Below are 71938 nucleotides of genomic sequence, written 5' to 3'. Positions count from 1 at the left end.
CCACTTCTTAACTATCCAGACAGAGACAACAAAATAGTCATGCCATGTTTGAGCTTCCTGGAGACGAATTCCTTCCCGTTTTTAACCTGTAAAAAGATTTACAAAATCCATCAATGGGTTTAGGACAACATTTCAGATGAGATTACTTGAGTTGCCAAGGTTTGATCTGGTATCACACTGTTACAGTGAGGTTCAACCCAAGTTGGACAAAGAAATCATCTCCTGACTGGGCAGAGTGCTGGTATCTGGAATGACCATCAATTCCCTGATGCTCTTCCTGTCTCTATAAGAATGGGGCATTTCTACCGTCTCCAATTTGAGCTTTGGCTCAGTTTGACTCTCTCCATTGGTATTATTCCCTGTTCCTGCCGAGCAGCATGGGTGCCTGGCCCCAAAGTAACTGAAACAGTCTCACGTAAATAGTTGTTCTGGATTTGCATCTAGGATTTTCTTTTATGTATTATTAACTTCACGTGCCACAGTTTTAACGCCATATAAAAAAATTCCTGCTGATATGAATGGTTGGTCCGCACAGCTGTTAGAAGGACGTAGACTGAATTTTTGTATTATTGTCACAGTAATAGAAAATTGCAACACAGAAACAGGCACTTTGGGCCATCTAGTCTGTGTTGAACTATTTAATCTGCCCTCTCCCATACCCCTACCATCCAGGTACCTATACAAACCTCTTAAATGTTGAAATCGAGCTCGCATGCACCACTTGTGCTGGCTGCTCATTCTGCACCCAGATGACTATCTGTGTGAAAAAGTTTCCCCTCATGTTACCCTTAACATTTTAACTTTCACCCTTAACCCAAGGCCTCTGGTTGTAGTCCCACCCAATCTCAGTGGAGAAAGCCAACTTGCATTTACACTATCTCTGCCCCTCTATCACAATCAAATCTCCCCTCAATCTTCTACATTCCAAGGAATAAAGTTCATACCAAAGTGCAACAACTCACACTTGTCTGCATTAAATTCCATTTTCCATTTCTCAAACCATTTTGCCAGCTGGTCCAGATCGCACTGCAAGTTTAAATGCTTTTTTGGCATTGACTAGCTGGGCCTAAGAGCCTGTTTCTTCACTGAACTTCTCTGTGTTTCTATGGCAGAGAAGCTGGCCAAACTTGCTTGGAAGGTAAAGGGTAGGAGTGACAATTGAGCAGCAGTGGCTGGAGTTTCTGGAGCAATTCGGGACCTGAGTGATTCCACAGAATTGGAAGCAATAGAAAGACAGGAGGACACAACTGTGGCTAAAATGAGAAGCCAAAGCCAACAGAAATGTCTAAAAGAGCAGGCAAACAAAAGAACAAAAACTATTCGGAAGCTTTGAGAAACCAAAAGAAGACAACAAGAAAGGTCAGATGAGCTCAGTGTACGGAATCATGATTTGTTGTCATTAATAGGTCTCGGTAGCACCTAAAAATCTGAGGCATTTAGAGGAACAAAATATACGAGGCTTCAATTTCTCTTCAAAAGCAAGGTTCCCTGATCCAGTTACCTTTCAACTTTCATTTTGGCAGGCACATACAAACTCTACATCCTCAAAAATTCACATCTGAAGGCCTCTCACTTACAGGTACTCCTTTGCCAGGAAACAACCTGTCCCAAACCACACTTGTCAGATCCTTTCTGATACCATCAAAATTGACCTTTCTCCAATTTAGAATCTCAACCCGTGGTCCAGACCTCTCTTTTTCCATATTTACTTTGAATCTCATGGCATTATGATCACAAATTTTGTCACCACCCTGGATCATTTCCTAACAGCTTATTGCACACTTCTACATCAGGAATTCTACGTACTGATTAAGGGCACATTTGTCAAACTTTACCCCATCTAATCCTTTTACAGTATGGGAGTCCCAGTCAATATATGGAAAGTTAAAATCACTTACTGGAACAACCTTTTTTTCTTGGCATGGTCTGCAATCTCTCTACAAATATCTCTAAATCCCTCAGACTGTTGTGTGTAAACAAGCCCCAATAACGGCCACAATATCATAATTCCCTTTCCTGAGCTCATCTGGCTTTCCTCCGATGCTTCTTGCATTCTGATATACACAGCTCAGCACATTCATCGCACCATGCTCAACCATTTGATTGCTGACTCTGTCTGAGGTCTGAACAACATCTGACTGGTGTCAAGAAAACAAACTCCCCCTCATTGTCACAAAAACCAAGGAGCCGGTTGTGGATGACAGGAGGAATGGAGACACTCTAACCCCTATTGACATCAATGGATCTGGGGTTGAGAGGGTGAACAGCTTTAAGTTCCTCAGCATAAACGTCACCAGGCATCTCAGATTGTCTGTACATACCGGCTGTGTTGTGAAAAGAGCACAGCAGCACCTCTTTCACCTCAGATGGCTGAAGAAGTTGGGGATGGGGCCCAGAATCCTAAGGACTTTCTACAGAGCATCCTGACTGGCTGCATCACTGCCTGGTATGGGAACTGTACTTCCCTTAATCTCAGGAAACTGCAGAGAGTGGTGCAGACAGCCCAGTTCATCTGTAGATGTGAACTTCTCACTATTCAGGACATTTACAGAGACAGGTGCGGAAAAAGGGCCCAAAAGATATTGGGGACCCAATTCACCACAACCACTAACTGTTCCTGCTGCTACCATCCAGGAAACTGTACCACAGCAAAAAGACCAACAGGCTCCGGGACACCATCTTCTACCAGGCTATCAGACTGATTAATTCATGCTAATACAATTGCATATCTATGTTATACTGACTGTTCTATGCACAAACTATTTATTATAAATTACTATAAATTACACCGCACATTTAGATGGAGATGTAACATAAAGACTTCTACTCTTCATGCACATGAAGGATGTATGTAAGAAAGTCAATTCAATTCACCCTCTCCACTATCAGTCCTGTCATTCTGCTCCCATTCCCCCTACAATTCATTTTAACCACATCAGCACCCCCCTCCACCACACTTGCTCTCGCAGCCGTACCACTAGGATATTAGTCCCCTTACTGTTCTGTTCCCCTAACTAATGAATCCCCTATCACTCCTTTGACTTTCCTCTGCCAGGTAATCCCCCCTAATAGTTTCTAAAGTGTTCCACCTGTTGTTGTGGGGGATGGCCACTAGAGTACTTTGTGATGCTATTTAACCTCATTCCCCTTCCTGATTCTCATCCAGTTTCCTGTGTCCTGCACCTTGGGTGTAACTCACCTCTCTTCCTGTCATAGCTATCACCCCCTCCAACTCCTGGATGGTCTGGAATTCATCCATTTCCAGTCCCAACTCCTTAAAGTGCAGGGTTACAAGCTGCAGCTGGAGGCACATCTTGCAGGTGAGGGCATCAGGGACACTGGAGGTCTCACCACCTTCCCACCAATGTCCCCTCTAATTTGTAATGACAACTGTGCACATAAATCATGTACTGTGCATTCTATTACCCAGTGACAACATGTGCACAGTGAATTTTATATAGAGAGGTATTCATTTTCACAGCTAGCAAATCAATGTCGATAAAAATGTTGATCTCCTCTGGGTTTGATCGAGTTCATCTGCTCTCTCACACAACCTATGTAGCAGGCCTATAGTGGGTTATGAAGGATTTTCTCGCCAGAGCTTTTGCACACTGTCCATATGTGACTTGCTTGCTAAATGACGCTTTAAAAAGTCAGATTTCCAGATTTCACTCCACTTCTCCCCATTTGCAAATTCTCCAGCAACGTTTGCATCACCACAGTACACACAGGTAACACCAGTTTCTGTGTTGTACATAAATATTTCCCCTGAGCCCTCTCCAGATGACTGACGGTGATGAACTCGGTGATGGCAATGCCAATGAATATGAAGGGAAGGGCAGTAGTCTGTCTCCCTGGAGTCTGGCACATTTCTGATGTGAAAGTTACTTGTTGCCCAGGGCAAAGGTTTTTGATATCATTATCTTCCCAGAGAGAATGGTACAAAACATGTCGTCACGGGTAGAAAAGTCCAGGACAAAGTGAGGTGGAACAAGCAACACACACAAAATGCTGGAGAAACTCAGCAGGCCAGGCAGCATCTATGGAAAGGAGTACTAATGCTGAGTTCTGCCGGCATTTTGCGTGTGTTGCTTGGATTTCCAGCATCTGCAGATTTCCTCTTCTTTGTGATTGGAGGCAGAACAAAGGTGATTTTCTCTACTGCTGATGCAAAAGATTTTGTTCCCTTTCTACGAGTTCCTAATCCTTGCGTTTAGATAGCTGGAGCTCAGCTCTGTCTGAGAGATCCATCGGTTCCCATTCCCTCATCAGCCGGAAGCTTCCCGGCGCCCGTGTACGGATCGTGGGGCTGAGAGAGAGGAAAGAGGGCAGGACTGTCCCGGGATTGCGGGTAACGGTGTCCGGATTTCACTGGAAATGCCCGAAGTCGGTTTTTAAGACAAAAACACGGAGAATCACTCTTACCTGCAGCCGACATTTTCAAGGCCTTCAGGGTCCTGTGCGCATGCGTGATACTCGGGGACGTCATCAGCCCGACGCTTGCGCATTTCATCTGTGCTTCAGGGCCGGCGAACTTTTTAACGCACTGCATTATGGGTAATTACGGTGCCATTAAACATTTCTGCAAGCACCGGTTCATTGTCCATACCTCATTTTTTTTTCCTGTGTGTATTAAAATCAGCAGCTGTTTTAACGCAGAAAGTGGCTCCCATAAACACCATACTCAATATCAACATGTATCTAATGCCAAAGTAAAATGCAGTTATAAAACACAGGAGATTCTGCAGTTGTTGGAAATACAGAGACGCACACACACAAAATGCTGGAGGAACTCTGCAGTTCAGGCAGCAACTAAGCAGAGGAGTACACAGTCCAGACATGCTGAAGGGACTCGGCCGAAACCTTGTCTATTTATTCCTCTTCACATTTTCTGCCTCATCTGTTGATTTCCACTAGTATTTTGCAGATATTAATCCCCTTTTTTCCGGACAACCAGTTTCCAAATGTTTCTGATCTTTCTTTTGTAGCCATATCCTGTTGGTCTGATTCCTCCTCCTCCTCGTAAACTCGGGACCCAACTCTCTCTGGAGCCCCAAAGCCCTGGCTCAGGCTGGCAACTCTTTGGTTTCTGACTCTGCTCCATCGAAGATTCACTCGCTAGTCTGCTGTCAGACTTTAGAGGTGCATTGTGTTGTGAGACCGCAGGTTCGCTTACTGTGAGTGTCGCTTTAAGTGCGAAAGAGGGGTAGAGGGAGGGGGAGAGAGAGAGAGAGAGAGAGAGAGAGAGAAGGAGACTGCTGTCAGACTTTAGAGGCGCATTGTTTTGCGAGACCGCAGGTTTGCTTACTGTGGGAGTCTCTTGAAGTGCCTGAATGAGGCGGGACTGAGACTCAGACTGCTTCAGACTGAGAAAGAGTGTGAGAGAGAGAGAGAGAGAGAGAGAGAGAGAGAGAGAGAGAGAGAGAGGGACAAACTGTTGGAGCTCTTCCATGCACAAAAGATTGGGTTGATCATCCGCACTCAGTGCACAACAGATGTTTGAGTGTCACTTCGTATAATCTATATGTGTGGTTTTGCTGGAGTATCCTGGGGTATCACTTTTGTTGGTCCTTACCTGGAATCGGGGTGTTCTGTGGTAACCACTTGAAGACGATATTCCTGTGACTGTCACCTGGTGATATTTCTAAGTGGATTTCGGAACTAATCCACAGATACGATCTTCGGCGACTGTTATTTCATTTACATAGCGTGGAATGTGTGTGGAATTCTTCGTAATTGCCTTCTCTTTACATTTTCGTGTGGATTTACAACTCTCTTCTCCCACTCACTTATTCTGTGGATTACTGACCTTTTCTACTTTAACATATTAAGCCTTTAAGCATTGTTTCCCGAGCTTCGTCCGGAGCCCTGAACAACGTCACAACCACAGTGAGCTCATCGTCTTGTTCAGCCCGGAGAAAATCATGCAGGAAATTCATGCGGGTGTATAAGATGATGAGAGGCATCGGTCGTGTGGATAGCCAGAGGCTTTTTCCCAGGGCAGAACCGGATAACACGAGGGGGAATAGGTTAAGCTTCTTGGAAGTAGGTACAGAGGAGATGTCAGAGCTAAGGTTTTAAAGCAAAGTGTGGTGTTTGTGTGGAATGCACCGCCAGCGATGGTGGTAGAAGCGGATACAATAGTCTTTTAACAGGCACTTAGATAGGTACATGGAGTTTAGGAAAATAGGTGGCTATGCAGTAGGGTAATTCTAAGCATTTTCTAGAGTAGGTTACATGGTTGGCAACCTGTCATCTCAGGGAGAGTGAGAGGGGAACGGCCCGGGTAGATTTTGATGTACTAAAATGGAACAGAAATAAGGGCAGGGACCAGATGGGCCGAATGTCCTCCCTAGTTTGCATCGTGAGTGTGGTGGAGACAGTAAGTACCTGAGCCCGGGATTTGATACAGAATGGATTTATCTTTCACAGATCCACAATATTAAACACCAGTCTAGTTTAAGTCTAACATCAGCAGAACAGACTCCCCCAATGCTCAGTGACCAGGGTTCAGTCCTGGGTGCGATGAGCAGCCGCAAGAACTGCAGAATCTGACAGTAACAGTCCCTCATGGACCTGCAGCTGCCTTCAGTCACCGTGATGCTTAAACATTTCACACAGGACTCCACCTCCCGCTCACTGACATGTAAGACACAGTCGATTTCTGTCCGCCATTAGTCTCTCCCTTTTCCGACTTAAACTTTGAAATTTCAACTTTATTCAGTGGGATCTGTCGAGCAACAGTTATAATTATGGCCCCGAGAGAAACAGAGGATTCAGGCGCTGCGTTATCTCCATTGGTGCGAAGCGATGTCAATTACTCGTTACACCCAATATTACAGGTGAAACAGCCGAGAGATCGTCTCCCCCGCTTCATCGGCGGGATAAACCTCAAAGTAAATGTCCCGCTTTTTGATTTCTTTCCGCTTCCCTCCGAGGGAAGTTGGGGGCGCTTCTGAAGCGTCCCCTGCGGCCTGAGTCTGATGTATCGCCGAGAGGTAGGAGGAGAACACTTGGCGAATCGGCTTGTTGCTGACTCCCCGGGGACGGGGGGAATCAACCCAGCAGGGGTGCATTTTATTGGAAAGATGGAATGGTGGCGAGCAGAGAGATTCACCACATTGGGGGTCAAACCGGCAGTCTGTTGTCCTGCAAGTGGAGCCAATGGTCATAGCAAAGTGGGGGGCGAATGGACCAGTCCAAGGACTTATTGAATGACAGGACGGTTTGGAGGGGCCGAGTGGCCTTCGTCTGTTCCGGTAGTCGGTCTGTTGAAAGACCCTTCCTGGGCCTGTAAGATGTCCCAGTGGGTGTTGTAGGGAGCAATGCTTGGAACCCAGTTGTTCACAAACTGTGTACACTATTTGGCTCAGAGACCAAATACAAGATTTCCAAATCAGTTATTGACACAAAATGCATTTTCATAGAAACCGGGCAGCACAATTCAGGCACTTCAGCCCACAATGCTGTGCCGAACATGTCCTTAACTTAGAAATTACCTAGGGTTACCCATAGCCCTCTAGATTTCTAAGCTCCATGTACCTGTCCACTATTCTCTTAAAACACCCTATCGGTTCCGCCTCCAACACCGCCCCCGGCAGCCCATACAACACACTCACCACTCTCTGTGTAAAAACAACTTTCCCTCTCATGTTAGCCATTTCATCCCTGGGAAAAAGCCTCTGACTATCCACACGATCAATTCCTCTCATCACCTTATGCACCTCTATTAGGTCACCTCTCGTCCTCCATCGCTCCAAAGAGAAAAGGCCGAATTCACTCACCCTATTCCCATAAGGGACGTTCCCCAATCCAGGCAACATCCTTGTAAATCTCCTCTGCACAGTTTCAATGGTTTCCACATCTTTCCTGTATTGAGGCGACCGGAAATGAGCACAGTACTCCAAGTGGACTCTGACCAGGGTCCTATATAGCTGCAACATTAGCTCTCGGCTCTTAAACTCAATCGCACGGTTGATGAAAGCCAATGCACCTTATGCCTTTTTAACCACACAGTCAACCTGCATAACAGCATTGAGTGTCCTATGGACACGGACCCAAGATCCCGTGGATCCAATACACTGCCAAGAGTCTTACCATTAATACTATAATCTGCCATCGCATTTGACCTAACAAAATGAATCACCTCACACTTATCAGTGTTGAACTCCATTTGCCACTTCTCAGTCCAGTTTTGCATCTTGTCAATGTCCTGCTGTAACCCCTGACAGCCCTCCACATTATCAACAACACCCCCAACCTTTTTGTCATCAGCAAACTTACTGTCCCATCCCTCCACTTCCTCATCCAGGTCATTTATAAAAATCATGAAGAGTAGAGGTCCCAGAACAGATCCCTGAGGCACAGCAGACATACAGCCAAATATACTTTATTGATCCCGAGGGAAATTGGGTTTTGTTACAGTCACACCAACCAAGAATAGGTTAGAAATATAGCAATATAAAACCATAATTAAATAATAATAAGTAAATTATTCCAAGTGGAAATAAGTCCAAGACCAGCCTATTGGCTCAGGGTGTCGGACACTCCGAGGGAGGAGTTGTAAAGTTCGATGGCCACAGGCAGGAATGACTTCCTATGACGCTCAGTATTGCATCTCGGTGGAATGAGTCTCTGGCTGAATGTACTTCTGTGCCTAACCAGTACCTTATGGAGCGGATGGGAGTCATCCACTAGTCCACTAGTCCACTAGTCACCGACCTCCATGCAAAATAGGACCCGACTACAACTACTCTTTGTCCTCTGTGGCAAGCCAGTTCTGGACCCACAAAGCAATGTCCTCTTGGATCCATTGCCTCCTTACTTTCTCAATCGGCCTTGCATGGGGTACCTTGTTAAAGCTCATCTGAAAATCCAAGCAAACAACTTATCTATCTATCTTATCTTATCTACAAATGATCTATGATAATTTATCTATCTTGCCTGTTATTTCCTCAAAATATTGCAAGTGATTTGTCACACACGATTCCCTGCAAAGGAATTCTGCTGACTCTGTCCTACTTCATCATACCTCCCCAATTACAGTACCCAAAACACTCACCCTTAATACACCCGAACATATTCCTGACCACTGAGATCAGACTAACTGTCCTATAATTTCACTGGACAACAATTTTTTTTTCAAAGGTGTTGCTTCCTCAGAATTTTTTTTGTTTATGATAATCTGCTTGAAGATTAACACAAGTATAATTTAAGACTACTTGTATCACGCAGGAATTTGGAAAAAATAACAAATTAACTTTTATTGAACATATTGTCTTTAATTGCATAATGGTGCTGATGCTTTGCAATGGTGCAACCAAGTTAAAAATATTTTGTTAATGATTTGCATTCATACTCAGGGTCTGAGGCTTCTCGCTTAATTGTCCAACACTAATTTGCAGCATTGCTGGATTCAGTTGCCCTGGTATCTTTTCTCCATGACCGCAATGTCCTGGTGAAACCTTTCACCATGCTCGTCACTAACAGCACCAAGATTTCCAGGGAGGAAGTCCAAATGTGAATGCAGAAAATGAATCTTTAGTAACATGTTGCATTTCATGGTTTTATATGCTATAAGCATGGTTTCAACCAGCTGCATAAAGCTTGGTGCTCTGTTGATGCCGAGAAAATTTTCAAAACTTCCTTGAACTTCCATGTCATTTTCTCCAGTCCCACTAGAAATTCTTTAACTGCCTGTCATTGATGACCTGTTTGATTTGTGTACCAATAAAAATGCTTATTCTGGGAAGCATCCGTCTTAAATATTAAAATCCTTCATATAATTTTTTGTGCCTGGTGATATCAAATTCCATCCTTACAGTCCTGAACCCAATAACTATTATTAATACCTGTCCTGCCATGCAGCAGCCGCGCCGTGTAAGCATGCCCAAGCATGCCTGAACAAGATAGGAAACTTTCCAGCTTACATTGCAGGCAACATTTTAATTGACCTGAATTATGAATTGAAATAATACGAGTGATTTCAAAATTGGTGCATCACAGGGAAATTTCATGGTGATTTTCATGATCAGTAGTCCAAAATTCATAAGATACACCTAAAGGTTTTCAGGAAGCAAAACCTTTGTTGTCCTTTCTTCTGCCTCTCTCTCTTCTTAAAGAGTGGTGTGACATTTGCAACTTTCTAGTCTGCCAGAACCGTTCCAACATCTAGTGATTTGTGATAGATCATTACTCATCACTTGAAGAGAAAACCAAGGGGGAACTTCTTCATTCAGAGGCGGGGAGAGTGTGCACCGAGCTGCCAGGGCAAGTGGCAGGGACGATTGTAAACTTCAGGAGAAGTTTGCTTACGTCCATGGATGAGAAGGGTATGGAGGGCTATGGTCCAGGTGGAACTTGTTGGAACTCAACAGATTAATGTTTTGGCATGGACTAGATTGGCCGAAAGGAGTTTGCCTGTGTTGTAATGTTCTATGACTCTAATGCCTTCACTGTCACTTCATCTACCTCTTTCTGAACCCTGGGGTGCACACCTTCTGGTCCAGCAGTCTTATCTACCTTCAGGATTTTGTGTCCGATCACAAGAGAGGGAATGCTTACGAAATGGCTTTTTAGAGCAGCTGATGGTTGAGCCTACTCAGGGAACTGCTATCTCAGTTTTGGTGTTGTGTATTAACCCAGATCTTATTAGGGAGGATAATGTAAAGGAACCATTAGAAGGCAGTGATCATAATTTGATTGAATTCCCACTGCAACTTGTGAGGGAGAAGCATAGGTCACATGCGGAGTATGGCAATGGAATAAAGGGAATTACAGAGGCATGACAGAGGTGATTCCCCAAGTGGCTGACATCTCTGAGAATAGTCCATAACGTACAGGATAGATATGTCCGGCAGAAGTAGTTCTCAAACAGTGGGGCTGGACTACCGCGGCTGAGAAAGGAATTTAAGGACTGTATAAAAGCCAAGGAAAGTGTTAGCAAAAGTGAGTAGGAAGTTAGATAATTGGGTTTCTTGTAAAATTCATCAACGGGCAACTAAAAACAAAACAAATTATAGTCCAGTTAGCCTAACCTCAGTGCCTGGGGAAGCATTTGAGTTTAATATAACAGATGAGGTTTTGGAGACTAAAAATAAATCAAAGCCAGCATAGGTTCTGTACAGGGAAATCATGCCTGACAAATCTGTTAGAGTTCTTTGAGGAAGTCATAAGCAGGATGGACAAACGAGAGGCAGTGGATATCATTTACTTGGACTTTCAGAAGGCTTCTGATAAGGTGTCACACATGAGACTGCTCGACAGGATAAAAGTCAGAAGTAATACTGGCATGGATAGAGGAATGGCTGACAGCCAAGAGGCAGCGAGTGGGAATAAAAGGGGCTCATTCTGGTTGTCTGGCAGTGACTGGTGGTCTGCAGGGGTCAGTATTTGGTCCACTACTTTTCACATTGTTTGTCAATGAGTTGGATAATGGAACTGATGGCTTTGTGGCAAGGTTTGTGGATGATACGAAGGTAGGTGGAGTGCTGAGGAAACAATGCAATTGCAGCAGGACACAGATAAATTTCAAGAACGGGCAAAAAAAAAGCAAATGGAATACAATACTGGGAAATGTACGATAAAGCACTTTGGCAAAAGGAACAATAGTGAACTATTATCTGATTGGGGAGAAGGTTCAAACAACAGAAGTACAGCAGAAAATGTGAATCCTTGGGCAAGATTCCCAGAAGGTTAATTTACAGGTTGAGCCTATGATAAAGAAGCCAAATGATTGTGGGCATTTATTTAAAGTGAAGTAGAATCTATAAGCAAGGAAACAATGCTGATATTTTATAAGATGTTACTTAGGCCGCACTGAGAGTATTTGGGATGCATATCTCAGAAAAGGTGTGTTGTCATTGCAGAGAGTCCAGAGGGTGTTCAAGAAGATGATTCCGGTAATAAAGGGGTTAAGATATGAGAAGCGTTTCCTTCTTTGGGCCTGTACTCCTGCACTGACTTATGTTTAATAAATGTTGGGGGGGGGATGTAAAATCTCACTGAATCCTACCGAATGTGGAAAGGTCCAGTTAGTGTGGATGAGGAGGGGACTTTCCGCATGGTAGGGGTAGCCATGACAGAGGGCACAGCCTCCAAACTGAGGAGCGACCTTTCAGAATAGTTAAGGAGGATTTTATTTAGCCAGAGAGCAGTGAATCTATGGCATTCTCTGACACAGACGGCGGTGCGGGACAAGTCTGTGCGTACATTTTAGGCAGAAGCTAATAGTTTACGGATCAGTCAGTGCATTACAGGATATGCCGAGGAGGCAGGTGCATGGGGTTGGGTGAGAACTGGGATCAGCCATTATAGAACGGTGGAGCAGACTCGATGGGGCTGAATGGCCTAATTCTGCTCCTATGTCTTATGGTCTTATACTGCGAGTGTCTTACACAGTGAAGAATGACACAAAATAATTATTACATTCGGCCGCGATTTCTTTGCTCTATTACTATCTCACCAGCATCATCTTCCAGCGGTACAATATCAACTCTTGCCTCTCCTTTACTCTTTATGTATGTGAACAACTTCTGAAACTTGATATTACTGGCTCACTCAGCTTACTTTTTCATCTTGTCTCTCCTGTGTGTGTGTGTTTCTTTTTAGTTGTCTCCTGTTGGTTATGTCAAAGCTTTCCAATCCTCTAATTTCCCACTATTTTCTTGCTATATTATATGACCCGGCTTTTGCTCTTATCAAAAACAGGAGAAAATCTGTGGATGCTGGAAATCCAAGCAACACGTACATAAAATGCTGGAGGAACCTTGAAGGACATTAATAATATTACAGGAACAAATCCCTCGATAGATAAAACCATTCCCAACACACACATGTTCCTTGACCAGTGGAGCACCTCACCACAGGCATTGTTTGTGTCATCAGTCAGACAAACAAAAGATTTTGTCAATCTGCTTCCAAATGTTGCTACTCTGTCATTCGTTGCCATGCCCCACTGCTGATTCCCTTCTCCTCATCATACGTTCTTACCCGAACCATCGTCCAGAGCCCCAAACTCTGCCCTGTGCAGACCCCCCTGGGGTTTCTGACCCTGCTTCATTGAACATCCAACAAATGGTTTTCCATTCTGCTTTCAGTCTTTAGAGGACAGTGGTGCTTTCAACAACCCTTTAGAAGCAGGGAAAATTACCCATAATGTTGAAATGAGTCATGATTGAGGAGGTTAACTACCAATGTCATTCCTCCTCGTCCAGAGATTTGAGGGGCAAAGAACATCTCAGACAGAACTGCAGTCAGCTCGACTTCTTCAGTCTGCAGAAAATTCAAGGGAAACCTCTTCACCCAGAGCGGTGACTGTTTGGTACCCATCACCACAGGGAGAGCGAGAGATGAACAACAGGGGAGGAATTAAAAGGACTGTCCTGGATCAGAATCACTGGTAGTGTCCAGCTGGCCTGAATTGATCTCTATTGTACACTTGGTGTGTTATAAATTCACTAAGTTCCAAAGACAGAGTTTAAAATAGAACTGATTTATTTGTCACAGATTCAGAGAATTAAACTCCAGTCCCATTAAAGGTGAATATGCAGCAGGAGGAACTCCTCCCATGCCCAGTGACCAGGGTGCAGAACTGGGTGTGGTGAGCAGCAGCAATAATTGCAGAGTTCAGCCCGTACAGTCACTCTTGACATTGCATTCAGCAACGGTGATGGACAAATATCCAGCATTCAGCTTATTGAAACTTTCTCCCCAGTGTGAACCCAGTAGTGTGTCAAAAGGTTTGATTACTGAGTGAATCCTTCCCCACATTCACAGCAGGTGAATGACCACTCCCCAGTGTGAAGTCAATGACGCACATTTGGTGGAGATAACTGAGAGAATCTCTTCCCAAAGTCTGAGCAGGTGAATGGCCTCTACCCAGTGTGAACTCGCTGGTGTCTCTGTAGATGAGATAACTGAGTGAATCCCTTCCCACATTCACCACAGGTGAACGGCCTCTCCCCTGTGTGAACTGACCGATGTGCCAGTAGTTTGGATGACTGAGTGAATCCTTTCCCACATTCTGAGCAGATGAATGGCCACTCCCCAGTGTGTACTGACCGGTGTGCCAATAGGGTGGATGACCGTGTGAATCCCTTTCCACAGTATGCGCAGGTGAACGGCCTCTCCCCAGTGTGAACTGACTGGTGTCTCTGTAGGGTGGATAACTGAGCGAATCCCTTCCCACAGTTTGAGCAAATGAATGGCCTCTCCCCAGTGTGAAATCGCTGGTGTGCCAACATATCAGATGACTGAGTGAATCCCTTCCCACAGACTGAGCATGTGAATGGCCTCTCCCCATTGTGAACTCGCTGGTGTCTCTGTAGGGTGGCTGACTGACTGAATCCCTTCCCACAGTCTGAGCAGATGAATGGCCTCTCCCCAGTGTGAACTCGTTGGTGACTCTGTAGGTTGGATAACTGAGTGAATCCCTTCCCACAGTCTGAGCAGGTGAACAGCCTCTCCCCACTGTGAACTCGCTGGTGTTTTTGGAGATCAGATGACCAAGAGAATCCCTTCCCACAGTCTGCGCAGGTGAATGGCTTCTCTCCAGTGTGAACTCGCTGGTGTGCCAGTAGGTGAGATGACCGAGTGAATCCCTTCCCACATTCGGAGCAGTTAAACGGCCTCTCCCCAGTGTGAACTGACTGGTGTGCCAGTAGTTCAGATGACTGTGTGAATCCTTTCCCACATTCTGGGCAGGTGAACGGTCGCTCCCCAGTATGAACTGTCTGGTGTCTCATTAGGTGAGATGACAATGTGAATCCCTTCCCACAGTCTGAGCACATGAACGGCCGCTCCCTGGTGTGAACTCGCTGGTGAGCCATTAGACCAGATGACCGAGTGAATCCTTCCCCACAACGTCAGCAGATGACCAGCCTCTGCCCAATGTGAACCTTCTGAAGTACCTTCAGTTGAGATGACTGAGTCAATCCATTCCCACTGTCTGAGCAGGTGAACAGCCTTTCCCCTTTTTTAAAATGACGGGTTGGCTAGTTGGTCAGATGACCAAGTGAATCCCTCCCCACAGTCTGAACAGGAAAAATGGTTGATTGAATTCCTTGTTCCTTAAATATTTAGACAGAGACAGCACAACTGGTGTGTTGTGTTTGAATTCCCATAGACAAATTCCTTGTCGTTTTCAACCTGTAAAAAGAGTTAAAAATCCATCAGTGTTTGAAGGACAACATTTCAGATGAGATCCCTTGAGTTGTCAAGGTGTGATCTGATATCACACTGTTACATTGAGGTTCAATCCAAGTTGGATGGAGAAATCATCTCCTGACTGGGCAGAGTGCTGGTATCTGGAATGAGCATTGAACACTCTGAAGCTCCTCCTGTCTCTATAAGAATGGGGCATTTCTGCCATCTCCAATCTGTGACCTGGCTCAGTTTGACTCTCTCCATTGGTATTATTCCCTGTTCCCACTGAGCTGCATGGGTGCCTGGCCCCACAGTAACTGAAACACCCTCACACAAATAGTCTTTCTTGACGTGCAGCCGGGGGTTTCTTTATGTAATGTTAATTTAATCTCCCACAGTTTCAATGCCATGTAAGTATCTCTTGACCTGGATGGTGGCGTAGTGGCATCAGGATTTCAGGACGAAAGGTCCTGAGTTCGAATCCATTCGGCTCCCCTGCACGCTTTCCATCCGTGCTGGGTTACGAGCTGGTGATCTCTTTGGAAACTCACCCGGCAGAATTGAGCTCACATGCACCACTTGTGCTGGCTGCTCATCCCACACCCAGATGACCGTCTGTGTGAAGAATTTTATTCTTGAATGTTTCACCTTTCACCCTTAACCAATGTAGTCCCAATCCATCTCAGTGGTAAAAGCCAGCTTCCATTTACCCTATCTATAACCCTCGTAACTGTCATATGCCTCCATCAAATCTCCCCTCAATCTTCTGCATTCCAAGGAATAAAGTCCTGACCTGTTCAATCTTTCTTTACAACCCAAGTCCTCCAGACCTGGCAACATCTTTGTGAATTTTCTTTGAAATCCTCCAAAGTCTTTACAACTTTCCTGTAGGTTGGTGACTAAAACTGCACTCAATATTCCAAATTAGGCCTCACCATTGTCTTGTACAAAGTCAAGATAACATCCATCTCCTGTACTCAGTACTTTGGTTTATGAAGGCCAATGTGCCAAAATCCTTCTTTCCGTCCCTATTGAACTGTGACACCACATTCTCTGAAATATAGACGTGTATTCCTCGATCCCTTTCCTCTGCAACACTCCTCAGTGCCCAACCAGTCACTGTGTAAAACCTAGTTCCTACCAAAATGCAACACCTCACACTTGTCTCTATTAAACTCCATTTTGCATTTCTTAACCCATTTTTCCAGCTGATCCAGATCGCACTGCAAGCCATGACAGTCCTCCTCGCGGTTCATTACACCCCAATCTTGGTGTCGTCCCCAAATCTGATGATCCAGCTGACCATGTTATCATCCACATTACTGATATACATGACAGTCCTCCTCGCGGTTCATTACACCCCAGTCTTGGTGTCATCCCCAAATCTGATGATCCAGCTGACCATGTTATCATCCACATTACTGATATACATGACAGTCCTCCTCGCGGTTCATTACACCCCAGTCTTGGTGTCGTCCCCAAATCTGATGATCCAGCTGACCATGTTATCATCCACATTACTGATATACATGACAGTCCTCCTCGCGGTTCATTACACCCCAGTCTTGGTGTCGTCCCCAAATCTGATGATCCAGCTGACCATGTTATCATCCACATTACTGATATACATGACAGTCCTCCTCGTGGTTCATTACACCCCAGTCTTGGTGTCGTCCCCAAATCTGATGATCCAGCTGACCATGTTATCATCCACATTACTGATATACATGACAGTCCTCCTCGTGGTTCATTACACCCCAGTCTTGGTGTCGTCCCCAAATCTGATGATCCAGCTGACCATGTTATCATCCACATTACTGATATACATGACAGTCCTCCTCGCGGTTCATTACACCCCAGTCTTGGTGTCGTCCCCAAATCTGATGATCCAGCTGACCATGTTATCATCCACATTACTGATATACATGACAGTCCTCCTCGTGGTTCATTACACCCCAGTCTTGGTGTCGTCCCCAAATCTGATGATCCAGCTGACCATGTTATCATCCACATTACTGATATACATGACAGTCCTCCTCGCGGTTAATTACACCCCAGTCTTGGTGTCGTCCCCAAATCTGATGATCCAGCTGACCATGTTATCATCCACATTACTGATATAGATGACAGTCCTCCTCGCGGTTCATTACACCCCAGTCTTGGTGTCGTCCCCAAATCTGATGATCCAGCTGACCATGTTATCATCCACATTACTGATATACATGACAGTCCTCCTCGCGGTTCATTACACCCCAGTCTTGGTGCCGTCCCCAAATCTGATGATCCAGCTGACCATGTTATCATCCACATTACTGATATAGATGACAAACAACAACAGATCCACCACTGATCCCTGAGACAACCACGAGCCACAGGCCTCCGGTCAGAGAGGCAACCACCTGCTACCACACTCTGGCTTCTCCCAAAGACAGTGTCTCATCCAATTTACTGTCTCCTCTTGAATGCTGAGTGACTGAACCTTCTTGACCAACCTCCCATATGAGACTTTGTCAAGTGCCTTGCTAACATCCATGCAGACAACATCCACTGCCTTGCCTTCATCCACTTTCCTTATAATTTCCCCGAGAGACTCAATAAGATTGCTTAGACATGACCTACCATGCAGAAAGCCATGCTGTCTATCTTTAATCAGTCCACATCTATTCAAATACTTACATCTCCAGTTCCTGAACATAACGTGCAATAACTTTGCCCCTACTGATATCAAGCTCACCAACGTACAAATTCTTAATTATTTTTAGAGCCTTTGTTGAGCATTGGAACAACATTGTCTGTCCTCCAATCCTCCAGTACCTCACCTGTCACCAAGGATGAGTTAAATATCTGTGCTTAGGCCCCGATAATTTCTGCACTTGTCTTATGCAGGGTCCCAGGGAACAACTTGTCAGGCCCTGGGGATTGATCCATGCTAATTTGCCTGAAGACAGCAAACCCCTCCACCTCTGTAATCTGTCCAGGGTCCATGAAGTTGATGCTGCCTTGCCTCACTTCTACAGACTCTGTGTCCATCTCCTGAGTGAATACGGATGTGGAAAAAAATCTCCCACATCTATTTTGTCTCCTCATATGGATTACCATTCGGATCTTCCAGAGGATTATTTTTTTCCCTTGCAATCTTTTTTGCTCTTAACATATCTGCAGAATCCCTGAGGATTCTCCTTCACCTTGTCTGCTGGGGCAACCTCATGCCTTTATTTCTTTCATGAGTGTTCACTTGAATTTCCTGTATTTCATAAGGACCCCGTTTGTTCCTATCTGCCTGTACCTGGTATGCACCTCCTTTTTATTGATCTGGGAGAGGAAAGACAAAGGGGTGATAGAGCTCAAAGCTGGGAGGTTGGAGTGGTTGGGAGGGGTGGGGGGGGTTAAACTAAAGTTGCAGGGGGAACGGGAGCCTGAATAACAGAACAGATAGTGCAGAGGTTGTGGAGACAGATGTTGTTCAGACCTCAAAGTCAGGAATGAAAAAGTTGAGCATGGTGCAGTGAATATGCTGAGCCCTGGATATTTCAATACAAGGAGCAGCGTAGGAAAGGCGGATGTGTTCAGGACATGGATCAACACCTGGAATTATGACACTAGGATCTGGCAACAGTGGACTGGGACAGGCTGTTTTATGGCAAAGGTGTGCTTGGTAAATGGGAGGCCTTCAAAGCAAAATTTTGAAAGTACAAACCAGGTATCTCATCAGAACAAAAGGCAAAGATAGAAAATGTAGGGAACTTTGGTTTGCAAGAGATATTGAGACCCTGGTGAAGGACAAAATGGAGTTGCATAACAGGGATAGACAGGCAGTTTCTTATCGAGTATAAGAAATGCAAGAGAACACATAAGAAATAAATCAGGATGGCTTACAGAAGACATGAGGATGCCCTCACAGAAAAGATGAAGGATAATCCTCAGGGATTCCAGAGATAGATTAAGAGCAAAAGTATTGCAAGGGAGAAAGTTGGTCCTCTGGAAGACCAGCGTGGCAATCCATGTGTGGAAACAAAGCAGATGGGGAGATCCTCATTTTCTCTCATCTCTGTTTACTCAGCAAACGGGATACAAAGTCTATGGAAGTGTGGAAAAGCATCATTAACATCATGGACCCTGTACTGACTAAAGTAGATGAGGTGTTTCCCATCCTGAGGCAGATTAGGGTGGATAAATCTCTAGGGTATGGCAAGGAGCTCCCTCAGACCCTGTGGGAGACAAGCCCAGATATTGTAGGGGCCCTAGCAGAGATAATTTAGTCATCCTTAGTGGCTGGGCTGGTACTAGAGGATCAGCGAATAAACAAACCTCCTTAACATAGAACAGAGATACCTACAGCACATTACAGGCTCTTTGGCCCACAGTCCTGTGCTGACCTTGTGACCTACTCTAGAAAATGCCTAAAACTTCCCCAGCACACAGCCCTCTATTTTTCTATGCTCCATGTACCTATCCAAGAGGCTTTTAAAAGACCCTATTGTATCTGCCTTGACAAACGCTGCTGGCATACATTCCACGCATCCACCACTATCTGTGTAAAAAAAAACCTTACCCCTGACATTGCCTCGGTATCTATTTCCAAGCACCTTAAAACTATGCCCCCTCGTGTTAACCATTTCAAACTTGGAAAAAGAAAACCTCTGGTTATCCACACGATCAATGCCCCTCACCATCATATGCACCTAAAAAAGGCTCCAAACATAAACAAAGAAATTATACATTGGATTGACGACTTGCTAGAAGTACAGAATATCATGAGAGTATAGATAGGGCAAATGCAAGCAATTGCAACTAGAGGTCATGGGTAAGTGGAGAAGGTGAAAATTTAATGGGAACTTGTGGGAAAACTCTTTACTGAAATGGGTCGTGAGAGTGTGGAATATGATGTCAGCACAAGTGATGAATATGAATTCAATTTCACAATTCAGAGAAGTTTGACAGGTACCTGTATGGTAGGGGTATGAAGGGCGATGGTCCCAGTGCAGGTCGTTGCACTAGACAGCTTAAATGTTCTTTTGGCATTGACTAGACAGGACAAATAGCCTGTTTCTTTGCTTAGCTTCCCCATGTTTCTGTGACAGAGAAGCTGGCCAAACTTGTTTGGAAGGGAAAGATAGGAGTGACAACGGAGCAGCAATGGCTGGAGTTTCTGGGAGCAATTCGGGAGCTGAGTGATCAATATATCCCAAAGTGGAAACATTGGAAAGGCAGGAGGACACAGCAGTGGCAAAAATGAGAAGCCAAAGCCAACATAAAAGTCAAAGAGAGGGCAAACAAAAGAGCAAAAAACTATTTGGAAGCTTTTAGAACCTAACAGAAGATGAGTAAAAATCAGTCAGATGAGTTCAGTGCATGGAATCCTGATATTGTAGTCATTAATGGATCTCGGTAGCACCCAACAGTCTGAGGCATTTAGAGGAACAAAATATCCGGGGCTTCAATTTCTCTTGAAAATCAAGGTTCCCTTGACCAGTTACCTTTCAACTTTTACTTTGGCAGGCACATACAAACTCTACACTGTCAACATTTCACTTCTGAACAAGTCCCACTTACAAGTACTTCGTTGCCAGGAAACAGACTGTCCCAAACCACACTTGTCAGATCCCTTCTGACACCATCAAAATTGACCTTTCTCCAATTTAGAATCTCAACCCATGATCCAGACCTCTCTCTTTCCATAATTACTTTGAAACTCATGGTATTAATGTTTACTAAATTTTGTCAGCAGCCCTGGATCATTTCCTAACAGCTTATTGCACACTTCTACGTCGGGAATTCTACGTACTGATTAAGGGAACATTTGACAAACTCTACCCCATCTAGCCCTTTTACAGTATGGAAGTCCCAGTCAATATATGGAAAGTTAAAATCACTTACTGAATTATCCTTTGTTTCTTGGAATGGTCTGTGATCTCTCTACAAATTTGTTCCTCTAAATCCCTCAGACTGTTGGGTGTAAACAAGTCCCAATAATGGCTACAATATCACAATTCCCTGTCCTGAGCTCATCTGGCTTTCCTACGATGCTTCTTGTATTGTGATATACACAGCTCAGCACATTCATCGCACCATGCTCAGCCATTTGATTGCTGACTCTATCTGAGGTCTGAACAACATCTGACTGGTGTCAAGAAAACAAACTCCCCCTCATTGTCACAAAAACAAAGGAGCCGGTTGTGGATGACAGGAGGAATGGAGACACTCTAACCCCTCTTGACATCAATGGATCTGCGGTTGAGAAGGTGAACAGCTTTAAGTTCCTCAGCATAAACGTCACCAGGCATCTCAGATTGTCTGTACATACCGGCTGTGTTGTGAAAAGAGCACAGCAGCACCTCTTCCACCTCAGATGACTGAAGAAGTTCAGGATGGGGCGAAATCCTAGGAACTTTCTACAGGGAAACAATTGAGAGCATCCTGACTGGCTGCATCACTGCCTGGTATGGGAACTGTACTTCCCTTAATCTCAGGAACCTGCAGAGAGTGGTGTGGACAGCCCAGCGCATCCATAGTTGTGAACTTTTCACCATTTAGTACATTTACACAGACACGTGTGTAAAAAGGGCCCAAAGGATATTGGGAACCAAATTCACCACAACCACAAACTGTTCGTGCTGCTACCATCCAGGAAACGGTATCACAGCAAAAGGACCAACAGGCCCTGGGACATCATCTTCCACCAGGCGATCAGACTGATTAATTCATGCTGATACAATAGCACTTCTATGTTATATTGACTGTCCTATGTACAAACTATCTACTATAAATTACTATAAATTCCACATTGCACATTTAGAAGGAGATGTAATGTGAAGTTTTCTCCCCCACATGTTTATGAAGAATTTGTGTAATAAAGTCAATTCAATTCGATTCACCCTCTCCACTATCTGTTCTGTCATTCTGGCTCTCATTCCCCCTATAACTTATTTTAACCATATCACCCCTCCCCCCACACCACGCTACATCTAGCAAGCCTAAGATATTAGTCGCCTTTTGTAGTGTCCCACTAACTAACGAATCCCCTATCACCCCTTTGATTTTCCTCTGCCAGGTAATTCCCCCCACAACACATTCTAAAGTGGTCTACCTGTTGTTGTGGGGGATGGCCACAAGATTACTCAATGATGGCCATTTAACCTCATTCCCCTTCCTGACTCTCACAGTTTCCTGTGCCCTGCACCTTGGGTGAAACTCACCTCACTTCATGTCATATCTATCACCCCCTCCAACTCCTGGTTGATGTGGAATTAATCTACTTCAAATTCCAACACCTTAAAGTGCAGGGTTACAAGCTGCAGCTGGATGCACATCTTGTAGGTGAGGGTATCAGGGAGACTGGATGTCTCCCCTCCTTCCCTCTAATATGTCCTCTAAATTGTAATAACCAGTGTGCACATAAATCTTGTACTGTGCATTTTGTAGCCAGTGACAACATGTGCACAGTGAGTTTTATACAGAGAGGTATTCATCTTAACAGCTAGCAAATCACTGTCGATAGGAACATTGATCTACTCCGGGTTCAATCCAGTTCATCTGCACTCTCACACAACCTATGTAGCAGGCCTGGAACTGGTAATGAAGGATTTTCTCACCAAAGCTTTCGCATACTGTCCTAATGTGGTTTGCTTGCTAAATTATGTTTAAAAAGTCAGATTTCCAAATATCACTCCACTTCTTCCCACTTGCAAATTCTCCAGCAACTTTAGCAGCACCACAATGCACACAGGTTTCACCAGTTTCTGTATTCTACATAAATATTTTCCCTGAAGTCTCCCCCAAGTGACTGACAGTGATGGTAAAGCCAATGAATATGAAGGGAAGGGCAGTAGTCTGTCTCATTGGAGTCCGGCACATTTGTGATGTGAAATTTACTTGTTGCCCAGGACAAAGGTGTTTGATATCATTATGTACCCAGAGAGGATGGGTCAAAACATGTCCTCACCGGTAGAAAAGTCCAGAACAAGAACACACACAAAAAGCTGGAGGAACTCGGCAGGCCAGGCAGCATCTATGGAAAAGTGTACTAAAGCTGAGTTCATCCAGCAATTTGTGTTGCTTGGAATTCCAGCATCTGCAGATGTTCTCTTGTTTGTAATCGGAGATAGAACAAAGGTGATTTTCTCAACTGGTGATGTAAAAGATTTTGTTCCCTTTCTCCGGGTTCCTAATCCTTGCATTTAGATAGCTGGAGCTCAGCTCTGTCTGAGAGATCCATCGGTTCCCATTCCCTCATCAGCCGGAAGCTCCCCGGGGCCCGTGTACGGATCGTGGGGCTGAGAGAGAGGAGATTGAGCAGGACAGTCCCGGGATTGCGGGTCACGGTGTCCGGATTTGACAGGAATCGTCCCTCAGTCGCTGTTTAAGATAAAAACGTAGAGAATCGCTCTTACCCGCACCCGGTATTTGCAAGGCCTTCTGTGCACTGTGCGCATGCGTGATACTTGGTGACGTCATCAGCCCTGACGCTTGCGCATTTGTTCGGTGCTTCAGAGTGAGCTAAATTTTAAATGCACTGCCTTATGGGTAATCACGCTGCCATTAAAGATTTCTGCAGGCACTGTTTCAATGTAGATACCTCATTTTTTTCGAGTGTGTATAGAAAAATCTGCAGCTGTTTTAACGCAGAAAGCGGCTCCCATAAGCAGTATACTCAATATCAACGTGTATCCAATGCGAAAATAAAATGCAGATATAAAACACAGGAGATTCTGCAGTTGCTGGAAATACAGAGACACACACACACAAAATGCTGGAGGATCTCTGTAGTTCAAGCAGCAACTAAGCAGCAGAGTACACAGCCTAAGCGTGCTGAGGGGGCTCGGTCTAAACGTTGTCTATTTATTCCTCTCCACATTTGCTGCCGGATCTGTTGATTTCCACCGTGTTTTGCAGAAATTAACCACCTTTTTTCGATCAACCAGTTTCCAAATATTTCTAATCTTTCTTTTGCAGCCACATCCTGCTGGTATGATTCCTCCTCCTCATAAACTCTAGACCCATCTCTCTTTGCAGCCCCAAGCCTGACTCAGGCTGGCAACTCTTTGGTTTCTGACTCTACACCATCGAAGATTCACTCGCTAGTCTTCTGTTAGACTTTAGAGGTGCATTGTGCTAAGAGACCGCAGGTTCGTTTACTGCGAGTGTCGCTTTAAGTGCCTGAGTGAGGCGGGACTGTGACGTCAGACACAAAGTGGAGGGAGGGAGAGAGAGTGGGGAGGGAGAGGGGAAGCGTTAGGGGAGGGATGGGGAGGGGGAGAGGGGAGGGGTGAGAGGGGAGAGGAGCGAGAACGTCAAAACCACAGTGAGCTCATCATCTTATTCAGACTGGAGAAAATTATGCGGGTGTACAAGATGATGAGAGGCATTGGTCGTGTGGATAGCCAGAGGCTTTTTCCCAGTGCGGAAATGGCTAACACGAGGGGGAATAGGTTCAAACTGCTTGGAAGTAGATACAGAGGAGATATCAGAGCTAAGTTTTTTTAAGCAAACAGTGGTGTGTGTGTGTGGAATGCACTGCCAGCAATGGTGGTAGAGGCGGATAGAATAGGGTCTTTTAAGAGACTCTGAGATAGGTACATGGAGCTTAGGAAAATAGATTTCTATGATTCAGTGAAATTAAAGGGAAACCTCCTATCCCACGGAGTGGTGACTAGTTGCAACCTGTCACCTCAGGGAGAGTGAGAGGGGAACGGCAGGGAGAGATTTTGATGTACGGATATGGAACAGAAACATGGGCAGGAACCAGATGGGCCGAATGGCCTTTCTAGTGTACATTGTGAGTGCAGTAGAGACAGTAAGTACCTGAAACACGGGATTTGATACAAAACTGATTTATCTTTCACAGATCCAAAATATTAAACATCAGTCTAGTTTAAGGCTAACATCAGCAGAACGGACTCCTCCAATGCTCAGTGACCAGGGTTCAGTCCTGGGTGCAATGAGCAGCCGCAAGAACTGCAGATTCTGACAGCAATAGTCCCTCGTGAACCTGCAGCTGCCTTCAGTCACTGTGATGGTTAGACTTTTAACACAGAGATTATTTGAACTTCCTCCCTGATGTAGGAGGGTTCAGACCGAAGATGTAGGGGAGAAGGAAAACAAAAAGATAATAAAGTTGCTTGCACCATTAGGGATAAGCAGAGAGGAAGAGGTGGAGAGTTTCTTAAATGCGTTTATTTTAGTGCTAAGAGCATTGTAAGAAAGGTGGATGAGGTTAGAGCATGGATTGATACCTGGAAATATGATTTTGTAGCTATTAGTGCAACATGGTTGCAGAAGGGGCGTGATTGGCAACTAAATATTCCTAGATTTTGTTGCTTAAGGTAAGGTGTGATAGTATCAGAGGGGCAAGAGAGTGAGGCATTTCGTTGCTTCAGGTGTGATAGAATTGGAGGGGCAAGAGGGGAAGGCGTTGCATTGCTTATCCGAGAAAACACTGAGGTGGTGTTTTGACAGGATAGATTAGAGGGCTCGTCCAGGGAGACTATTTGGGTGGAATTAAGGAATGGGAAAGGTGTAGTAACACTTATAGGGGTGTATTATAGACCACCTAATGGGGAGCAAGAATTGGAGGAGCAAATTTGTAAGGAGATAGCAGATATTTGTAGTAAGCACAAGGTTGTGATTGTGACAGATTTTAATTTTCCACACATAGACTGGGAAGCCCATTCTGTAAAATGGCTGCATGGATTTGAGTTTGTAAAATGTGTGCAGCATAGTTTTTTGCAGCACACATAGTTTTTGTAGAGATACCAACTAGAGAAGTGGCAGTGTTGGATCTCCTGCTGGGAATGAGATAGCTCAGGTGACGGAGGTATGTGTTGGGGAGCACATAGGGTCCAGTGATCACAATACCATTTGTTTCAAAATAATTATGGAGAAGGATAGGACTGGAAACAGGGTTGAGATTTTTGATTGGAGAAAGGCTAACATTGAGGAGATGCAAAAAGATTTAGGAGTGGATTGGGACAATTTGTTTTTGGGAAGGATATAATAGAGAAATGGAGGTCATTTAAAGGTGAAATTTTGAGGGTACAGAATCTTTATGTTCCTATTAGGTTGAAAGTTCGACAGGGCCATGGTTTTCAAGGGATATTGGAAACTTGGTCAGGGAAATGAGAGAGATCTATAATAAATATAGGCAGCATGGAGCAATTGTGGTGCTCGAGGAATATAAAGCATGTAAAAAGAATCTAATATAAAGAATGTAAAAAGAATCTAATATAAAGAATGTAAAAATAAATTAGAAAAGCTAAAAGAGGATATGAGGCTGCTTTGGCAAGTAAGGTGAAAATGAATCCAGAGGGTTTCTACAGTTAAGTTAATAGCAAAAGGATAATGAGGGATAAAATTGGTCCCTTAGAGAATCAGAGTGGACAGCTATGTGTGGAGCCGAAACGAGTGGGGGAGGTTTTGAAAATTTTATTTTCATAGGTATTCATTTAGGAGAATTATATTTAATTGTGTAAGGTCAGGGAAACAAGTCAGGTAGTTATGGAAACTAAGAGGATTAACGAAGAGAAAGTACTAAAGCTTTTAAAGAATATAAAAGTGGACAAGTCTCCTTTCCTGACAGGATATTCCCTGGAACCTTGAGGGAAGTTAGTGTAGAAATAGCAGGGACTCTGGCAAAAATACTTCTAATGTCATTTGAAAGGGGGATGGTGCCGGAGGATTGGCGCATTGATCATGTTGTTCCATTGTTTAAAAAGGGTTCTCAGAGTAAACCTAGCAATGATGGGCCTGTAAGTCTGACATCAGTGGTGGGTAAATTAATGGAAAAATATTCTTAGATATGGTATATATAATTATCTGATTAGACAGGGTCTGCTTAGGAACAGTCAACATGGATTTGTGTGTGGAAGGTCATGTTTGATAAAACATACTGAACTTTTTGAAGCAGGTTTACAAAGCTTGCAGAGATTTAAGCCAGTTAGGAGAGTGGACAGAAAGATGTCAGATGGAGGTTAATGCTGATCCGTGTGAGGTGCAACATTTTGGTAGGTCTAATCAAAATAGGACATACATGGTAAGTAGTAGGGCATTGAAGAATGCAGTAGAACAGAGTGATCTATGGGGCATAGATAATAGAATGACGGTGAATAATCCCCTGAAGGTGGAATCTCACGTGGATGGGGTTGTGAAGAAAGCTTTTGGTTTGCTAGCCTTTATAAATCAGAGCATTGAGTATAGGAGTTGGGATGTAATGTTAAAATTATACAAGGCATTGTTCAGGCCGAACTTAGAGTACTGTGTACAGTTCTGTTCACCAAATTATAGGAAAGATGTCAATATAATAGAGAGAGTACAGAGAAGATTTACTAGAGTGTTACCTGGGTTTCAGCACCTAAGTTACAGAGAAAGGTTGAACAAGTTAGGTCTTTATTCTTCGGAGCGTAGAAGTTTGAGTGGGGACTTGATAGAGGTATTTAAAATTATGACAGAGATAGATGGAGTTGATGTGGATAGACTTTTTCCATTGACAGTAAGGGAGATTCAAACAAGAGGACATGATTTGAGAGTTAGGGGGCAAAAGTTTAGGGGTAACACAAGTGGGAACCTCTTTACTCAGAGAGTGGTAGCTGTGTGGAGGAGCTTCCAGTAGAAGTGGTAGAAGCAGGTTCGATATTTTTTTTTTAAAATGGATAGGTATATGGACAGGAATGGAATGGATGGTTATGGGCTGAGAGCAGGTCAGTGGGATTAGGTGAGAGTAAGCTTTCATCACGTACTAGAAGGGCCGAGATGGCCTGTTTCCGTGCTGTAATTGTTATATGGTTATATAATAACCATCCAGAAATTATATTACAGGATGAACAAGCAGGACTAACTCCCTCAATAGATATAACCATTCCCAACACCCACATCTCCCTCGACCAATGGAGCAGCTCACAACAGGTATTGTTTCTGTCATCAGTCAGACAACCCAAATATTTTCTGTCAATCAGCTTCAAAATGTTCCTACTCTGTTATTCGGTTCCACTCCCTGCTGCTGATTCTTTTCTCATGATATGTTCTTACCCCAACCCTCTTCCAGAGCCCAACTCTACCCTGTGCAGACCTGCCTCTGGTTTCTGACCATGATTCTTTGAACATCCAACTGATGGTTTCCGATTGTATTTCCAGTCTTTAAAGGATACTGGTAACAACCCTTTGTAAGCAGGAAAAATGACCCATAAAATGGAAATGAGTCGTGATTAAGGAGGTTAACTACCAATGTCATTCTTCCTCATCCAGAGATTTGAGGGGTAAAGAGCATCTCAGGCAGAACTGCAGTCAGCTCGACTTCTTCAGCCTGCAGGAAATTCAAGGGAAACCTCTTCACCCACAGAGTGGTGACTGTTTGGAACCCATCACCACAGGGAGAGTGAGAGGTGAATAACAGGGGATGATTTAAAAGGATTGTCGTGGAATTGAATCTCGGCAAGGTCCAGGCAGCCTGAGTTGACTCTCTACTGTGCACTACGTGTGTTATCAATTCACTAAGTACCAGAGACAGAATTTAAAATAGAACTGATTTATTTGTCTTGGGTCCAGAGTATTAAACACTTATCCCATTAAAGGTGAATGTGCAGCAGAAGAAACTCCTCCCATGCCCAGTGACCAGGGTGCAGAACTGGGTGTGGTGAGCAGCAGCAATAATTGCAGAGTTCAGCACCGACAGTCAGTCTCGAAATTGCATTCAGCAACGGTGATTGACACACATCCAGTGAATGGTCTCTCCAGTGTGAACTCAATGATGCACATTTGGTTGATTTGACTGAGAGAATCTCTTCCCAAAGTCCGAGCAAGTGACCAGAGTCTCCCTGGTGTGAACTGAGTAGTGTGCTTGCAGGTGGGATGACTGAATGAATCCTTTTCCATAGTCTGAGCAGGTGAATGACCTCTCCCCCGTGTGAACTCGCTGATGTAACTTAAGTGTAGATGACGAAGTGAATCCTTTCCCACACTCTGCGCAGGTGAACGGCCTCTCCCCTGTGTGAACGCGCTGATGTACCTTAAGTGTAGATGACTGAGTGAATCCTTTCCCACAGTCTGCGCAGGTGAACGGCCTCTCCCCAGTGTGAACTCGCTGATGTGCTTGCAGGTGGGATGACTGAGTGAATCTTTTCCCACAGTCCAAGCAGGTGAATGGCCTCTCACCAGTGTGTACTAATTGGTGTTTCAGTAGGTGAGATGACGACCTGAAGCCCTTCCCACAGTCTGAGCAGGTGAATGGCCTCTCCCCACTGTGACCTCGCTCATGTAGCTTAAGGTTAGATGACGAAGTGAATCCTTTCCCACATTCTGAGCAGATGAACGGCCTCTCACCAGTGTGAACTCGCTGATGTAACTTAAGTTGGAATGTTGAAGTGAATTCTTTCCCACAGTCTGAGCATGTGAACGGCCTCTCCCCAGTGTGAACTCGCTGATGCACCTTAAGGTTAGATAATGAACTGAATCCTTTCCCACAGTCTGAGCAGATGAATGGCTTCTCCCCAGTGTGAATTCGCTGGTGACTCCGTAGGTTGGATGACTGAGTGAATCCCTTCCCACATTCTGAGCAGGTGAACGGCCTCACCCCAGTGTGAACTCGCTGATGCACTTTGAGGTTAGATGATGAACTGAATCCTTTCCCACAGTCTGAGCAGGTGAACGGCCTCTCCCCAGTGTGAACTCGCTGATGTACCTTAAATTGAGATGATGAAGTGAATCCTTTCCCACAGTCCGAGCAGGCGAATGGCCTCTCCCCAATGTGAACTGACTGGTGTGCTTGTAGGTAGGATGACTGAGTGAATCCCTTCCCACAGTCTGAGCAAGTGAACGGCCTCTCCCCAGTGTGAACCCGCTGATGTACCTTAAGTTGAGATGACAAAGTGAATCTTTTCCCACAGTCTGAGCAGGTGAACGGCCTCTCCCCAGTGTGAACTGACTGGTGTCTCAGTAGGTGAGTTGACAATGTGAATCCCTTCCCACAGTCTGAGCAGGTGAACGGCCTCTCCCCAGTGTGAACTGACTGGTGTCTCAGTAGGTGAGTTGACAATGTGAATCCCTTCCCACAGTCCGAGCATGTGAACGGCCTCTCCCCAGTGTGAACTCGCTGATATATCTTAAGTTGAGATGATGAAGTGAATCTTTTCCCACAGTCCGAGCAGGTGAATGACCTCTCCCCAGTGTGAACTGACTGGTGTGCTTGCAGATGAGCTGACAACGTGAATCCCTTCCCACAGTCTGAGCAGGTGAACGGCCGCTCCCCGGTGTGAACTCGCTGTAGAGCCATTAGGTCAGTTGACTGAGTGAATCCTTCCCCACAAATTCAATGTGCACTGACTGGTGTATCCAAGAGACAGGAAGACCGTCTCAATCCATTCTCACCCACAGAACAGGTGAATGGCCTTCCCCACGGAGATCCATCTGATGTACCTTCAGTTGAAATGACCGACTGAACCGATTCCCACTGTCTGAGCAGATAAATGGATTCCCCCCCCCCCCCGTGTAAATTGACAGCATGCCAGTCGGTCAGATGATCGATGAATCACTCCCCACAGTCTGAGTAGGAATGATGATCGATGAATCACTCCCCACAGTCTGAGTAGAAATGATGATTGAGTGAATCCCTTGTTTCACTTCTTAAATATCTGGACATAGACAGCAAAACAGCGTGTTGTGTTTGACCTCCCCGTAGATAATTTCCTTGTCGTTTTTAACCTGAAGAAAGATTTATAGTACATCATAAAGTGAAGGACAACATTTCAGATTAGATCACTTGAGTTGTCAAGGTGTGATCTGACATCACACTGTTACAGTGAGGTTCAACCCAAGTTGGAGAGAGAAATCATCTTCCAAATGGGCACAGTGCTGGTATCTGGAATAAGAATGGGGCATTTCTGCCGTCTCCAATCTGTGACCTGGCTCAGTTTGACTCTCTCCATTAGTATTATTCCCTGTTCCCACTGAGCTGCATGGGTGCCTGGCCCCACAGTAACTGACCACTCTCATGCAGATACCCTTTGTTGATGTGTCGCTGGGATTTTCTTTTATCTTTTGAAGCCATGTAAACATTTCCTGCCCAGATGAATGGTTGGTCCACACAGTTGTTAAAAGGAATTAAATGAATAATCATATTATTTCAGGTTCTTGTCAGTCATTGAAAAGTACAACACAGAATCCGGCCCTTTGGGCCACCTAGTTTGTGCTGAACTATTTAAACTTCCCACTCCCATATTCCTACCATCCAGGTACCCATACGGACATCTTAAATGTTGAAATTGAGCTTGCTTGCACCACTTGTACTGGCTGCTCATTCCATACCTGAATGACCATCAATGTGATTATGTTTCCCCTCATTTTCCCCTCACCTTTCACCCTTAACCCATGGCCTCTGGTTGTAGTCCCACCCCATCTCAGTGGTAAAACCCAGCTTGCATTTACCCCATCTATAACATTCATAATTTTGGCGTACTTCCATCGTCTCCCCTGAATCTTCTACATTCCAAGGAATTCCAATTGTGGGGAATTTTAACATGCAACTGGATTGGGAAAATCAGGTCGGCACTGGATATCAAGAGAGAGAATTTGTAGAATATCTCCGAGATGGCTTTTTAGAACAGGTTGTTGTTGAGCCCACTAGAGGATTGGCTGTACTGGATTAGGTATTGTGTGATGAACCAGAGGTGATGAGAGAGATGGAAGTGAAGGAACCCTTAGGAAGCAATGATCACAACATGATTGGCTCTCCCTTGTCAATTTTCATAATCACAGCTTGTTGTTGAGCCCACTAGGGGATCGGCTGTACTGGATTGGGTATTGTGCAATGAACCGGAAGTAATTAGTGAGATAGAGTGAAGGAACCCTCAGGAAATTTTCGAATGGAAAAAGGACGCAACCATTACTGACAAGAGAAGTCAAAGCCAAAGTAAAAGCGAAGCAGAGGGCAAACAAGGAAGCAAAATTAGTGGGAAGACAGATATTATTTTCAAGTAAAAGCTTTTTCAAATATATAAAGAGTAAAAGACAGGTGACAGTAGATATAGGACCGATAGAAAACGATGCTGGAGAAATTGTAATAGGAAATAAGGAGATGGCGGAGGAACTGAACGAGTATTTTGCAACAGTCTTCACTGAGGAACCATTTGACAAGGTTCCACACATGAGGCTGCGAAACAAGATAAGAGCCCACAGAATTATGGGAAAGTTACATACGTGGATAGAGCGTTGGTTGATTAGTGGGAAACAGCGAGTGGGAGTAATGGGATCCCATTCTGGTTGGCTGCCGTTTACCAGTGGTGTTCCACAGGGTTCTATGTTGGGACCACTTCTTTTTACATTGTATATCATCAATTTGGATTATAGAATAGATGGCTTTGTGGCTAAGTTTGCTGACAATACAAAGATAGATGGAGGGGCTGATAGTGCTGAGGAAAGAAAGTCTGCAGAGAGACTTGGATAGATTAGGGGAATGGGCAAAGAAGCAGCAAATTAATTACAATGTTGGAAAGTGTATCGTCATGCACTTTAGTAGAAGAAAGAAACAGGCAGACTATTATTTAAATAGGGAGAGAATTCAAATTCTGAGACGCAATGGGACTTGGGAGTCCTCGTGTAGTATACCCTTAAGGTTAACCTCCAGGTTGAGTTGGTGGTGAAGAAGGCAAATGCAATGTTGGCATTCATTTCTAGAGGAATAGAGTATAGAATCAGGGATGTGATGTTGAGGCTCCATCAGGCACTGATAAGACCTCACTTGGAATACTGCATGCAGTTTTGGACTCCTTATTTAGGAAAGGATGTGCTGTCTTTGGAAAGGGTTCACAGAAGATTCACTGGAATGATTCCAAAAACGAGAGGGTTAACGTATAAAGAATGTTTGACCACTCTTGGACTGTACTCCTTGGAATTTAGAAGAATGAGGGAAGACCTAATAGAAACATTTGAATGTTGAAAGGAATGGACAGAGTGGATGCTGCAAAGTTGTTTCCCATGGTGGAGGAGTCCAGTACGAGAGGACATGACTTAAAGATTGAAGGGTGCCCATTCAGAACAGAGATGCAAGAAATTCTTTTAGCCAGAGGGTGGTGAATTTATTGCCACGGGCCGCAGTAGATGCCAAGTCATTGGGTGTACGTAAGGCAGAGATTGATAGGCATCTGAGTAGCCAGGACATCGAAGGTTATGGTGAGAAGGAGAGGGAATGGGACTAATTGACTGGATCAGCTCAAGATAAAATGGCAGAGCAGACTCGATGGGCCGAGTGACCGACTTCTGCTCCTTTGTCTTATGGTCTTATGGAATAAAGTTCTGAACTGTTCAATCTCTCCTTACAACCCAAGTCCTCCAGACCTGGCAACATCCTTGCGAATTTTCTCTGAACTCCTTCAAAGTCTTTACATCTTTCCTGTAGGTTGGTGACCAAAACTGCACTCAATACTCCAAATTAGGCCTCACCAATGTCTTGTACGATGTCAACATAACATTCATCTCCTGTACTCACTACTTTGGTTCATGAAGGCCAATGTACCAAAAACTTTCTTTCCGTCCCTACCAAACTGTGACACCACTTTCAGTGAATTATAAAACTGTATTCCCAGATCCCTTTCCACTACAGCACTCCTCAGTGCCCGAACAGTCACTGTGTAAGATCCACCCTGGTAGGTCCTACCAAACTGCAACACCCCGCACGTTTCTGCTTTAACTTCTACCTTCCATTTCTCAAAACATTTTACAGCGGGTCCAGATCACACTGCAAGCCATGATAGTCTTCCTCGCTGTCCAATACACCACCAATCTTGCTGTCACCCACAAATTTGCTGATCCAGTTAAGCACACCAACATCCAGATTACTGATAGAGATGACAAACAACAACAGATCCAGCACTGATCCCTGTGGCACACGACTAATCACAGGCTTACTGTTATAGAGGCAACCATCTGCTACCACACTCTGGCTTCTCCCAAAGACAGTGTCTCATCCAATTTACTATCTCATCTTGAATGCTGAGTGACTGAACCTTCTTGACCAACCTCCCATATGAGACTTTGTCAAGTGCCTTGCTAACGTCCATGTAGACAACATCCACTGCCTTGCCTTCATCCACTTTCCTGATAACTTCCTCAAGAGACTCTATAAGATTGGTTAGACATGACCTGCCATGCAGAAAGCCATGCTGTCTATCTTTAATCAGTCCACATCTATCCAAATACTTACATCTCCAGTTCCTGCACATAACGTGCAATAACTTTGCCCCGACTGATGTCAAGCTCACCAACATACAGTTTCTTATTTATTTTTAGAGCCTTTCTTGGACAGTAGAACAACATTGTCTGTCCTCCAATCCTCCAGTACCTCACCTGTCACTAAGGATTATTTAAATATCTGTGTTTGTGCCCTAACAATTTCTGCACTTGTCTTCCGCAGGGTCCCAGGGAAGAACTTGTCAGGCCCTGGGGAATTATCCACACTAATTTGCCTTATGACAGTAAACAACTCCACCTCTGTAATCTGCACAGGGTCCATGAAGTTGATGCTCCTTTGCCTCACTTCTATAGACTCTGTGTTCATCTCCTATGTAAATACAGATGCAGAAAAAAAATCTCCCCATCTATTTTGTCTCCTCTTATGGATTACCATTCTGATCTTGCAGAAGATTATTTTTTTTTCCCCTGGTAATCCTTTTGCTCCTAACATATCTGCAGAATCCCTGAGGATTCTCCTTCACCTTGTCTGCTGGGGCAACCTCATGCCTTCTTTTATTTCTTTCAAGTGTTCACTTGAATTTCCTGTATTTTATAATTACCCCATTTGTTCCTATCTGCCTGTACCTGGTATGCACCTCATTTTCATTGATCTGGGAGAGGAAAGCAAAAGGGGTGATAGAGCTGCATGCTGGGAGGTGGGGGTAAGGGGGGGGGGTTAAACCAAAGTTGCAGGGGGAATGGGAGCCTGAATAACAGACCAGATAGTGGAGGGGTTGTGGAGACAGATGTTGTTCAGTCCTCAGACAAAGTCTGGAATCAAAAAGTTGAGCATGGTGCAGTGAATATGCTGAGCCCTGTATATTTCAATACAAGGAGCAGCGTAGGAAAGGTGGATGTGTTCAGGACATGGATCAACACCTGGAATTAGGATACTAGGATCTGGCAACTGTGGACTGGGACAGGCTCCTTTATGGCAAAGGTGTGTTTGGTATATGGGAGTCCCTCAAAGTGAAATTTTGAAAATACAAAGCGGTTATGTGCTTCTCAGAATAAAAGGTAAAGATAGAAACTCAGAATCAGAATCAGGTTGATTATCACCGGCATGTGTCGTGAAATTTGTTAACTTTGCAGCAGCAGTTCAATGCAGTACATAGCCCAGCATAGATAATAATAATAATAATAAAAAAAAAATAAATACATTAAAACATTAGAAATAAACAATTAAATAAATTATGTGTAATGGATAGATCATTAAAAATGTGCAAAAACAGTAGAAGTGAGATAGTGTCCAATGCTTCAAAGTCCATTTAGGAATCGGATGGCAGAGGGGAAGAAGTTGTTGTTGAATCACTGAGTGTGGGCCTTTATTCAGGCCTGAAGGTAACAATGAGAAAAGGGCATGCCCTGGGTGCTGGAGGACAGTAATAATGGACGCTGCCTTTCTGAGACACTGCTTCCTAAAGATGTCCTGGATACTTTGTAGGCTAGTACACAAGATGGAGCTGACTAGATTTACAACCTTCTGCAGATACTTAAGGTACTGTGCAGAAGCCCCTCCACACCAGCCAGTGATGCAGCTTGTCAGAATGCTCTCCACACTGCAACTATAGAAGTGTTTGAGCGTATTTGTTGACATGCCAAACCGCGTCAAAGTCCTAAGAAAGTATAGCCACTGCCTTGCCTTCTTTCTGACTCCATCCATGTGCTGGGACCAGATTAGATCCTCAGAGATCATGACTCCCAGGAATTTAAAGTTGCTCACTGTCTCTACTTCTGTTCCCTCTATGAGGATTGGTACGTGCTCCCTCATCTTACTCTTCCTGAAGTCCACAATCTGCTCTTTCGTCTTACTGACGTTGAGTGCCAGGTTGTGGCTGTGGCACCCTTCCACTAGCTGGCATATCTCACTCCTGTACGCCCCCTCGTCACCATCTGAGAATCGACCAACAATGGGTGTATCGTCAGCAAATTTGTAGATGGTGTTTGAGTTATGCCTAGCCACACAGACATGTGTATACAGAGAGTAGAGCAGTGGGCTAAGCACACACCTCTGAGGTGCAGCAGTGTTGATCGTCAGCGAAGAGGATATGTTAAACTGTAGGGACCTTGGATTTCAAGAGATATTGGGACCCTGGTGAAGCACAAAATGGAGTTACATAACAGGGATAGGCAGGTTCTAATGGAGTATAAGAAATGCAAGAGAACACAGAAGAAGTAAATCTCGCAGTCCGCTAAACCCCCAGTCCTGTTGTCATACACAAATTTGCTGATCCAGTTAACCACACTGTCATCCAGGTCACTGATATAGATGACAAACAACAACAGATCCAGCACTGATCCCTGTGGCAACCACTAGTCAGTGGCCTCCGGTCAGAGAGGCAACCATCTGCTACCACACTCTGGCTTCTCCCAAAGACAGTGTCTCATCCGATTTACTGTCTCATCTTGAATGCTGAGTGACTGAACCTTCTTGACCAAACTCCCATATGAGACTTTGTCAAGTGCCTTGCTGAAGTCCATGTAGACAACATCCACTGCCTTGCCCTCATCCACTTTCCTTATAACTTCCTCGAGAGACTCTATAAGATTGGCAAGAGCCATGCTGCCTATCCTTTTTCGGTCCACACCTATCCAAATACTTACAGTATATACCTGGTTCCTGTACCCACATTCCAATAACTTTCCCAGTTCTGATGTCAAGCTCACCAACGTATAATTTCCTAGTTTATTTTTGCAGCCTTTCTTGAACATCAGAACAACATCAGAACATCCAATCCTCCAGTACCTCACCTGTCATAAAGGATGATTTAAGTATCTGTGCTAAGGCCCCGATAATTTCTGCACTTGTCTTCCGCAGGGTCCTAGTGAACAACTTGTCAGGCCCTGGGGATTGATCCACACTAATTTGCCTCAAACCCCTCCACCTCTGTAATCTGTACAGGGTCCATGAAGTTGATGCGGCTTTGCCTCACTTCTCTAGACTCTGTGTTCATCTATTGAGTAAATACGGATGCAGAAAAAATCTTCCGAAATCTATGTTATCCCTTCATATGGATTACCATTCTGATCTTCCAGAGAATTATTTTTTTTTCCCTTGCAATCTTTTTGCTCTTAACATATCTGCAGAATCCCTGAGGATTCTCCTTCACCATGTCTGCTGGGGCAACTTCATGCCTTCTTTTATTTCTTTCAAGTGTTCACTTGAATTTCCTGTATTTCATAAGTACCCCATTTGTTCCTATCTGCCTGTACCTGGTATGCACCTCCTTTTTATTGATCTGTGAGAGGAAAGCCAAAGGGCTGATAGAGCTGCATGGTGGGAGGTGGGGGTAAGGAGGGCTAAACTAAAGTTGCAGGGGGAATGGGAGCCTGAATAACAGAACAGAGAGTGGAGGGGTTGTGGAGACAGATGTTGTCCAGTCCTCAGACAAAGTCAGGAATGAAAAAGCTCAGCATGGTGCAGTGAATATGCTGAGCCCTGTATATTTTAATACAAGGAGCAGCGTAGGAAAGGCGGATGTGTTCAGGGCATGGATCAACACCTGGAATCAACACTAGGATCTGGCAACTGTGGATTGGGACAGGCTGCTTTATGGTAAAGGTGTGCTTGGTAAATGGGAGACCTTCAAAGCGAAATTCTGAAAGTAGAAAGCGGGTATGTCAGAATCAAAGGTAAAGATAGAAACTGTAGGGTAACTTGGATTGCAAGAGATATTGAGACCCTGGTGAAGCACAAAATGGAATTGTATAACAGGAATAGGCAGGCAGGTTCTTATGGAGTATAAGAAATGCAAGAGAACACATAAGAAATAAATCAGGATGGCTAAATGAAAGCATGTTTTGCCCTCACAAAACAGATGAAGGATAATCCTAAGTGATTCTAGTGACAGAGTAACAGCAAAAGGAATGCAAGGGAGAAAGTTGGTCCTCTGTAAGACCAGCGTGGCAATCCATGTGTGGAAACAAAGCAGATAGGGAGATCCTCGTTTTTTTTTTAAATCTCTATTTAGTCAGGAGACAGGACACAGAGTCTATGGAAGTTTGGAAAAGCGGCATTAACATCGTGGATCCTGTACTGACTAAAGAGGAGGAGGTGTTTCCTATCCTGAGGCAGATTAGGGTGGATTAGACCCTGTGGGAGTCAAGTGCAGAAATTGTTGGGTCCCTGGCAGAGATAATTAAGTCATCTTTAGTGATGGGGGTGGGACCAGATGATCGGAAGTTAACCAAAGTTGTTTTGCTCCTTAACATATAACAGTGATATCTACAGCAAGTTACAGGCACTCTGGCCCACAGTCCTGTGCCGAACATGTAACCTACTCTGGAAACTGCCTGGAACTTCCCAGCACACAGCCCTCTACTTTTCTATGCTCCATGTACCCATCTAAGAGGCTGTTAAAAGACCCTATTGTATCTGCTTCGGACTCTGCTGCTGGCAGTGCATTACGCACATCCAACACTCTCTGCATAATAAACATACCCCCCGACATCCCCTCGGTTTACATTTCCAAGCACCTTAAAAGTCTGTATGCCCCCTCATATTAGCCATTTCTGACCTGGGAACAAACTTCTGGCTATCCACACGATCAATGCCCCTCATCATCTTACACACCTGAAAAAAGCTCTAAAAATAAACAAGGAAACAATATTGATTTGAGGATTTGTTAGAAGTATAGAAGATGGTTTCTTTTTCTCACACAGAGAGTGGTGAGTGCATGCACGAGTCCATGGTGGTGTTGGAGGAGGAAACAAAGGGGTCTTTTAAGAGACTCCTGGATGGATACATGGAGTTTAGAAAGTTAGAGGGCTAGGGGTATGCCTAGGTAGATCTAAGGTAAGGATTTGTTTGGGCCAAAAGGCCTGTATTGTGCTGTAGTTTTCTATGTTTCTATGTAGACAAAATATAACGGTATAGAATGGGTAAATGCAAGCAGCCTTTTCCAACTGATTTTAAGTGTGAAAATTAATGGGGAACAAATTATTGGCCATGAGGGTGTGGAATGAGATGCCAGCACAAGTGGTGTATGACAGCTCGATTTTACCATTTAAGAGAAGTTTTGATGGGTATCTGGATGGTAGGTGCTATGGTCCCGGTGCAGGTCATTGCATTCCACAGCTTAAACGTCTTTCCAGCATTGAGAAGATGGGCCAAATGGCATGTTTCTGTACTGAACTTCTCCATGTTTCAATGACAGAGAGGCTGGCCAGACTTGATTGGAAGGGAAACTGGCAGCAGTGACAATGGAGGAGCAATGGCTGGGGTTTCTGGAGCAATTTGGGAGCTGAGTGATGGATACATCCCAAAGTAGTAAAGCCAGGAGGACACAACTGTGGTGAAATGACCAGCCAAACCCAACATAAAAGCCAAAGAGAGGGCAAACAAAAGAGCAAAAACTATTGGCAAGCTTTTAGAAGCCAACAGATGACAACTAAAAAAAGGTCAGATATGCTCAGGGCATGGAATGATGATATTGTAATCATTAATGAGTCTTGGTTGCACCCAACAGTCTGAGGCTTTTAGAGGAACACAATGGGGCCTTGATTCCTCTTGAAAATCAAGGTTCCCTGCATCATTTACATCTCAACTTTTATTTTGACAGACACATACATACTCTATACCTTTAAAATTTCACTTCTGAAGGTGTCCCACTTACTATTTACTACTTTGCCAAAAAACATTCTGTCCCAAACCACACTTGTCAAATCCTTTCTGATACCATCAAAATTGACCTTTCTCCAATTTAGAATCTCAATCTGTGTTCCAGACCTCTCTTTTTCCATATTTATTTGGAATACAATAGCATTATGACCTCTGAATACAAAGTGTTCCCATACATTAATTTCAATCACTAGCCCTGGATTGTTTCCTAACAGCTTATTTCACACTTCTACATCATTTGCCAAATTCTACCCCTTTTAGTTCTTTTACAGTATGGGAGTCCCACTCAATATATGGAAAGTTAAAATCGCTTACAATCTCAGCCTTTGTTTCTTGGAATAGTCTGTGATCTCTCTATAAATTTGTTCCTCTAAATCCCTCAGATTGTTGTGTGTTACCAACTCCCAATAATGACTACAATATCAAAATTTCAGGCCGTGGGCTATTCTGGCTTTCCAACGATGCTTCTTGCATTGCGATAGACACAGCTCATCACGTTCATCTCACCATGCTCAACCTTTTGATTGCTGACTTTGAGGTTGGAGCAACATCTGGCTGGTGCCTAAAGAACAACCTCTCCCTCATTGTCACAAAAACAAAGGAGCTGGTTGTGGCTGACAGAAAGAATGGATACAGGATAAACCCTTCTGACATCAATGGATCTGCTGTTCAGAGGGTGAACAGCTTTCAGTTCCTCAGCATACACATTACCGAGGATCTCACCAGGCCTGTACATCCCGGCTGTCTGGTGAAAAAGGCACAACAGCGCCTCTTTCACATCAGACTATTGAAGAAGTTTGGAATGGTTCCCCAAATCCCAAGAACTTTCTACAGGGGCAACTTGAGAACATCCTGAGAGTCTGCATCACTGCCTGGTATGGGAACTGTACTTCCCCAGTTGCAGGGCTCTGCAGAGAGTGGTGCAGACAGCCCAGCTCATCTGGATATGTGAACTTTCCACGATCCAGGGTATTCACCTTATTGTGTAAAACAGACCCATAGGATCATTGGGGAACTCATTCACCCCAACCAGAGATTGTTGCAGCCGCTACCATCCGGGAAACGGTACTGCAGCATAAAAGCCAGGACCACAAGGATCCGGGGCAGCCCCTTCACCAGGCCATCAGACTGATTCATTCATGCTGATACAATTGTATTTCTGTTACCTTGTATGCCTTGTTGTACATATTAATTATTATTAATTACTATAAATTGCACACTTAGATGGAGACATAACGTAAAGATTTCTACTCTTTAAGTATATGAAGGATGTATGTAATAAAGTCAATTCAATTCAATCTCTCCACTATCTGATTTGTCATTCTGGCACCAATCCTCCCTGCAACTTTAGTTTAACCACCCACCCCACAGGGGAGCATTACTACTAGGATAGTAGTCACCTTCTATTTCTGTTCCACTAACTAACAAATCCCCTATCTCCCTTGACTTTGCTCCATCAGGTAATCCCCACACAACACCTTCCAAACTGGTCCACCTATTCTTGTGGGGGATGGCCACAAGAATACTCAACAATGACTATTTAACCTCATTCCCCTTCCTGACACTCACCCAGTTTCCTGAGTGCTGCAACTTGGGTGTAATTCACATCTCTTCATGTGATATCCATCACCCCATCCAACTGCCGGATGATCTGGAATTCATCCATTTCAAGTTCCAGCTCCTTAAAGTGCAGGGTTACAAGCTGTAGCTGGATGCACATCTTGTAGGTGAGGGCATCAGGGACACTGAAGTCTCCCCTCATTCCCATTAATGTCCCCTCCAATTTGAAATATGCGTGCAAAAACCTTGTGCTGTGCAATGTTTACCCAGTGACAACAATATGGTCTGCACTGAATTTTATATTTTGAGATATTCATTTCAAAAGCTAGTGAATCACTGTCAATAAGAACTTTGATCTCCTCTGGGATTGATCGAGTTCATCTGCACTCTCACACAGCCTATGTAGCAAGCCTGTAGCAGGTAATGAAGGATGTTCTCATCACAGCTTTTGCATACTATCCATATCTGATTTGCTTACTAAATAATGATTTAAAAAGTCAGATTCCCAAATATTTCTCGATTTCTTCCCACTTGCAAATTCTCCAGCAACTTTTGCATCATCACAATACACACAGGTGACTCCACTTTCTGTATTGTACATAAATATTCCCCCTGAACCCTCCCCCAGGGGAGTGACAGTGGTGAACTCAGTGATGGCAATGCCAATGAACATGAAGGGAAGGGCTGTAGTCTGTCTCATCGGTGACTGGCGCATTTGTGATGTGAAAGCTACTTGTTACCCAGGGCAAAGATGTTTGATATCATTATGTATCCGGAGAGAATGGGTCAAGGCATTTTCTCACCGGTAGAAAATTCCAAAACAAGAAGTGGTAGAACAAGGAACACACACAAAATGCTGCAGGTCAGACAGCATCTAAGGAAAATTGTATCAATGTGGAGTTCCTCCAGCATTTTGTGTGTGTTTCTTGGATTTCCAACGTAGATAAAGAACGCCTCAACCTCCAGCCCCCAATGCTGTGCCGAACATTACTTACGTTAAAAATTACCTGATATTCCCCACAGCTCTCCATTTTTCTACGTGTCATGTACCTATCCAGGAGCCTCTTAAAAGACCCTATTGTATCGGCCTCCATCACAGCCCATTCCACACACTCGCCACTCTGCGTAAAAAAAAACTCCCCCCTCGTTGTGACATCACGTGTGAGAAAGGGATGGGACAGAGTTCCGAGCATGCGCAGAAATGAAGACTGATCGAGAAGCATGGCAGTTTAAAACGTGGTTTTGTTGTTGTTAAATAAAAGGTCAATTCTTCCAGAATATGGTTTGTTATGAGTAACCCAGGGTACGTATAAAGCACACAACCCCTGACATCTCCTTCCAACCGGCTTCCAAGCACCTTAAAACTGTGCCCTCTCCACAGGTTTTCTCTTGTTTGTGATTGGAGGTAGAAAAAAAGGTGATTTTCTCAGCTGGTGATGTAAAAGATTTTGTTCCCTTTCTCCGAGGTCCTAATCCTTGCATTTAGATAGCTGGAGCTCAGCTCTGTCTGAGAGATCCATCGGTTCCCATTCCCTTATCAGCCTGAAGTTCCCCGGGGCCCGTGTACGGATCGTGGGACTGAGAGAGAGGGAAGAGAGCAGGACTGTCCCGGGATTGCGGGCCACGGTGTCCGAAGTTCACAGAAAATTTCCTAAAACTGTGTTGAAAACTTCACGTGGCGAACACTCTTACCTGATGCTGATCCTTCCGTTTGCGCACTGCGCGCATGCGTGATGTTCGGGTATAATTAACAACGCTAACGCCTGCGCATTAGATCGGTGCTTTGGCATGGATTTATCGGTAACCACGGTGCCATTGAAAGTCTCTGCAAGCACCGGTTGCATGTCCATAGCTCAGTTTTCTTTTGTGTGACGGCTCCCAGAAACAAACAAAGTCGATACTAACAGGTATTCCGTGTATCTAATGCCAATGTACAATCCTCTTACAAATGCAGGTATGAAACAGAAGAGATTCTGCAGTTGCTGGAAATAGAGAGATGCAGACACACAATGCTGGAGGAACTCTGCAGTTCAGGCAGCAACTAAGCAGAGGAGTACACAGTCTAGGCATGCTGAACGGGCTCTGTCTAAGCGTTGTCTATTTATTCCTCCCCACGTTTGCGGCCTGATCTGTTGATTTCCTGCAGAACTTTGCAGAAATTAAACACCTTTTTTCAATCAAACAGTTTCAAGATGTTTCTGATCTTTCATTTGTAGCCACATCCTGCTGGTGTGATTCCTCTTCCTCCTACTCATCGTGAACTCCAGGCCTCATTTTTTTTCTGCAATCCTAAAGATGGTGGAACGCTGAACGTTGGCAGATGGAGTTTAATGCTGAGAAGTGTGAGGTTCTTCATTTTGGCAGGAATAATCCAAATAGAACATACAGGGTAAATGGTAGGGCATTGAGGAATGCAGTGGAACAGAGAGATCTAGGAATAACTGTGCATAGTTCCCTGAAGGTGGAGTCTCATGTAGATAGGGTGGTGAAGAAGGCTTTTGGAACGCTGGCCTTTATAAATCAAAGCATTGAGTACAGAAGTTGGGATGTAATGTTAAAATTGTACAAGGCATTGGTAAGGCCAAATTTGGAATATTGTGTACAGTTCTGGTCACCGAATTATAGGACAGATATCAGTAAATTAGAGAGAGTGCAGAGACGATTTACTAGGATGTTACCTGAGTTTCAGCACTTAAGTTACAGAGAAAGGTTGAACAAGTTAGGTCTCTATTCATTGGAGCGTAGAAGGTTGAGGGGGGATTTGATCGAGGTATTTAAAATTTTGAGAGGGATAGATAGAGTTGGCGTGAATAGGCTGTTTCCATTGAGAGTAGTGGAGATTCAAACGAGAGGACATGATTCGAGAGTTAGGGGGCAGAAGTTTAAGGGAAACACGAGGGGGTATTTCTTTACTCAGAGAGTGATAGCTGTGTGGAATGAGCTTCCTGTAGAAGTAGTAGAGGCCAGTTCAGTTGTGTCATTTATGGTAAAATTGGATAGTTATATGGACAGGAAAGGAGGGGAGGGTTATGGGCTGAGTGCGGGTATGTGGGACTAGGTGAGATTAAGAGTTCGGAACGGACTATGACGGCCGAGATGTCCTGTTTCCATGCTGTGATTGTTATATGGTTATAAAGCCCAGATTCAGGCTGGCCACTCTTTGGTTTCTGACTCTGGTCAGAAAGATTCACTCGCTAGTCTGCTGTCAGGGTTTAGAGGCGCGTTGCAACAACCCAGCTGCCTGAGGAACAGTCCCTTGAAATTAGTGAAAATGACGCAAAACGTTCAAAAGAGCAGGGAAGAACCAGCTTAGCCCAGAGCTCTGAATAACTTTAAAACCACAGTGTGGCCATCGTCTTATTCAGCATGGAGAAAAACATGCAGGAAATTCATGCAGGTGTATAAGATGATGAGAGGCATTGGTCCTGTGGATAGCCAGATTTATCTAATGTAGACTTTTTTAGATAATTACATATTGGGAATTTTTTACGTGGTTTGCTGCCAAATTATCCTTCTGTTTATCCACCTAATATGACAGATGCCGTCTTTCATCTTAAACCACTTCATAAAGGGCTGATAGCTATAATTTATAAACCACTATTCAACTGATATCTAATGATATAATTAAACCTGCTTGGGAATTAGAATTTCAAGAGTCATTTTCAGATAATCAATAGAGTAAAATTTTTATTTGGTTAATAACTCATCTCTTTGTGCCCGCCATTCCTTGATACAGTTTAATGTAGTGCATGTAGTGTATGACAAAGGATAAACTAGCACATATTTTTTCCAACATCAATCCTGTCTCTGACAGATGTAATATTGAGCTGGCCACTTTCACTCATGTGTTTTGGTCTTGTATAAAACTAGACAATTTCTGGAGAGATGTTTTTAAAACATTATCAAATGTCTTGGATCTGGAACCATTGGGATTATCCCACTGGAACCAGGAAATATTCCTGATTCCACTCAACTTCATTGACTAGGACAGCCATTTTACTGAAGTGGAAGGATTCTAATCCACCCACTGTCTTTTATTGGCTTTCCTCCATTATGTCCTGTCTAAGTTTAGAGAAAAGAAAAAGTCGGACATTAGACACATCTTGTAAATTTGACCAAATCTGGCGATCATTTATTCAATATTTTCAGTTGATTTGATTTATTACTTTTACAATTTTTTTCAAAGTTCTAGATTTGATCAAAATTCTTTCTTTTTTTTTTACTTTTTGATCATATCCTCAGAATGAACTGCCCAGTTCCTTTTTTTATTTTGTAGAGTGCAATGTTTTATTTTCTTCATTTCATAATTTAAAGTTTTTTTTCTCCATGAATAGAATGGAGGAGAATCATCTGTCGTCTTTTTTTTATTATATATCACATAATAGCTTAACACTATGTATGACTTTGATAATGTTTATTTCACTTTCTGTTTGTATTGTTATTGATATGTACATTTGAGATAATTCTCCTCTTGTTTGTATTTATATTCCTTTATATCAATAAAAAGATTAATAAATAAAGAAAGAGATTTACTCAATCATCCCAGCTGCTGCAACACCAGCAACTTCCCATCAGGGAGGAAGTTCAAATCAGCTCCGTGTTAAATGTTTCACCATCACGGTGACTGAAGGCAGCTGCAGGTTCATGAGGGACTGTTACTGTCAGATTCTGCAGTTCTTGCGGCTGCTCATCGCACCCAGGACTGAACCCTGGTCTGAGCATTGGAGGGGTCAGTTCTGCTGATGTTAGCCTTAGACTAGACAGAAGTTTTACATTGTGAATCTATGAATGATAAGTCAATTCTGTATCATTTATCCCGTGTCTCAGGTACTTACTGTCTCTATCACCCTCACAATGTAAACTAGAAAGCCCACTCAGTCCATTTGGTTCCTGTCCATGTTTCTGTTCCATATCAGTATATCAAAATCTATCCCTGCCGTTTCCCTCTCACACTCTCTATGATGACAGGTTGCAACTTGTCATCTCTCCGTGGGATAAGAGATTTCCCTTGAATTTCATAGAATTATAGAAATCTACAGCATATTATAGACGCGTTGGCCCATAATGTTATGCCGACCATGTAACTTACTCCAGAAACTGCCAAGAATTACCCTACCGCAAAGCTCTCCATCTTCCTAAGCTACATGTACTTATCTAAGAGTCTCTTAAAATACCCTATTGTATCCCCCTCTACCACCGTCGCTTGCAGTGCATTCCACACAAACACCTCTTTGTTTAAAAAAAAATTAGCTCTGACATCACCTCTGTACCAACATTCAAGCAACTTAAACCTATGCCCCCTCGTGTTAGCCGTTCCAGCCCTGGGAAAAAGCCTTTGGCTATCCACACGTCAAATGACTCTCATCATCAGATATACCTCCATGAATTTCCTGCATGATTTTCTCCATGCTGAAGAACTGTGGTTTTAACGTTCTTCAGAACTCCGGACTAAGGTTGGTAACTCTTTCTTTCCTGCTCTTTTGACCGTTTTGGGTCATTTTCTCTAATTTCAAAGGACTGTACCTCAGACAGCCGGTTGTTGCAATGCGCCTCTCAACCCTGACAGCAGACTAGCGAGTGAATCTTCGATGGAGCAGAGTCAGAAACCAAAGAGTTGCCAGCCTGAGTCAGGACTTTGGGACTCCAGAAACAAATGGTGCCTGCAGTTTACGATGAGTAGAAGGAAGCTGAATAACTCCACCAGGATGTGGGTACAAATGAAAGATCAGAAACGTTTGGAATCGGTTTGATTGAAAAAGGGTCGTTAATTTCTGCAAAGTACTGGAGGAAATCAACAGATCAGGCCGCAAATGTGATGAATAATAAATAGACAGCGTTTAGGCCGACGGCCTTCAGCATGCCAAGACTGTGTATTCCTCTGCTTAGTTGCTGCGTGTGTGTGTGTTTGTATTTCCAGCAACTGCAGAATCTTCTGTGTTTCATATCAACATTTGTAATAGGTTTGTACTTTGGCATTAGATACACGAAGTGCCTGCTGATATGTAGTATATTGTTTATGGGAGCCGTCACAAAAAAAAAACACTTAAGTATTGTCATGGAATCGGTGATGCAGAAACTTTCAATGGCACCGTGATTACCCATAAGTCCGTACGTTAAAAAAAATCGCATTCGGCGAAGGACCGAATGAATTCGCAGGCGTCAGCATTGTTCACGTCCCCGGATATCACGCATGCGCGCAGTGCACAAACCGAAGGATCAGCATAAGGTAAGAAAGTTCACCATGTGAACTTTGCAACACCGATTTCGGGACATTTCTGTGAGCTTCGGACACCGTGACCCGCAATCCCGGCACAGTCCTGCTCTCTTAAATGTCTCTCCGCCCCACGATCCGTACACGGGCCCCGGGGAGCTTCCGGTTGATGAGGGAATGGGAACCGATGGATCTCTGACAGAGCTGAGCTATCTAAATGCAAGGATTAGGAACTCGGAGAAAGGGAACAAAATCTTTTACATCACCAGTTGAGAAAATCAGCTTTGTTTTGTTTCCAATCATTAAAAAAAGAGAATTTGTGGAGAGGGCACAGTTTAAAGGTGGTTGGACGGAGATCTCGGGGGTGTTGTGTGCCTTATACGTACTGTGAGTTACTCATAACAAACCATATACTGGAAGAATTGACCTTTTATTTAACAGCAGCAAAACTACGTTTTGCATTGCCATGCTTCTCGAACATTCTTCGTTTCTGCGCATGCTCGGTACCATCGCGTTATGACACGTGATATCACCACGAGGGGTGAGTTTTTTTTACGCAGAGTGGCGAGTGTGTGGAATGGGTTGCTGGTGACAGTGATGGAGGCGGATACAATAGGGTCTTTTAAGAGGCTCCTGGATAGATACTTGGCACGTAGAAAAATGGAGGGCTCTGGGGAACACTAGGTAATTTCTAAAGTAAGTAATGTTCGGCACAGCATTGTACGCCGAAGGGCCGGTATTATGCTGTAGGTTTTCTGTTTTTTCTGTTTTTTTTCCTATGTTGGAGATCCAAGAAACGCAAATGCTGGAGGAACTCAACAATAATATTTTTTTCCATAGATGCTGCCAGGCCTGCTGAGTTCTTTCAGCATTTTGTGTCTGTTCCTTGTTCTACCACCTCTTGTTCTGGAATTTTCTACCAGTGAGAACATGCTTCAGCCCATTCTCTCTGGTTCCATAATGATATCAAACAACTTTGTCCTGGGCAACAAGTAGCTTTCACATCACAAATGTGCCAGACTCCAGTAAGATAGACGACTGCCCTTCCCTTCATGTTTATTGGGATTGCCATCACTGAGTTCACCACTGTCAGTCACCTGAGGGAGGGTTCAGGGGAATATTTATGTACAATACAGAAAGTGGAGTCACCTGTGTGTATTGTGATGATACAAAAGTTGCTGGAGAATTTGCAAGTGGGAAGAAGTCGAGCAATCTTTGGAAATGTGAATTTTTAAATCATCAGTTAGCAAACAAATCAGATATGGATAGTATGCAAAAGCTCTGACGAGAGCATCGTCCATTACCTGCTACAGGCAAGGTACATAGGCTGTGCGAGAGTGCAGATGAACTCGATCAATCCCAGAGGAGATCAAAGTTCTTACTGACAGTGATTCGCTAGCTGTTCAAATGAATACCTCAAAATGTAGAATTCAGTGCACACAATATTGTTGTCACTGGGTCCCTCCAGTGTCCCTGATGCCCTCACTTACAAGATGTGGATCCAGCTGCAGCCTGTAACCCTGCACGTTAAGGAGCTGGAACTTGAAATGGATGAATTCCAGATCATCTGGCAGTCGGATGGGGTGATGGATATGACATGAAGAGATGCGAGTTCCACCTAGGGTGCAGGACACAGGAAACTGGGTGAGAGTCAGGAAGGTGAATGAGGTTAAATAGCCATCACAGAGTACTGTTGTGGCCATACCCCACAAGAATAGGTGGACCACTTTAGAAACTGTTGTGGGGGGGATTACCTGATGGGGGAAAGTCAAAGGGGGTGATAGGGGATTTGTTCGTTAGGAGAACAGAGCTAGAAGGGGACTAATATCCTAGTGGCTTGCTAGTGCTCCCCTGTGGGGTGAGCAGTTAAACTAAAGTTGCAGGGAGGATTGGAGCCAGAATGACAGAGCAGATAGTGGAGAGGGTGAATTGAATTGACTTTATTACATACATCTTTAAAGAGTAGAGATCTTTAAGTTATGTCTCAGTCTAAATGTGCAATTTCTAGCAATTTATAATAATATGTACAACAGGGCATCCAAGATAACAGAAATACAAATGTATCAGCATGAATGAATCAGTCTGGTGGCCTGGTGGAAGAGGCTGTCCCAGATCCTGGTGTCCTGGCTTTTATGCTGTGGTACCGTTTCCCGGATGGTAGCTGCTGCAACAGTCTGTGGTTGGGGTGACTGAGCTCCCCAATGATCCGGCAGGTCCTTTTTACACAATAGTGTAAATATCCTGGATAGTGGGAAGATCACATATACAGATGGGCTGGGCTGTCCACACCACTCTCTGCAGAGCCCTGCAACTTGGGAAGTACAGTTCCCATACCAGACAGTGATGCAGCCAGTCAGGATGTTCTCAAGTTGCCCCTGTAGATAGTTCTTCAGATTTGGGGAACCATTCCAAACTTCTTCAAACATCTGAGGTGAAAGTGGTGCTGTTGTGCTGTTTTCACCACACAGCCGGTATGTACAGACCTGGTGGGATCCTCGGTAATGTGTATGCTGAGGAACTGAAAGCTGTTCACCCTCTGAACAGCAGATCCATTAAGCTGTGAAGGGTTTTTCCTGTATCCATTCTTTCTGTGGTCCACAGCCTGCTCCTTTGTTTTTGTGACAATGAGGGAGAGGTTGTTTTCTAGACACCAGAGAGATGTTGTTCAGAATGCAGACTTGAGTCAGCAATTAAATGGTTGGGCATGATGATATGAATGTGCTAAGCTGTGCATATCACAATGCAAGAAGCATCTTAGGAAAGCCAGATTAACCCAGGGCATGGAATTATGATGTTATAGCCAGTACAGGGAGTAGAGTACACCCAACAATCTGAGGGATTTAGAGGAACAAATTTGTCGAGAGACTCTACCAAGAAACATGAAACTATGTCAAGAAACAAAGGTTGAGATTGTAAGCGATTTTAACTTTCCATATATTGACTGGGACTCCCATACTATAAAAGGACTAGATGGGGAAGAGTTTGTCAAATGTGCCCTTAATCAGTACATAGAATTCCTGATGTAGAAGTGTGCAATAAGCTGTTAGGAAACGATCCAGGGCCAGTGAACGAAATTAGTGTATGGGAACACTTTGTATCCAGAAGTCAAAATGCTATTATATTCCAAGTAAATATTGAAAAAGGGAGGTCTGGAACACAGGTTGAGATTCTAAGTTGGAGAAAGGTCAATTTTGATGGTATCAGAAAGGAATTGACAAGTGTGGTTTGGGACAGAATGTTTTTTGGCAAATAAGTACTTAGTCAGTGGGATGCCTTCAGAAGTGAAATTTTAAGGGTGTGGTGTTTGTATGTGTCTGTCAAAATAAAAGTTGAGATGCAAATGATGCAGGGAACCTTGGTTTTCAAGAGGAATCGAGGCCCCATATATTTTGTTCCTCTAAGTGCCTCAGGCTGTTGGGTGCAACCAAGATGCATTAATGGCTACAATATCATCAGTCCATGCCCTGAGCATATCTGACCCCTTTTTTAGTTGTCATCTGTTGGCTTCTAAAAGCTTGCCAATAGTTTTGGCTCTTTTGTTTGCCCTCCCTTTGGCTTTTATGTTGGGTTTGGCTTCTCATTTTGCCACAGTTGTGTCCTCCTGCCTTTCCAATGCTTGCACTACTTTGGGATGTATCCATCACTCAGCTCCCAAAGTGCTCCAGAAACCCCAGCCATTGCTGCTCCATTGTCACTGCTGCCAGTTTCCCTTCCAATCAAGTCTGGCCAGCCTCTCTGTCATTGAAACATGGAGAAGTTCAGTACAGAAGCATGCCATTTGGCGTATCTTCTCAATACTGGAAAAACATTCAAGCTGTGGAATGCAAAGACCTGCACCGGGACCTTAGCACCTACCATCCAGATACCCATCCAAACGTCTCTTTAATGGTAAAATCGAGCTATCATACACCACTTGTGCTGGCATCTCATTCCACACCCTCATGGCCAATAATTTGTTCCCCATAAACTTTCACCTCCCCACTTACCCATCACCTCTGGTTGTTGTCACACTTAAAATCAGTTGAAAAAGCCTGCTTGCACTTACCCATTCTATACCCTTGTATTTTGTCTACACAGAAACATAGAAAACCTACAGCACAATACAGACCTTTTGGCTCAAACATATCCTTACCTTAGATCTACCTAGGCTTACCCCTAGCCCTCTAACTTTCAAAATTTCATGTATCCATCCAGGAGTCTCTTAAGGACCCTTTCATTTCCGCCTCCACCACGGCCGCTGGCAGCCCATTCCATGAACTCACCACTCTCTGTGTGAGAAAAAAAATCTATCTTCTATACTTCAAACAAATCCTCAAAGCAATGTATTATTTCCTTGTTTATGTTTGGAGCCTTTTTTTACGTGTATAAGATGATGAGAGGCATTGATCGTGTGGATAGCCAGAGGTTTTTTCCCAGGGCAGAAATGGCTAATATGGGGGGCATACAGTCTTTTAAGGTGCTTGGAAATAGATACCGAGGGGATGTCAGGGGTAAGTTTATTACACAGAAAGTGCTGGATGTGCATATTGCACTGCCAACAGCCGTGTTTGAGGCAGATACAATAGGGTCTTTTAACAGCCTCTTAGATAGGGACATAGAAAAATAGAGGGCTCTGTGCTGGGAAGTTCCAGGCAGTTTCTAGAGTAGGTTACATGGTCGGCACAGGATTGTGGGCCAAAGTGCCTGTAATGTGCTGTAGATATCACTGTTATATGTTAAGGAACAAAACAAATTTGGTTAACTTTGCATTATTCAGGCTCCTGTTCCCCCTGCAACTTTTGATTAACCCCTCTACCCCCACCTCCCACCACGCAGCTCTGTCACCCCTTTGGCTTTCCTCTCCCTGATCAAAAAAAGGAGGTACATACCAGGTACAGGCAGATAGGAGCAAATAGGGTACTTACGAAATACAGGAAATTCAAGTGAACACATATGAAAGAAATAAAAGAAGGCATGAGTTTGCCCCAGCAGACCAGGTGAAGGAGAATCCTCCGGGATTCTGCAGATATGTTAAGAGTGAAAAGATTGCAAGTTTTTGAAATTGATCCTTTGCAAGATCAGAATGGTAATCCATATGAGGAGACAACATAGATGGGGGAGATTTTTTTTTTTTGCTTCCTCTTTATGCAGGAGATGGACACAGTCTGTAGAAGTGAAGCAATGCAGCATCAGATTCATGGACCCTGTACAGATTACAGAGGTGGAGGTGTTTTTACATTTGTGAGCTTGACAACAGTAGTGGAAAAGTTACTGGAATGTGTGTGCAGGAACCTGATATATAAGTATTTGGATAGATGTGGACTGATTAAGGATAGACAGCATGGCTTTGTGCATGGTAGGTCATGTCTAACCAATCTTACTGAGTCTCTCGAGGAAGTTATCAGGAAGGTAGTTGAAGGCAAGGCAGTGGATGTTGTCTCCATGGACTTTTGCAAGGCAGTTGACAAAGTCTCATATGGGAAGTTGGTCAAGAAGGTTCGGTCACTCAGCATTCAAGATGAGACAGTAAATTGGATGAGACACTGTCTTTGGGAGAAGCCAGAGTGTGGTAGCAGATGGTTGGCTCTCTAACTGGAGGCCTGTGTCTAGTAGTGTGCCACAGGGATCAGTGCTGGATCTGTTGTTGTTTGTCATCTATATCAGTAATCTGAATGATAGTGTGGTTAACTGGATCAGCAGATTTGTGGGTAGCACCAAGATTGATGGTCTAGTGGACAGCAAGGAGGCTTGCAGTCAGATCTGGACCAGCGGGAAAAATGGTTTGAGAAATGGAAGGTAGAACTTAAAGCAGAAACGTGTGAGGGGTTGCAGTTTGGTAGGACCTACCAGGGTGGGACTTACACAGTGACTGGTCGGACATGGAGGAGTGTTGTAGAGTAAAGGAATCTGGACATACAGGTCCACATTTCACTGAAAGTGGTGTCACAGTTCAATGGGGACGGAAAGAAAGATTTTGACATATTGGCCTTCTTGAACCAAAGTTCTGAGTACAGGAGACGGATGTCTTGTTGACTTTGTACAAGACATTGGTGTGGCCTAATTTGGAGTATTGAGTGCAGTTTTGGTCACCAACCTACAGGAAAGATGTAAAGACGTTGAAAGAGTTCAGAGAAAATTCTCAAGGATGTTGCCAGGTCTGGAGGACTTGGGTTGTAAGGAAAGACTGAACAGGTCCGGACTTTATTCCTTGGAATGTAGCAGATTGAGGGGAGATTTTATTGTGATAGAGTGGCACAGATAGTGTAAATGCAAGCTGGCTTTCTCCACTGAGATGGGGGTGGGGCTACAACCAGAGGCCAGGGGTTAAGGGTGAAAGGTGAAATGTTAAGGGAAACATGACGGGAATCTTCTTCACACAGACGGTCATCTGGGTGAGGAATGAGCAGCCAGCACAAGTTGTGCATGCGAGCTCGATTTCAACATTAGGAGGTTCGTATAGGTACCTGGATGATAGGGGTATGGGACTGGGCAGTTTAAATAGATCACCACAAACTAGATGGCCCAAAGGGCCTGTTTCTGTGTTGTAATTTTCTATGACTGTGACAAGAACCTGAAATAATACAAAAATTTACTCTGTCCTTTTCACAGCTGTGCGAACCAACAATTCACATCAACAGGATTTTTTTATATGGTGTTAAAACAGTGGCACTTTAAGTTAATAAGACATAAACAAAAATCCCAGCTGCATGCCAAGAAAGACAATTTGTGTGAGAGTGTTTCAGTTACTGTGGGGCCAGGCACCCATGCAGCTCAGGAGGAACAGGGAATAATACCAATGGAGAGAGTCAGACTGAGCCAGGTCACAGATTGGAGATGGCAGAAATGCCCCATTCTGATAGAGACAGGAAGAGCCTCAGGGAATTGATGGTCATTCCAGATACCAGCACTCTGCCCAGTCAGGAGATGATTTCTCTCTCCAAGTTGGGTTGTACCTCACTGTAACAGTGTGATACCAGATCAAACCTTGGCAGCTCAAGTAATCTCATCTGAAATGTTGTCCTACACCCATTGATGAATTATGTAAATGTTTTCACAGGTTACAAATGAGAAGGATTCTGTCGCCGGGAATCTCAAACGCGACACACCAGTTTTGCTGTCTCTGTCTGGATATTTAAGAAGTGTAGCAAGGGATTCAATCGACTATCCTTCCTGCTCAGACAGTGGAGAGGGATCCAACTGGCGTACCCGTCATTTTAGACAGGAGAAAGGCCGTTCACCTGCTCAGACAGTGGGAGTGGATTCACTCGGTTATCTCAATTGAAGGTACATCAACAAGTACACATTGGGCAAGGCCATTCACCTGTTCTGTGTGTGAGAAAGGATTCAGTCAGTCTTCCCACCTGTGGACACTCCAGTCAGAGGCTGGTCATCTGCTGAATTTGTGGGGAACGATTCACTCGGCCATCTGACATAATGGCTCACCTGCGAGTTCACACTGGAGAGCAGCCATTCACCTGCTTGGACTGTGGGAAGGGATTCACTTGCTCCTCTAAATTAAACGTACATCAGGGAGTTCACACTGGGGAGAAGCCATTCACCTGCTCAGACTGTGGGAAGGGATTCACTCACACTTCCACACTATGGAGACACCAGCGAGTTCACACTGGGGAGAAGCCATTTACCTGCTCAGTCTGTGGGAAGAGATTCACTCAGTCATCCATACTACAGATTCATCAGCGAATTCACACTGGAGAGAGGCCGTTCACCTGCTCAGAGTGTGGGAAGGGATTCATTCGGTCACACCATCTGCAGAGACACCAGCAAGTTCACACTGGGGAGAAGCCATTCCTCTGCTCAGACTGTGGGAAGAGATTCACTGAGTCATCCACTCTATTGGTACATCAGCGTGTTCACACTAGGGAGAAGCTGTTCACCTGCTCAGTCTGTGGGAAGGGATACACTCAGTCATCCCACCTACATAGACATCAGCGAGTTCACACTGGGGAGAAGCCGTTCCTCTGCTCAGACTGTGGGAAGAGATTCACTCAGTCATCCAACCTACAGAGTCACTTGCGAGTTCACACTGGGGAGAAGCCGTTCACTTGCTCAGAATGTGGGAAGCGATTCATTCAATCTTCCACCCTACAGAGACATCAGCGAGTTCACACCGGGGAGAAGCCATTCACCTGCTCAATCTGTGGGAAGGGATTCACTCAGTCATCCAACCAACAATGTCATCAGCGAGTTCACACTGGGGAGAAGCCGTTCACCTGCTCAGAATGTGGGAAGCGATTCACTCGGTCATCCCAACTACTGGCACATCAGTCAGTTCACAATGGGGAGTTGCCATTGTTCTGAATCCCTAGGTTTAATTTGCCTGACATTTTAAGAGAGAGGGATTAAGAAGTAAAATCAGTCTGACTTGCAGCTTGTTTACATCACTCACAGCTTGTTTAGTTTTAACCGAGGACACAGACACTCAGAGTCAGACGGAGATGAAGGAGGAAAAATGGAAGGATTGAAACCAGGGAACTGGTGGCCAAGGGTCACTGTTTGGAGCTTCCCTATGCCCACAAGGGTGGGTTAATTATTGATTCACTGTACATCGAATGTTTCTCACCTCATTAGATCCATAGGAGTGAATCTGATTTGAAATATCCTGTGAAGACAACTGATGTGTTATCCCTTGCATGGCTGTGGTGAGGACAATATTCCTTCTTCTTTGAAGATAATATTCCTTGTGACAAGTCACTTTCGATGATAATTTGTATGTGGATTTGGAATTACGATGGATAAAATCTACAGTGACTGTTCTCTCGTTTTACCACCATGGAACCTGTGAAATTTGACATAATTGCCTTCTCTCGACATTTAGCCTGGATTGCAAATATCTCTCTCTCATCACCTATTCCATGAATGAACTGAACTTTCATATTTTACCATCTGAAAACTGTAAGCATTGTTTCCCCTAAACTCAATAGTTTTGGAGTAACATTTACACACATATATACTCATTACTCTGTTAACTTTTGTTTATCTTGCTCAAGTTTCTGCATAGTAAAGAGAGGGGTTTTCACATCAAAGCCAGACCCCAGTGTGAACTCAATTGCTGCTGGTTTGTTTCTGAAGTGTTATGGTTCGTAATAAAATTGGGGCCTGCATCCGAAATATGAACAAATTTGGGGTGTTTTGATTGATTAATTATTGATTTCATTGGGGAAATCCCTTTTGATTTATTTGTATGTTGAAAATCAGCAGCGGACGCTGATAGGTTTGTGGAAGCGCCAACCTCTGAGGCATTGGAGGATGCCAGACGGATTGAGTTGTTGAGTATTGCTAAAACGTTAAAACTTGCCAAGGTGAAATCGACAATGAGGAGGGCACAGATGCAGAGAATTATAGCTGAACATGATGTATCTGAGGGTGTGTTTAAAGTGGAGGAGTTGGAGGTGTTTCCTGAAAGTAAGCCTCGTGAGCTTGAGCTCCCGTAGTTTGAAAAATTAAAGATTGAAGCTACAGTAAGACAGAGGCAATTTGAGGGTAGAGAGGCAGAAAAACAGTGAGGAAGCAGAAAGCCAGAGGCTGCTGGAACTGGAAAGGATAGAAAGATTGCAGGAAAGGTACTCTGGTGATAAGTTTGAGGCCAGTCGGGAAGTTAAATTGGTACCTGCGTTTGACGAGGTGGAGGTTGTTAAATATTTTCAGCGTTTTGAGAAGGTTGCTCAGAGTTTAAAGTGGCCAAAAGAGGGTTGGCCTATTCTCATTTCATTCATTTTTCAATCTTTTTATTGATTTTCCAATAGAAAATACAAATCAGAGGAGATGTTAGCAAACAGATAACACAAATGACGTATAAACAGCAAAAAAAAAGTATATATTGTGAAAATCAGATGTTTTTTTTTACTGTGTCATGTAACACCATGGTCCTAAAAAAAGTTGTCTGATTTTTACTATGTACTGTGCCAGCAATTATGGTCAAAATGACAATAACAGTGACTTGACTTGACTTGAAGTAGAATGTTATGCTGTTATAAATATAATCAAGAAACCACAACTCCTCTTAACAAATCAAAAAATAAAATGGCCTTTTCTCTTACAAAGTGTAATTAAGGGGGAAGGCTCAGCAAGCCTATTCTGCTTTGATTGTTGATGAAGCAGCTGATTATGACATAGTGAAACAGGATGTGCTCAAAGCTTATGAGTTGGTCCCAGAAGCAGACAGGCAAATGTTTAGAAATTTGAAGAAATCTGTGAACCGGACTTATATGGAATTTGCTTATGAGAAGTTTGTGTGTATTACCCGCTGGTGCACATGTAAACATACAACTGATGATTTTAACAGCTTGGAAGAGTTGATTTTAATTGAAGAATTCAAAGGCTGCGTCCCTGATGACATAAAGACGTATTCAGATGAAAAGGATGCTGCCACTTTGCAGAAGTCTGTGAGATTAGCAGATGAGTTTGCTTTAACCCACAAGGTCAAGTTTACCCAGAGTAAGAGCTTCCAAAAGAGTAGCAGGGATAACCAGGGTAAACCAGAAATTAAAGCTGGGACGAGTGACCAGAGTAAGGATGAAGGGAAACAGTTGAAGGAGAAATATTCTGGTCTTGCTTGTTACTATTGTAAGAAAGCTGGTCATATGATGGCTAATTGTTCCATCCTGAAGAAGGAAAAGGAAAAGGAGGCAGTCCCAAATGCCTGTATTCAATATGTTGAAGCATCTATAAACCTGTAATTCTGAACTCTGTTGAGGCTCAGATAAGGACTGAGAGGTCTGACCGAGTTAAGAAGGTGTTCGATCATTTTATGTCAGATGGGTTTGCATTAGTAAAGGAAGGGTCGACCCCGGTACCAGTGAAAATTCTTCGAGTTACTGGGGCTTCTCAGCCACTTATATCAGACAGTGCTCTAAAGTTTGGTGATGAGTCTAACACTGGTGAGGTAAATCTTATTAAAGACATTGGGGGCGGTGTGGTTTCTGTGCCATTGCACAAGGTAACTTCACAGACAGGGCTGTTTTGGGACCTGTTGAGATCAGATTATGCTCCAGTTTACCGGTGGAAGATGTTACTTTGCTGTTAGGGAATGACCTGGCAGATGGTAAAGTTGTTCCTGCAGTGCAGTTGACAACTAAGCCAACCACTGACGACCCACAGATGGATTTTAACATTTATCCCTCCTGCGCAGTAACTCGAAGTATGGCTAAAAAGTCTGCCGACGCAGACGGTTCTGTGCAGCATGATTCTGATACCCATGATAGCCAAAATCGGGATTCAGGTTATGATGAGTTGTCAGGGACTTTTCTGTTTTCATTGTTTCAACAGGATTCAGGTAGTAAGTCTGATGAGAAAGATTTTTCCCTTTCTAGAAAGGAGTTTATAGCAGAACAGAACTGAGACCCTGAGATTGAAGCTTTGAAAGAAACAGCTCTCTCAGATGATGAGATTAAGAAAATGCCAGTGGGTATTATCTCAAGGATGGAGTGTTGATGAGGAAGTGGAAGCCACCTGCTATAGAAGTGAGTGAGGCATGGACAACTGTTCACCAAGTTGTAGTTCCTAAAGTTTATAGGGCTGAAATTTTAATGTGGCCCACAGTTTGCCCTTAGGTCAACATTTTGGAGTGAATAAAACTGTAAACAGGATTATTAAATAATTTTACTGGCCTAATTTGAGGAAAGATGTTGTGACCTCTTGCAGAACCTGTCACACTTGTCGAGCTGTGGGTAAACCTAATCAGGTCACCCCAGTGGCCCCACTGTGGTTTATACCTGCATTCAGGCGAAATTCAATAGAGCGTATGAAATCGTCTCTCAAATTAATGTTGTGAATTATGTTATTAAAACACCCGACCGATGTAAACTAACACAGGTAGTACACATAGATATGATAAAGCCTTATTTTGACATGCAGGCACCTGATGTGAGTATTGTTGTCAAAACATATGAATCTGGCAACACTGAGAATGAAACAATCTGAGAATTTTCACAAGCCAAACGTGGTCCCAGTTCGGCTAATGAACTCGGTTGATCCAGAAAACATTCACAACAAGTTGGCTCATCTGCAGACAAAGCAACAACAACAGCTGAAGGAATTAATTCTGAAGTTTAAAGATTTATTTCTCGATGTTCCCAGGCAAACCACGGTCGCAGTACATGATGTAGATATTGGTCAAGCTAAACCGATTAAACACCCATATTGCATGAATGTAGAAAAGTGTAAATTGACTGAGCAAGGAATTGAATATATGCTGGAAAATGGTATTATTTGTCCTTCAGCATCAGATTGGAGCTCACCCTGCATTATTGTGCCCAAACCTGACGGTAATGTTAGATTTTGCACTGATGAGAGGAAGGTAAATGGAGTAACAGAAACAGATGCCTATCCTATCCCTAGCGTAGGTGATTGCATTGATAAGGTTGGAATAGAAAATTTCTTACAAAGATAGATCTGTTGAAAGGGTATTGGTGTGTTCCATTGATGAACAGAGGGAGATAAATTTCTGCATTTGCGACACCATCTAGTTTGTGTGAATACAGTGTTTTGACTTTTGGAAGGAAAAAATGCTCCAGGAACATTCCAGAGAATGACTGATATTGTAATTCGAGGGTTAGTGCACACAGATGACTATATTGATGACTTAGTCACAGGGAGTGACACTTGAGAAGAGCATATCTCTGCAGTAGAAAAGCTGTTTGACAGGCTTTCCCAGGCCAGCCTTACAGTTAACTTGGCTAAGAGTGAATTTGGCCATGACACTGTGACCTGTCCTGGCTATGTTGTAGGTCAAAGCAAGTTGGCTCCTCTTTGGGGCAAAAGTCCAGGCAATTTCATAAGTTCCTATTCTGACTGATAAGAAGGCTCTTAGAATGTTTCTGGGAATGGATGGATGTTACTGTAAGTTCTGTAAGTTGCTGCTATCGCTCGATCTTTGACCATTCTCCTGAAGAAGCGTGAAAAGTTTGTTTGGTCCGAGCCTTGTCAGGAGGCATTTGATCTATTGAAAGTTATTATTTGAAATTAGGCCAATGAATGTAGTGCTCTCAGTAAATTTAATTAGCAGATTGGAGCTGTGGGTGGCAACACAAGTCATGAGTGCACAGAGAGTAAAGGAGGGCGCCAAAGAGACAACCCTCTGGGTTATGTGTCCTGAGGGTCAGAGAGACAGAGGTGAGGGAACCCACTCTTACCACCTGCCGGCGATCTGACAGGAAGTCCAGGATTCAGCTACACAAGGCAGGGTGAAGGCCGAGGTCTCTGAGCTTCTTGTCGATACTTCGCGCCTTCGTATGGCTACTGCTCTGCCCATGACTGCAAGGAACTGCAGAGAACATCAGAGAAACAAGCCTCCCCTCCATGGACTCTTCCTACACTTGCCCTCCCTCGGAAAAGCAGGCCATGTATTCAAATAACCTCATTACCTGGACATTCTTGCTGCAAATACGCTTCCACATTGGCAGAGAAATAGAAAAGCCTTAAAGTGCGTAACACCAGGCTGAAGGATGGATGCCTGTCTGCAGTTATCGGCCAAATGAATGATAAAATGGAGTCGGCCTCACAATGTAACTCGAAGTGACCCTGCACCGTATGTCTAACTGCACTGCACTTTCTCTGCAGCCATAATGCTTTGTTATAGTGAGTGTTTTGTCGTATATCAGCTCAATGTACTGTCGTAATGTATCGATCCGTGTGGATGGTACATCAGGCAAGATTTTCACTGTAGCTCAGTACATGATAATAAACAAATTCACCATTTTAATTGTGTGGAAATATTAGACAGACTGAGCTTCTGCTCTGGAAACACAGAAGGAAACTGAACTGTTCTCTTTCTGAGGAATGCAAATAAATTGAAAGGGCTTCAATCTCTCATTATGAACTGCGGTACCTGTGATCACTGACTGGTGGTGGGCCTCCCGTATCAATATCAGCATCAGGTTTAATAGCACCGGCATATGTCATGAAATTTGTTGTCTCTGCGGTAGCAGCAGAACATAATTCATAACCATAGATTTTAACAATTGTGATTTAATGTAAGAATATTAATATTACATAAATTATATAAATAGTACAAAATGAAAAAGAGATGTAAAAATCTAGTTTAATTGTGTCGACTGTTTGACTGACTGGGTTGTTGCTTTGGAAGTAGTGGAGTGAAGCTTAACTAAACTGTACACATTTATGAGAAGCGCAGAGAAATAGAAAAGTCTAAACTCTCACATAAATGGGTCATACACCCAGAAACATCGGCAGCACTTCAGCAGGTAAAAACAGTGTAATGAAACATGCAGAAAATATTGCAGAAAAAAGACATACTGTCCGCCACAACGAGAGGCCGAGAGAGATCGGGATCTCACTGCCTTGTCTGAACGGGTGAAAGATGAAGTTACACGTACACGTAGAGTAGTGACCCGCAGATGCTGCAGATCTGCGGAAAAACGTGAACAGGAAACGGGATCACGTGACCGGTTTGGTTCCCCCACCCCCAGACAGAGATCCAGTTACCCACCACTCTGTGGAAAGAAGGAAATTTGCCGCTCACATCTCCTCTCACCTTAAATGTATTAGACATTTCAACCCCCAGGAAAAATATATCTTCTGTCCACTCTATCTATTCCTCTCGTAATCTTATAAACGTCCATCCAGTCTCACCCCAGCCTGCGCCGCTCTGGAGAAAGGAACACAAGTTTGTCCAAACTCTCGTTATAGCTCATGCCCTCTAATCCAGGCAGTGTCCTGGTAAACCTCTTCTGCGCCCTCTCCAAAGCCCCGACATCCTTCCGAGAATGGGGACGACCAGAACTGTATGAAACGCTCCAGATGTGGTCTAACTAGTTTTATAAAACTGTGTTACGAACTGTAGCGATTTAGAAAAGAACCAGCAGCAATAGAGTTCACACTGGAGTCTGCTTTTGATGTTAAAACCACTCTCTTTATTAGTATATACTTATAGTATAGTAACTTAACGAAATAAAGGAACGTTAACACTGTTATGTGTATATATTTGTAAATATAACTCCCAGACTATCGAGCCTGAGGGAACAAAGCTTAGAGTCTTGAGATGGTAAAGTAGGAAAATTCAGTAATCCACGGAATAAATGATGGGAGGGAGATATTTGTAATCCAGGGTGAAACGTAGAGAAAATGCCGTTACTTCAAAATGATTGCCGTCGAAGTTCTTATCCGCTGAATCTGTCTAGATACGAGTCATCAGCGAAAGTGACCTATCACAGGAATGCCGTCTTCCAGGGGTTACCACAAGAACATTCCCAGGCAAGGGTTAACACAAGATATTCCAAAACCCACTCCTATGGATTATACGAAGTGACAGCCGCACACATTCGTTGTGGTTCCGTGTACCCATGATCAACCCACTCTTGTGCCATAGGAGATTTCCAAGCCTCAGCTGCGACTAACTGAAGCTATCAGCTTTTCCAGTCAGTCAGTCTCTCTCTCTCTCTCTCTCTCTCTCTCTCTCTCTCTCTCTCTCTCTCTCTCTCTCTCTCTCTCTCTCTCTCTCTCTCTCTCTCTCTCGCTCTCGCTCTCGCTCTCGCTCTCGCTCTCTCTCGCTCTCTCTCGCTCTCTCTCTCGCTCTCTCTCTCTCTCTCTCTCTCTCATGGTGCAGTCCACAGTCAGCCTGTGACATGACGTCATAGTCCCGCCTCCTCACACCGGCGCTCTTAAAGAAACAGTCACAGTACGACCGCAGACTCGGAACAGCTGGAACACAACTTCCCGACTTTTGAACTCAATGCTTCAACTAATAAAGACAACCATGTCATTTGCCTTCTTAACCACCCGATCAATCTGTGCAGTCTCTTTCAGGGAACGATGAACTTGGAGTCTAAGATCCCTCTGATCATCGACACTGTTCAGGGTTTTGCATTTAACAGTGTACTGTCTCATACATTCGACCTACCGAGCTGCCAAGATGATCATCACTGATCAAATCTCACTGATATTTCTCAGGTCCTGTTGAATTTCAAGTCAAGCCATGTCAAATCAAGTCAACTTTTATTGTCATTTCGACCAGAACTGCTGGAACAGTACATAGTAAAAATGAGACAACGTTTACATGACACAGTACAAAAAAACTAGACTGAACTACGTAAGAAAAAAAAACACAGAGAAAGCTACACTAGACTACAGACCTACACTGGACTGCGTAAAGTGCACAAAACAGTACCGGCATTACAATAAATAATAAACAGGACAGTAGGGCAAGGTGTCAGTCCAGGCTTCGGGTATTGAGGAGTCTGATAGCTTGTGGGAAGAAATTGTTACATAGTCTGGTCGTGTGAGCCCGAATGCTTCGGAGCCTTTTCCCAGACGGCAGGAGGGAGAAGAGATTGTATGAGGGTTGCATGGGGTCCTTCATAAAGTTGTTTCCTTTTCGGATGCAGCGTGTCGTGTAAATGTCCGTGATGGCGGGCTGAGAGACCCCGATGATCTTCTCAGCTGACCTCACTATCCGTTGCAGGGTCTTGCGAGACGAGATGGTGCAAGTTCCGAACCAGGCAGTTATACAGTTACTCAGGATGCTCTCAATACAACCCCTGTAGAATGTGATGAGGATGGGGGTTGGGAGATGGACTTCCCTCAGCCTTCGCAAAAAGTAGAGACGCTGCTTGGCTTTCTTTGCTATGGAGCTGGTGTTGAGGGACCAGGTGAGATTTTCCATCAGGTGAACACCAAGAAATTCGGTGCTCTTTACGATCTCTACCGAGGAGCCGTTGATGTTTAGCGGGGAGTGGTCGCTCTATGCCCTCCTGAAGTCAACAACCATCTCTTTTGCTTTGTTCACATTCAGAGTCAGGTTGTTGGCTCTGCACCAGTCCGTTAGCCTCTGCACCTCCTCTCTGCCAGCGGAATCGTCGTTCTTGCTGATGAGACACACCACGGTCGTGTCATCTGTGAACTTGATGTTGTGGTTCGTGCTGTGTGTTGCAGCACAGTCGTGGGTCAGCAGAGTGAACAGCAGTGGACTGAGCACACGGCCCTGGGGAGCCCCCGTGCTCAGTGTGATGTGGTTGGAGATGCTGCTCCCGATCTGGGAGGGAGGCATCACCTGAACAGTCAGGTGATGTTGTCTTGTAATTGGTGATGTCATGGATGCCCTTCCTCATGCCACCGCTGTCCTGGAAGTAACTGTGGATTCGCTGGGCATTTGCACGCTTTGCCCCTCTGATGGCTCCGGACAGTTTGGCCTTTGCTGTTGTTAAAGCTGCCTTGTCGCCTGCTCTGAAGGCGGAGTCGGGGGTCCTCAGCAGCGCACTCACCTCCGCGGTCATCCATGGCTTATGTTTGGCACGTATAGTAATGGTCTTGGACAGAGTGACATCATCAATGCACTTGCTGATGTAGCTGGTCACTGATGCTGTGTACTCCTCTAAGTTGGTAGAGTCGCCATCGGTTGCAGCCTCCCTGAATATGTGCCAGTCAGTGTGCTCAAAGCAGTTTTAAAGAGCAGAGATGGCTCCTGCTGGCCAGGTTTTTACCTGTTTCTGAACTTGTCTGGAGCGCCTGACGAGCGGTCTGTCTGCTGGGATTAGCATAACAGAGATGTGGTCTCAGTATCCGAGGTGGGGACTGGACTCTGCCCGGTACATGTCGGGAATGTTTGTATAAACCAGGTCCAATGCGTTCTCCCCCCTTGTTGCGAAGTCCACTAACTGATGGAATTTGGGGAGCACTGACTTAAGGTTCGCGTGGTTAGAATCACCGGCGACAATAAACAGTCCGTCAGGGTGTGCTTTCTGTAGTTCGCTAATAGCCCCATACAGTTCACAGAGCGCCGCCTCAGCATTAGCGCTGGGGGGAATGTAGACACCGAATATAAGGACGGAGGTGAATTCCCGTGGCAAATAAAATGGTCTGCATCAAACTGCCATAAACTCCACTAGCGATGAGCAGTGTCTGGAAACCAGCACAGAGTTCTTACACCATTCCGTGTTGATGTAGACACAGACACCGCCACCGCGGACCTTACCGGAGAGAGCTGCAACTCTGTCCGAACGAAACAAAGCTAGCCCGTCTAGCTGGATGGCAGCGTCCGAAATCCCATCAGTGAGCCATTTCTCTCTGAAGACATACGCGCAGCAAACTCTGTATTCCCGCCGAGTATTACGTTGGAGTCGGATGAAGTCCATTTGATTCTCCAGGGATCGGACATTGGAGAGCAAAATGGACGAGAGAGCCGGCCGGCTAGGGTTTGCCTTTAGCCTGGCACGGACCCCTACCCGTTTGCTTCGCTTCTGCTTCCTCGCACATCGCTTTCTACGTCTCCATCTCCATCTCCGGCTCCCAACATCAGGCAAGTCCGAGGATTATAGGCCCGTTCACCTCAGCAAGCCGACGTCGCGTACTTCAGCCAGCAGATCTTTGGGGAGGTTTGTTTTTGGACGATCTCTGTATTGTAGTAGTGTCTGACGATGGTAGATTGCCGCTCTGTTATCCATGTGCCCTAATCGAAAATTGTGTATCAAACTTAAAATAGAAAATTAAATTAAAGTAACACCAGGTCTGAAAGGCCGCTGCTGCAGTGCCGCTCCGCCTCTTCGGATAACCCGTCAAAATCTGTTACTGCTTCTCATAAATCCTGTGTCTAAGAATAATCTCCAATAATTTGCCCGTCACTGAAGTAGGACTCACCGCTTCCCGCAGTCACAAGAGGACTAATCTATCCTAAAGTTTTTTTTTCAAAAGTTCCAGTACGTTTTCTCTCTTAACTTCGATATGCTGTCGCACTTCGGCCTGATAAACGCTCTCCTCGCAAATGTCTCTCTCACTGGAGAACACTGAACTGAAGACTTCATTCAGGACCTGCCCTTCTTCCCCCGAGTTCAGGGGCTTGTTTCACCTTCTGCCCCCGAACGCTCCTCCACTCACTCTAGCCATCCTTTTCTTCACATACATCTAGAATGGATTGGTGCTTTCCTTAAAGTTACTGAAGACCTTCTGTAGTCGTTTCTAATGATCCTAAATCCGTTCTTCAGTTTGTCCCGGCTTCTTTGTAAATCTACAGTCATGTCTGATACTTGCTTTCTAATCCTGAGGTCAGCTTCCGAAAGCTACTTCCTTCCGCTTGACCAGATGTTTCACATCTCTTTTCTCCCTTCACCATACCATCCTTTCCCTGTCTGAATGGGGCAAACCTATCCAGAACCCCGTGTAAGTGCAGCCTTAAATACCTTCACATTTCTGTTCGGCATTTCGCAGGACATATCCGTTCCCGATTTATGCTTCGATGTTCCAGCCTAATATCATCATAATTCCACTTACACAGTTATGTACTTCTGGAACTGACACAGGGCTGTGGGACGGGAGCGCGTAGTGTGATTAATGTTCGACCCTGACACGGGGCAGTGGGCAGAGTGTGGGGCAATGGGATGGGTATGGGGAATGACTCGAGCTTGTGGGGACACAGCGGGGCATTGAGATTACTTGGTGACTGACACGGGTCTGTGTGATTAGTGTATGTAACCCCTTTACGAAAGGAGGGTGCTGGACCTCTTATAATTTGCCTATCGATACAACCGATCGACAGACGGCGCAATGGCCACTGCTGTACATACATCTGGAGAAGAAGGATGCTTATGCGAGAATGCTATTCTTGGATTACATTTCAGTATCCAACACCATAGTTACCCCGACAGGAAGCTCAGAGATCTCGTCATTGACCCTGCCCCTCAGATCGCCAGCAGGTTGTAAGAGTGGGCTCCTTCATCTCCACCCCTCTGACTTTCTTCACAGAAGCCCCTCAGGGCCATGTATTGAGTCCCCTCCTTTACTCCCTGTATACCCATTACCGTATCGGCACCCACAGCTCCAATCTGTTAATTAAATTTGCCGACGATACTGCATTGATTGGCCTAATATCAAAAAATAACGAAGTGACCTACAGGGAAGAAGCTATCTCTCTGACACAGTGACGTCAAGTAAACAACCTCTCCCTGAATGTCGCAAAAGCGAAGGTGATGGTTGTGGATTTCAGGAGGATTTTAGAACCCTTATTGACATGAATGGATCTGCGGTTGAGAGGGTAACAGCTTTAACTTCCTGGCAACCACATCACCGAGGACCTCACGTGGCCTGTGCAGTCTAGCTCCGAAGTGAAAAAGGCACAACAGCGCCTGTTTCATCTCAGACGGTTGAGGAAAATTGGTATGGCCCCGAAATCCTAAGAATTTTCTGCAGGGGCACAATTGAGAACATTATGACTGGCGGCATCATTGCCTGGAATGGGAACTGTACCTCCCTTAATCACAGCTCTACAGTGAGTTGTGCGGACAGGCCAGCGCATCCGTAGATGTGAACTTACCATGATTCACGACATTTACAAGGACAGGTGTGTAAAAAGGTTCATTGGGGACCCTGGTCAGCACCACCACAATCTATTCCAGCTGCTACCATCCGGGAAGCGGTACCGCAGCATAAAACCCAGGACCAACAGGCTCCGGGACAACTTTTTCCACCAGGACATCAGGCTGATTAACTCACGCTGATTTGTTTGTACTCGATACTACATTGACTCTCCTATTTACTATAAATTATTATAAATTACTTTGATTGCACATTTAGATAGAGACGTGACGTGAAGATTTTTACTCCTCATGTATATAAGAAATCGTTAATTTAAAATCATTTCAGAGTGAAGCACGATGAAGTATTAGTTTTATAATATTTTCTAAAGACTTATTTTTTATTACTGTTCAAATAGTTAAATTGACGTACGGAACTAGAGTAAATTAAAAACATCGAAGAGCTCCCCCTAACACAGTATTTCCGCGTTCTCACCAACCCTTCCTTTGACCACAGGACCATGAAATCCCCGAGCCTAGGAGCACGAAAAAACCCACCAGTGCCGGGTCTACGAGCTTCCACTTATCGGGTCGCCGCTCCCCCATGGATCAGACCCTCGAAGGTGAGGTAAGTCTTCAGCTTTCACCCACGATTCCACAGCCCCTTCGGACTGAAGACCCTATCGACTCGAAACGCCTCGCAAGCGAGCAGCAGCACCTCACTCTCCGGGGAGCGAAACCCCACCAGCTACGATTGCGGCGGACTGGGAATGGGAGAGAGTCCCGCCCCCTCCTGTATTTAGCAGACTCTGGAGTGGCAATGCACTGTTCAACTGTGCAGCGACACCAGCACAAATATGACCTTCATGGAAGAGTCATCGGAAGAAAACCTTTCCTGCGTCATCACCACAAAATTCAGAGTCGTAAGTTTGCAAAGGAACATCTAAACAAGCCTGAAGCATTCTGGAATCAAGTCCAGTGGACTGATGAAGTTAAAGTAGAGTTTTTGGTCTGAATGAGCAAAGGTATGTTTGGAGAAAAAAAGGGTGCAGAATTACATGAGCACGGGGTGGATCGATCATGCTTTAGGCTTGTGTTGCAGGCAGTGGAACGGGGAAGCATTTCACCGGTGGAGGGAAGAATGAATTCAATTCAATACCAGCAACACCCCGTCTGCAACAAAACTGAAGATGGAAAGAGGATGGCTTCTACAACAGGATAATGATCGCATGCACACCTCAAAAACCACAATGCATTACCTCAAGAGGTGCAAGCTGAAGGTTGTCCCATGGACCTGACAGTCCCCAGACCTAAACATCATCGAACATCTGTGGCGAGACTTCAAAACAGCAACGCGGCCCAAGAATCTCACAGAACTAGAAGTCTTTTGCAAGGAAGAATGGGCGAAATTCCATCAAGCAAGAATGGAAAGGCTATCAGCTGTCTTCAGAAAGCGTCCACAAGCTGTGATACTTGTCAAAGGGGGTGTTAGTAAGTACTGCCAGGCAGGGTAACCAAACTTTTGCTTTGGGCCCTTTTCCTTTGTTTTTGTTATTTTGAAACTGTAAAGGATGAAAAATACTAAAGAAATGTGTTATCTTTAACATTGTGCCTTTTCGAAATCAGGTCATTTTTACTCGCTTATATATTCCCAGTAAAATAAATTTTGAAAAGGGGAGCCAGAACTTTTGCAAGCCGCTGTATAGAGAAGAAACGTGAGTGTGAGGCAAGTGGGGCGAGAGGAGTAAACAGGGGAAAGGAGAAGGTAAGGATGGAGGAAAGAGGCTGAGGGAGAGGGGGTGTGCTGAACGATTAGAGAGGGGTGAGAGAATGGTGAGTGTGAGGAAGAAGGGAGGGACGAAGCAGCAGATTGCGCCGTGGAGAGGCGAGGGAGGAAGATGGTCAGGGAGCTGCTCACATTCAGACACGGTGTTGGGGGAGTTCCATTCCTTCTGTGGTAATATAGGACCGGGTGGGTAACACGAACATATCGAAAATACACAGTAAACGCGAACAAATTTGAGACGATGAAGGCAGAAAGTAAGAGAAACCAGAAATTATCCAACACATTACAGGATCCTGAAACAGTTTAATTCAAGGTGATTACTTACACAGGTACAAGCTGTTGGCAAGCATCATTCACCAAAATCATGCTTTAAATTGCAAAATCATGACAGAGACGATCCATTACTACAAATAGAATCCTGAGGGTGTTTTAGAGTTAGAGTCCGACAATTTTATTATGACCTAGAGATAGAGCAATACACAATACACATCCAGTTATAATATCACAGGATAAAGCAGCAAAAACAATTTACTTAATAGTCAACCAATCACAAATAAGAGATAAATCTGCAGGTATGTGTGTGCAATTCCAAATGCACATGATATACAGAAAACAGTACGCGAAAAGCAATGGAAATATACTGACTTGAAAAAGAAATTTGAAAGACTATGGTCTTGGTTTCAATTTCGTAAACTTTTTGGCTTGAATAAATTTATTTTATCTTGTCGTATAATACCTAATTATTTTTTTCGGCCTTCATCTATGGCTCAAGCTTTTCTTTTATGGAAAACCAAAGGTATAACATGTTTTCGCGTTCTGTTCAAAGAGACCTAGGAGTCCTAGTTCACCAGTCAATGAAGGTGAATGAGCAAGTGCAACAGGCAGTGAAGAGGGCAAATGGAATGTTGGCCTTTGTTACAAGGGGAATTGAATACAAGAGCAAGGATGTCCTTTTGCATTTGTACAGGGCCCTGGTGAGACCACACCTGGAATATTGTGTACAGTTTTGGTCTCCAGGTTTAAGGAAGGACATTCTGGCAGTTGAGGAAGTGCAGCGTAGATTCACTAGGTTGATTCCTGGGTTGGCAGGGCTGTCTTACGCAGAGAGATTGGAGAGATTGGGCTTGTACACGCTGGAACTGAGGAGATTGAGAGGGGATCTGATTGAAACGTTTAAGATAATTAAGGATTTGATAGGATTGAGGCAGAAAATATGTTCCAGATGTTGGGAGAGTGCAGCACCAGAGGGCATGGATTGAGAATAAGAGGTCAGTTATTTAAAACAGAGTTGAGGACGAGCTTCTTCTCCCAGAGAGTTGTGCAGGTGTGGAATGCACTACCTCGGAAGACGGTGGAGGCCAATTCTCTGGATGCTTTCAAGAAGGAGCTAGATAGATATCTGATAGATAGGGGAATCAAGGGATATGGGGACAAGGCGTATTGATAGTGAATGATCAGCCATGATCTCAGAATGGCGGTGCAGACTCGAGGGGCCGAATGGTCTACTTCTGCACCTATTGTCTATTGTCTATTGCCTATTTTTTCTGGATGATAACATTATGTCCTTTGAACAGCTATCTAATAAATATAATTTGCCTAAAACCCATTTTTTTAGATATTTGCAAGATAGAATTTTTTTGTATAATGAGTTACAGTCTTTTTCGAAAGAATGTCCATTGGAGATTACAGTAAGAATTTTAGCCCTTAATCCTTATCAAAAGGGTTTAGTAGCCATCATTTATAAGATGATCATGAATTTACATTCAGATGTATCAGAAAAAATTAAGAAGGAATGACAAGAAGAGTTGCATTGTCCTATATCTACTGAGCAATGGGAAAAATTTTATTATTGGTAAATTCATCCTCTATTTGTGCTAAACATGCCCTAATACAATTTAAGGTTGTACATAGAGCTCATATGTCTAAGGATAAACTGGCTCGATTTTATTCTCATCTTAATTCAAGCTGCGATAGATGTCATTCTGATGTTGCTTCATTGACTCATATGTTCTGGTCTTTACAAAATCATTGGAAAGATATTTTCAGTATTATTTCAAGAGTTTTAAGTATCAATTTCCAACCGCATCTTTTTGCTGCAATTTTCGGTTCACCAATTACGGAGAATAACCGTTTATCCGCTTCATTTCAACGAATGATTGCATTTGTTA

At 44.1% G+C, this 71938-nt stretch overlaps 4 protein-coding genes across 6 annotated transcripts in view; 1 reads left to right on the top strand and 3 right to left on the bottom strand.

Moving 5' to 3' along the window:
• Positions 1–184, bottom strand: part of LOC132387206 (gastrula zinc finger protein XlCGF26.1-like) — a 4062-nt gene extending 3878 nt beyond the window's left edge. Inside the window, exon 1 of the mRNA XM_059959549.1 lies at positions 1–184. This exon is cut by the window's left edge and continues 3878 nt beyond it. The gene's annotated coding sequence lies outside the window, so the exon portion shown is untranslated.
• Positions 185–13476: 13292 nt separating this feature from the next.
• LOC132387204 (zinc finger protein 239-like) lies at positions 13477–23581 on the bottom strand. Of its 3 annotated transcripts, XM_059959544.1 has the most exons (3): positions 23535–23554; positions 21449–21536; positions 13477–15147 (listed from the first exon to the last, which is right to left on the bottom strand). In XM_059959544.1, exon 3 carries the CDS (start codon positions 14826–14828, stop codon positions 13875–13877), a length of 954 nt encoding a protein of 317 aa, XP_059815527.1. In that variant the 5' UTR covers positions 14829–15147; positions 21449–21536; positions 23535–23554; the 3' UTR covers positions 13477–13874. The 3 variants fall into 3 exon arrangements, with proteins under 3 accessions (XP_059815527.1, XP_059815526.1, XP_059815528.1); XM_059959543.1 differs by lacking the exon at positions 21449–21536 and having other exon boundaries at positions 23535–23581; XM_059959545.1 differs by lacking the exons at positions 21449–21536; positions 23535–23554 and adding an exon at positions 23087–23502.
• On the bottom strand, positions 20434–43264 carry LOC132387207 (zinc finger protein 229-like). Its single transcript, XM_059959550.1, has 3 exons — positions 43229–43264; positions 29045–30121; positions 20434–20454 (listed from the first exon to the last, which is right to left on the bottom strand). Exons 1-3 carry the CDS (start codon positions 43262–43264, stop codon positions 20434–20436), a joined length of 1134 nt encoding a protein of 377 aa, XP_059815533.1.
• Positions 43265–54991: 11727 nt separating this feature from the next.
• Positions 54992–56376, top strand: LOC132387223 (gastrula zinc finger protein XlCGF7.1-like). The gene has a single exon (XM_059959583.1). It carries the CDS (start codon positions 55161–55163, stop codon positions 56043–56045), a length of 885 nt encoding a protein of 294 aa, XP_059815566.1. The 5' UTR covers positions 54992–55160; the 3' UTR covers positions 56046–56376.
• Positions 56377–71938: the final 15562 nt, after the last annotated feature.

This window comes from Hypanus sabinus, unplaced genomic scaffold (genome assembly GCF_030144855.1).
Source record: "Hypanus sabinus isolate sHypSab1 unplaced genomic scaffold, sHypSab1.hap1 scaffold_164, whole genome shotgun sequence".
In the NCBI taxonomy this organism is placed as follows: domain Eukaryota; kingdom Metazoa; phylum Chordata; class Chondrichthyes; order Myliobatiformes; family Dasyatidae; genus Hypanus; species Hypanus sabinus.
The sequence above is the reverse complement of the archived record's forward strand: the minus strand, read 5'-3'. Positions and strand labels throughout refer to the sequence as shown.

Bases quoted from the DNA above. Each gene is read 5' to 3' on its own strand.
- LOC132387204 (XM_059959543.1), bottom strand. From the start codon at position 14,828: ATGGCTCACCAGCGAGTTCACACCAGGGAGCGGCCGTTCATGTGCTCA.
- LOC132387207 (XM_059959550.1), bottom strand. From the start codon at position 43,264: ATGCGCGCAGTGCGCAAACGGAAGGATCAGCATCAG. The intron at 30,122-43,228 runs GTAAGAGTGTTC...CACACTGGGGAG, and splicing joins AACGGAAGGATCAGCATCAG to AGGCCGTTCACCTGCTCAGA. The intron at 20,455-29,044 runs GTTCACACGGGG...ATCTTCTGTTAG, and splicing joins CACTTAAGTTACATCAGCGA to GTTCTAAAAGCTTCCAAATA.
- LOC132387223 (XM_059959583.1), top strand. From the start codon at position 55,161: ATGGCTCACCTGCGAGTTCACACTGGAGAGCAGCCATTCACCTGCTTG.